The sequence below is a fragment of the Urocitellus parryii genome, chromosome 1 (genome assembly GCF_045843805.1).
Source record: "Urocitellus parryii isolate mUroPar1 chromosome 1, mUroPar1.hap1, whole genome shotgun sequence".
Lineage (NCBI taxonomy): Eukaryota > Metazoa > Chordata > Mammalia > Rodentia > Sciuridae > Urocitellus > Urocitellus parryii.
Genome location: NC_135531.1, coordinates 161547231 through 161616021, shown reverse-complemented (window position 1 = coordinate 161616021; position 68791 = coordinate 161547231). Strand labels below are relative to the sequence as shown.

At 53.3% G+C, this 68791-nt stretch overlaps 3 protein-coding genes across 18 annotated transcripts; 2 read left to right on the top strand and 1 right to left on the bottom strand.

Annotated features, from left to right (window-relative positions):
* The first annotated feature begins 18097 nt into the window (after window positions 1–18097).
* Hrh2 (histamine receptor H2) lies at window positions 18098–38573 on the top strand. Of its 2 annotated transcripts, none has more exons than XM_026380479.2 (2): window positions 18098–19328; window positions 36584–38573. In XM_026380479.2, exons 1-2 carry the CDS (start codon window positions 18244–18246, stop codon window positions 36750–36752), a joined length of 1254 nt encoding a protein of 417 aa, XP_026236264.1. In that variant the 5' UTR covers window positions 18098–18243; the 3' UTR covers window positions 36753–38573. The 2 variants fall into 2 exon arrangements, with proteins under 2 accessions (XP_026236264.1, XP_026236265.1); XM_026380480.1 differs by lacking the exon at window positions 36584–38573 and adding an exon at window positions 26071–26149.
* A 10496-nt stretch (window positions 38574–49069) lies between these two features.
* On the top strand, window positions 49070–58395 carry Znf692 (zinc finger protein 692). 5 transcript variants are annotated; one of them, XM_026380458.2, is made up of 12 exons: window positions 49070–49150; window positions 49509–49956; window positions 50247–50275; window positions 50586–50849; window positions 51836–51881; window positions 51973–52095; window positions 52376–52597; window positions 52684–52761; window positions 52859–52937; window positions 54452–54566; window positions 57402–57501; window positions 57614–58395. In XM_026380458.2, exons 2-12 carry the CDS (start codon window positions 49685–49687, stop codon window positions 57942–57944), a joined length of 1659 nt encoding a protein of 552 aa, XP_026236243.2. In that variant the 5' UTR covers window positions 49070–49150; window positions 49509–49684; the 3' UTR covers window positions 57945–58395. The 5 variants fall into 5 exon arrangements, with proteins under 5 accessions (XP_026236243.2, XP_026236245.2, XP_026236244.2 ...); XM_026380460.2 differs by having other exon boundaries at window positions 49095–49661; window positions 49770–49956; XM_026380459.2 differs by having other exon boundaries at window positions 49095–49956; window positions 52379–52597.
* An 80-nt stretch (window positions 58396–58475) lies between these two features.
* Znf672 (zinc finger protein 672) lies at window positions 58476–67870 on the bottom strand. Of its 11 annotated transcripts, none has more exons than XM_026380466.2 (5): window positions 67856–67870; window positions 65410–65565; window positions 64573–64792; window positions 62923–63081; window positions 58476–61030 (listed from the first exon to the last, which is right to left on the bottom strand). In XM_026380466.2, exon 5 carries the CDS (start codon window positions 60711–60713, stop codon window positions 59343–59345), a length of 1371 nt encoding a protein of 456 aa, XP_026236251.1. In that variant the 5' UTR covers window positions 60714–61030; window positions 62923–63081; window positions 64573–64792; window positions 65410–65565; window positions 67856–67870; the 3' UTR covers window positions 58476–59342. The 11 variants fall into 11 exon arrangements, with proteins under 11 accessions (XP_026236251.1, XP_026236250.1, XP_026236256.1 ...); XM_026380465.2 differs by lacking the exon at window positions 67856–67870 and adding an exon at window positions 67313–67554 and having other exon boundaries at window positions 62898–63081; XM_026380471.2 differs by lacking the exon at window positions 67856–67870 and adding an exon at window positions 67313–67554 and having other exon boundaries at window positions 58476–60890; window positions 62898–63081.
* Window positions 67871–68791: the final 921 nt, after the last annotated feature.

The following is a 68791-nucleotide window of genomic DNA, read 5'->3' as shown; positions in this document are numbered from 1 at the left end:
GGAAAGAAGTCCCCCGATGATGGGAGAAAGGCTATCTCAGCAAGCCAGGGAGGCTCATTTGCCAAAAATGTTTTAAAAGAAGAGTACATCCAGACGAAGTGATGGGATACAAACAAAGGCTCTTTCAGTTGCCAAGCTACTCATCCACAATCACAGAGTGCCTGTAATGCCCGACAATAGGGACAGCCATGGGCTACTAAAACTGGAGAGTTTTCAATGAATAGGAACATGCTTATGCATTGGCATATATATAACATGGTCTCCCCATATTGTGGCAAGAGTTTAGACAAAAGACAGGAAGGAAATCGGCTGAAGGTTAATGGTGTTTGCCTGTAGGCGTTAGGATTATGGGAGATTTGTTCCCTGGGCTTTGCAGGTTGGATTCAATGAGCATGCGCTTTAATGATTAGCAGACATAGACCTGTCTGCTGCTAGTGCTGAGGTCTTGGTGGGAGAAGGAAGGGGGGGCTTGCACAAATGAAGGTGCTGTATGGTTCTATACAATGGGCACCCATTTTCTGAGGGCCTCCAGGTCCATCGTGGAGACCAAATTGTCCCGAGGGTGTTTGCCAGATTGAAATATTCACCGTCCTCTTATCTCTTGTCTGGTTTCCTCTAATTCTGATGCATACTTTATCCCATTGTCAGTTTGATAATAGAGATCTGAGACTGTTGCTCCCCTGCTCAAAACTAGTCCGAGGCTCCCCATTCCCCAGTGGGTCAGGTGCAAAGTCCTTATAGCATACATGGCCACCATGATCCAGTCTCTGCCCTTGTTCCCTCCAGCTACCAGCTGTGGGATTGAACCTCTGTCTGCCTGCCCTTCGCTGGTCTATCTGCAGAGGTCTGTACCCAGCTGTGCTCGTACATACCTCCCAGGCTCCCCCAGGCGTCTCCTCTCACCCACAGCGCCCTTCTTTGCTCAGTGGTCTTCCTCCTCCTCCTTTAACATCCTGTTCAGATCTGCTCCCCGGGGTCCCCACAGGTTTACATCTCTGTGTTGTAGAGGTGAAGAAAGGGCTCCATGGTGACCTTGAAGAGCTCAGCTCTGTGCTGGGTACTGGGGCCCAAAGGTCCCTAAGGTGCTGACAGTCAGGTGGATGGAGAGTGATGTGGGCAGGGTCCTTAGACCTTGGCTCAGGGTGTTTACAAAACAGAGACCTCAGAGGCTGCAGACAGTTCCAGAATGATAGCTGGAGTGGTTCTGCAGAGAGGAGCAGGGACTCCCCAAGGGGGAAGCTAGAACAAGGGTCTCAAGTGGGGACCACTTTGTCAACACCTGGAGGTGTTTTGGATTGTCATGATGGGGAGGAGTGTGCTAGCATCGTGGAGGCAGGGAGGCTGCTAGGCATTCCACAAGGCACATCAAAGAAGGAGCCCTGTCCAAGATGGCCTTGGTGCTGAGCTTCCGAGCCTGGGTTAGAAGAGAGGGGCCTTCCTGGCCTGGGGTCGGCATGTACCGGGAAGCCACAGGTATTCACTAAGTGCTTCCTATGCTGGGCACTTTGGTCCTGTGACTGCCCTGTGGGCCAACAGGCCTCCCTGCTTCCAGAATCTCTGTCCCCATCAGCAACCAGGGTGATCTCTTTTTTTAATCATAATAGGTTTATAGAGATGCTCTACTGTAAAATCCACCCTTTTAAACTGTGCAGGTCAGTGTTTTAGCATCTTCACAGAGTTGGGCAACCATCACTGCCGTCTGATTTCTGAACATTTTCCTGTGACTGTGAGGAGCCACCCTCCCGGTCCCCACTCCCACCCAGCCACTGATCTATCTCTGTAGATTCATCTCTTCTAGACATTTTGTGCTGATGGACTCATATGACATGTGACCTTTTGTCAGTGGCCTCTTACCCCAGCATGATGTTTTCGAGGCACATCCGCGTCAGGGCACATAGCCCTGCATGCTTCCTGTGGCTGACCGTCTTACATTGCAGGGGTCACTCAGTCCACACCTTATTATCCTTTCATCGGCTGTCGGGCTTTGGGGGTGTTTTCACTTTTGATGTTGCTGAAAACACTTGTGCACAGGACTTTGGGGGGATGTATACATTCATTTTTCTTGGGCTCATACCCAGGGGTAGAAGTACCCACATGGCGAGTCCATTTCCTGCTCTGAGCAACTGCTGGACTTGCTTCCACCGTGGCCACACCTTTTGCATTCCCAGCAGCCCTGCGTGGGGCCCTTCTCTGCCTCCTTGCCCTGCCTTGGCACTGTGTCCCACGTGGCGGCCATCCTGGCGTGTGGGAAGTGGTACTTTTGTGGCTTTGGTTTGCATTTCCCTGGTGGCCGGTGAATTTCAGTGTTGTTTCGTGTGTTCATTGTTCAGTCCCTTCTCTGGAGAACTGTCTGTTCAGAGTCACCTTCTAAACTCCCTGGTGTCGTTCCCTGACTTAAACTGAAATGCGAACTCCACAGAAGTCTAGAAGGCCCTGCCCTATCAGGCACTGCCCGGGATGGTGGCTCTGAGTCTGTGCTGGCCATCAGCCTTCCCAAGCTCATCCCTGTCCAGTCCTTTGCTTTCTGTTTCCTCTGTCCAGCACTCCTTTCGCACAGCAGCTCCAGGCTCAGCCTCTTGGAGGCCCCTCTGGCCTCCCAATCTCAAGGGCCTCCCCTCAGATCCTCTCTAGCATGCGTCAAAGTATCCTTTGATCCTTTTTCCTACCTGATAAGACCTTGAAGTACTGGTCTCCAGGCATGGCCATCCCTTCCTTTCCCTGTGGGACCATGGGCAAGCTGCTTCCCTTCTCTGGACCTCAACTGTCCCATCTGAAAACCACAGGGGCCATGATGGCTGATCCAAAAGGGACTTTCCAATTCTGCCTGGTTTGATGCTGCATGACAGCCCAGCCAGGAGGGCACAGGCCTGGACTGCCACAGTGAGAAGAGGGTGGCTGGCACCAAGTTGGTCACGCATTGGACCAGGCAGCATGGCCAATTGTTGCCAGCCCCAGGGGACAGTCTCTAAGAGGATGTGGCAGGTTTGACCTGGTTCCCAGCCTCCAGGAACAGCAGGGAGGATTGCAAACACCCACGCCAGCAAAAACTGGACACCTTGGTCACTTCCTGCTCCAGGATTGTCCTCTTCTAGAGAATAATTGTTTGACCTCCAGACCTCTCTGAGCCGCAGAGCTATCCATTCACGCATTCAGTCATTCAACCAGCACTCACTGAGGCCCTGCTGGCAGCCAGTCCTGAGCAGTACACAGAAGACATGGGGGAGGATCCACCTGACACCTGCCAAGGACCCTGTGGTGGGGGGGGGGGGAGACAGCAGTGAGCAGCACGTGCTGCCTGGGATAGTGCAGCCCTTCTGTCCTGTGCAAACCTTGGAGACCCCGAGTGCCCACTGTCCTGGGGGAGTCACCATCCAGAGCTCTGCCGAGCTGGGTTTAGGAGTTCCACTGGTGGGCAGAGTGGCTGGGTGACCCAGGTGAAGGAGCCTGTGCAGAGACACAGAGCTGAAAACCTCCAGGTATGCTTGGGGCATTCAGAACAAGTAGGTTTTATCTGAGACCCCGGGCAGTGGGAGGGGTAATAGAGAAGTTCACCGGGCAGAGATCTCCAAGAGCCCTCACTGCCAAGTTGAAGTTTGGATGTTGTCCGGGAGGCTTTGGGAGCCACAGAAGGATTCTAGCCCCACATGGAGATCATCAGGTTTGCAGTTTCTAAAATGCCCTTTCTCCACACATGGCAGGGGAGGAGAGGGCAGAGCCCTGGCTCTTGCCCTTCACTTGGAGCAGGGTTCAAGACCAGAATATTGCAGCTGGAGAGAGGGACAAAGTCAAGAGCTGCTTGGAGAGGCCCGATTATCTCCAGCGGTGTGGGTTGCACGCAGAGAAGGCGTGTAAGTAGTGAAGGAGAGGCACAGCTGCCTTCGGGCCCCACGACTGCAGAGGCTTCCTCAGAGCCGAGCCGTGGGAGCTGGCATTTGAGCTCGGCATTTGCCAAGTGGCTGGAGACGAGACAGAGGCAGCAGGGGAGGGTGGTCCAGATGCTGGGATCTAGCTGTGCAAGAAAATGGGCAAGAATCTGCAGTTAAAGGAAGAGGGAGACTTCTGGATACCTATGGGACAGAGCATGAGTGAAGAGGGGAGGGGAAACTGAGGCAGGAGAGTGGAAAGGCGGTGGACACTCAGCGGAGTTTGGCTGTTAGAGCCCAGAGCAACTGCAGGGCCACTACCTCTCGCTTCTAGATGCAGAACATTCAAGAGCCCATAAGAACCCATAGCTAGAATCTGGCAGCTGTCCCCTTACCACGCCCCCAGGCCACAGATGATCACGTCTAGCCTGGGTTCAAGCAGGGGGAAGTCAGTCTCCCCCAGGCAATGGGCCAGTGCTTTTGATACCAATCAGATGCAAAATTCTCAAAGCAATAATGAAACTGCAGAGAGGGGTTAGAAAAGGAAGACTGAATCCTGGGAGCTGATCTGGCTCTGCAGAAACGGGCAGAGATCAGACAAGCAGCTAGCAGAGAATTTTACAAAGCCTCTAAGATATTAAAAAAAAAAAAAAAAGCCAACATTTTAAATGAGATTTCGTTGAAAAGTTGGGACATTTTATTTTAAAGCCAAAAGATATCATTTCATATGCAGATTTCCAGCTTCTCTTGGAAAACGTGGCCACTGAGGGCTCTGGGCCCACAGTGAGCACAGCTGTGTAGTGGCCACCCCTCCGGATGCGCCCTGCACCCACGCCGTAGTGCAGATGACACAGTCTCTGCACAGCCTGCTTCATTTCTTCTGCCTGCCAGACCTCTGACCTTGGGACCCTGGGACCCTGGGACCCTGGGACCCCAGCACCATCCTCCTCCTTTGTACCACCCTGGTACCCAGACCTGGGCCAGAGGAACCCCTTGCCCTATTGTCCTCAAACTATTCCAGAGAGTGTCAGTCACAGAGGCTCTGTGCAGAGGGTCGGGTTCTAGGGCCTTGTGTGGCTCTTTGGAAGTCCTTCCATCCACAGCCCCCTTGGTCACAACACACACCAACGGGGTCGGTCAGGTCCACAGTAGAGACCCCGGTTGACATGATTCAGCCCAGAGCTCCAGCACAGGGCCCCTTGTTTTGAGGTAGCACCTTTAACAAAAGGAGCCCTTTCAGAAAAATGCTGCCTGCTCCTGAATCTTCATGACATGGTCAGTTGTGTCTTCCCAGGTTTCAAGTGGGTCAGACCTTTGTGTGGTTCAGAAGTGCAATATGCAGAGGCCACCCAGAAAGGGCTCACTTACCCAGGCCCCCACCTGCCCAGGTCCCCACCTCTCCCCAGAAGGAAATAGCTTCTGTTAGCTCGTTGGGGAGAATCCTCCCAGATCTTCTTTATGATGAGGTAGTTCTCCCCATCCACAGGGGTACACCTCAGACCCCAGCCAGGACCTGAAACCGGCGATAGCACCGAACCCCATGTATGCTAAGCTACATACCTATGATGAAGTTTAATTTATAAAGTAGGCACAGTAAGAGATTGTTAATAATTAATAACAAGAAACAGCAATTACAACAATACAGTTTTTTCTTTTGGTACTGGGGATTGAACTCAGGGGTACTCGCTCCCTGAGCCCCATCCCCAGCCCTTTTTGTATTTTATTTAGAGACAGGCTCTCACTGAGTTGCTGAACATTTCACTTTTGCTGAGATTGGCTTTGAACTCGTGATCCTCCTGCCTCAGCCTCCCAAGCTTCTGGGATTACAGGCATGTGCCACCGCACCTGACTACAACAATACAGATTTAATCAGATGGCCATCATCACTGCTCTCGTGCTTTGGGACCATTATTAAATAAGCACAACCACGATGGTACCCACATGGTCGTTCTGATAGTCAAGGACATCTATTAACAGGTAGGTAGAGGACACACTGGATAAAGGGATTATTCATTTTCAGTATAGGATAGATGAGATTTCATCCTGCCATGGCATGCAATTTAAAAATTAAGAATTGTTTAGTTCTCAAAATTTCCATTTAATATTTACAGGCTGTGGTTGACAACTGGGGACACAACACTGTGGGTGAGGGGGACTACTGTATTTTATTTATATTACTGCATTCATATTATATGTGTATGCCTGTGTATTATTTTTGCCCCCCAAAAAAAGAATGTTCTGCACACCATTCAATTCCTTATGTGTTGATTTTTAGTCACAGTAGAATTAACTGTCAATGAACAAAATTTCAAGTAAAGAAATGTGCAAAGACGATAATAACAATCGGTATCAGTATCCAAAGAAAATTATTATTGCCATCCAATCTTTCTAGGCATAAATTTTAGTGGCTGTTTTTCTCCCTGCTGAAGGTTTCCAAGCTAGAAGTTCATAGTTACAGTCATTTTCTATGTACAATTTGAATCCTGCTATTTTTTTTAACCTGAATATAAGCATTTCCATTTATTATATCATAGTTTCCAAGATTGGTGGTGCCAGCTGTCTACTGTTTCCACTAAGACATAACTCACTCCACCACCCTCCTGGTTTGGAACATGGGGGCCTTAGCAGCCCACAGCTCTTGTCCGGAGCACGGAGGAGCTTGCCTTTCTCACATGGCTAACTAGAGCTGGGCTGAGTGAGCGTGTCCAGGAAGCCAGACGTCTGGGCCAGCAGCAGAGAAGCCACTCCGGGGCAGGGACTGGGTAGCCTGGGTGTGCACAGGGATAGGTGGCTGCTGGGGGCACAGCTGAGGCAGGGGGTGTGCATGAGGTCCTGGAAGGACAAGCAACAGGACAGGACGCCCAGCAGGCAGCTGGAGGAGAGCAGGCGCCCGTGAGTGCTTGTGCCACCCCAGCAATCACTGAGTGCCTGACAGGTGTTCCCTGGTGACTCCTCCCATCAGTCAGGCGACATAACCTGGGAACGACCCTGACTTTCATTCATCCAGGGGACAGGTCTCAGGCAGAGAGACCCCAAGCCATTGCTCATCATGGAAAGGGGGCAGGCCCCCAACATAACCTGGAGGCTGGTTCCAGGAGAACCTTGCTCTTACCCCACTGGGCCTCTCACCTCCCTGGGAGGTTGGGACTGTCATCCCCATTTGCAGGAGGAGAAGTGAGACTGGAGGCAAAGCCACTGACCCAAATTGCCCAATTGTAAGTAGCAGGGCAAGGTTGGACCCAGGGCAGCTGCTGGAAAAGGTGCTTCTTCCACGTGGCCTGGAGGCTGAGCTGAGGGTGGGGCCAAGGCAGGGGAAGGGCTAAGACTCTGCCACTCCAAGGTCAGAGTCCTGTGCTGGCCGAGGGTGAAGGTGAAAGGCAGCGTGGGGGGAAACAGCCAGGCCCGGGGCAGAGTTGTCCCCATGTAGAGAGTGGGGTGGGAGAAGCAGGAAGTCCAGATGTCCCCAGAGCAGGAGGGACAGCGAGGGCAGGGCTCACCCCAGGGCAGCATATAGGGGCAGAACAGCTTGTGCAACAGGTGCTTCTGGGAGAGAACCGCTCTGCAAAATTTGTTCTTTATGGACGTTCCCTGGGTACACGGCGCTGGGCACAGATGGAGAGGAGCCCTCCCGTCCCCTTCTCAGGCTCAACAGCTTGGCCAATTTGCTTTCACCCATTCCCACCTCCACGTCATCTGGGTGTGTGTTCATTCTCTTTGAGCATCTAGAGTTGATCTGTGACATCAGGCGCTGGGGTTGTAGCTCAGGGCACCCACCTAGCCTGCGCCAAGTGCTGGGTTCCATTCCCAGCACAGCAGAAGCTCAGCGGAATCTGTGGCACTGAACCATCTCAGGGTTCATTTCGTGACTCCCTTTCTGCTTGGTGGCTAGCAGAATTACAGGGGGACCACTCACTCCTCAGTGTAATTGAAAGCCCAGTACAGGCTCAAGGTTTCCCGGTTGTCTCAAGATGGCCTGGTGGCTGGGTTCAAATCAGGAGCCACACAGGTTCAGGTGTCCTATTTGGGTGCTGGGACTCTGAAAGGATCCTTTCCATCCTTTCACATAGTGGTACAAATGCCACCAAAGCCTGTCTAGGGACTCAGCTGGACCTTGCCAGCCTGAGGAAACATACCCAGAACATTTGTGTTAGCCTGTAGTTGGGCAAAAATATCAAACTCCAAGCCTGTCTCATAATAAGGTGCTGAATATCATCTGAACATGAAGACAGAATGCTTGTAAGGATCCAGCCTTCGCACCACTGTCCAGCTGAAGATCCTAATGGACTATCATAAATTGGGGCCATCTATAACTGGAAACCTAGATGTTTCCATGAAATCTCCTGGTGACTAAATGCTGTTGCTATCTTCAGAGGTCCTGAGCAGGGTGGGACCCAGCAGGGCTCTTCAGCAGGTTGAGCTCGGCCTGTGGCTTCATTGTTGTATCCAGATACTTAACAACTAAGGGAAATGTCCTTGCAGGTGACCAGGGAGGCCGCGGGCCATCCATCTGGAATGCTGGAAGGGAATCCTGTACATGAACAATCACTGGGTTCCTTCCTGTCCTCAGTCACACTAGTAGGTGATCCAGAGGTCCCACAACCCCACCCCCTGCCTCTTACACACACACACACACACACACACACACACTTTCTCCCCCACACACTCCTCTGGAACCAGCAGGTGCCTGCAATACTGTAACAGCCAGGCTGCAGATGTAACCACCTACCTGCAGCAGAGCCCCCAATGCCTGGAACCCATGGAGATTCTGCATCTTTCAGGTGACAGCTTCACCCCACCCCATTGCTAGCCCCAGACCTGCCACATCAGGAAGGCAAAAGCCACTTCCAGGTGGACAGCTGCCTGGCCTGGCCTGCAACTCTTCTAAACCCTGCATGGACTCGGGGGGACATAGTGCTTTGGAGCCCCCTCTGTGAGGCTATAGGCAAGCCGACTTGGAGCCTCTGCCTGTGAATTTACACTTGCCTGGCAGTGGCCGACAGAGAAGTGAAGAACCGCATCTGTGGTGCTGGTGACGGACACTTGTGTCACGCAGGAAGCACGGGGAGGACGGGAGTTATCAGTGGGCTGTGGCCTCTGTTGAGAGGGCTGGTGGGCATGAGGCGATGCCTGGGCAACTGAGGGGCTGGTGTGGCAGAGACCCCTGAGCAGGGGAAGAGAAGTTTGGGAACTGATCCCCTGAGGCTTTGGGGGCCGCTGTGCGGCTTTCTCAGCAGAGCTGAGGAAGGGCTTATGCGAGAGAGTTTGCAAAGGCTCTTCCTGCCTGCGACCTCAGGCCTTCCTGGCCTTCACAGTCCTCTCTCTGTTCCCCTCTCAGGCCCAGCTCTGTGACCACCTGCCACCTCCATTACCCCACTTCCTCACCTGCTCCTCCACCAGCAGAGCGGCCCCTACACCATTCCTTCCTCCCTTTCTCTCCCCGGCTGCATTCCTTAACCGTCTTGCCCTTCCGCAGGGAGCCACCATTCCTCCCCTTCTCACCTTGTCACTGGACCGTCCATCCAGCGTTGCTGGCCAGGCTCACCCTGACACAGGACCTGGAGCTCAGACTGTGTCAGACGGGGACCTGTGTTTCCTTGGCCTGTTCCTTGCCTCTCCCCAACAGGAAAGGTGGGATCTACACCTGCATTTCCCAGAGGAGACCAGAGCACGGCCTGGGAGGAGGGGGCCATCTATTAAGGAGCCACCACGCTCCCCGCCCTGCCCCTTCCCCCCACATTTCATCTGCAGCATGGCAGGCTGCAGGTGGCGCCTGTGAACATCTGGCAGAACAGCCTCAGAGAGGTGCAGAGGTTGCCCAGCAGCACAGCAAGAGGCTGCTAAGCCGGCATCTGGGCTTGGCCCGGCTGGCTCCTCTCCACTGCAGTGCTGGGGTTCCCAGGTGCTTCCTCTAGGGCGAGCAGCCCTTGGGGGGGGGTCCCTGGATGGATCTGGGGGTCAGTGACACAGATGTCAGTAAGGGTCCAACCACACAGAAGCTCCCGTTTCCTTCTCCACTTAAGCTACCCAGTGTGGCACCGAGAAAGTGTAAGCAAATGATCGCGGGTCCTCCAGCCCTGGAGGGCAGGCCAGTCTCCCATTCTAATGAGGAGGGGGTGGGGCTGGGCCCTGCAGGCAGCAGTCCCTAGGGAGACTGTGACTACACTGGTTGTGCTTCAACTGTATTTATTTTTAGGGTGACCTACTTAAGGGAAAGTGATCCCGGTGATCATTGTAATGATCAAAGTCCTTTTGCCACAACTGCAACCACTAGAAGAAAAACAACATTACTAAGTTAAAATCAAAACAGAACTGGTGTTATGTGAATTTGAAGAACTGGGAGATTTTAGGGTTTGGAGAGCATGAGGAGTGGGACAAGGTGAGATGTCAGGAATCGGAAGCTGTGGGCACTGGGTTCTCCTCAACTCCACCAGCTGTGTGGGCTCTGCTGAGGCACTTGGCCTCTCTGGGCCACGCTTGCAAAGTGGGCAGTACATTCATGCTGCCCTCTGTAGATTGTCCAGGACTCCAGGTGCCGCCGTGACAAGAAGGGGCTGGGAAGGTGGGGGAGGAGCGATGGCTAAGATAACCCTAGGTGCAAATGGCCCTGGCAAGAGGTGGCTGTTTGCTGCTGATAACCTTCAAGGTGTCCCAGCTGGCCAGGGTAGCAGGACTTTGGCCCGTGGAGCAAGCCATGCCTAACTGCAAGGGGGACCCTTAAGGAATGAGACTGAGAGAGAAAGAGAGGACAGACAGGAGAAAGGAACCATGCTGTGGCGCAGCTCCGGAGGCCCAGGCCTGTGAAGATCACAGTGGTGGAGGTGACCTAGGGACAGGACGGTGGCATGGCTGAGAGGACTGGATTGCAGCTTGGTGTGCGCTGAGCTCTGCAGCGCTGCCGAGGGACTGGGGCCTGTTCTCCAGGCCTCCAGGCTTGTTCTCAGACCTGCGCGAGTGTTTACAACCAGACCTTAAATATCAAAAGAAAACCACAAAATTGCAGCAAGCGGTAAGCATCCAGCTGTACATCCACAAAGGCAGCCCTGGACCAGCTCATCCATGGCAGCCTGTCCTGTGCCGATCGTGCTTTGTGTGGACTGGGCATGAGTTGCGATGTATTCACCTTGCAGAGGGGTATGGCTTCCAAGAGAAAGAGCGTCGTGGGGTGGGGTGCTGTACGTGTCTTTAAATGATGCGGTGCTGGGCAAAGACTTTGTAAGAAAGTCAGCTCCCTGTCCATGGCGTTGTGCAAGGACAGCCAGATGCCTGTCTCCCTGGGACACTGCAGAAGAGACTCCTGAATACGAGGGACCACGCGACTGATTTCTCCCCAGAGGACTTCTGGTGCAAGGCCCTTCTCTCTCACTGGTACTTGTACTGTAATAGATCCCACCACCTAACTCTGGGCTGGAGAGTCCATACCTGTGGGGCAGCAAGCACCGGGACCTTGCTGGGCAGAGGGGTCCCACCAAGGGGGCTGCAGTGTGGGCACAAGACGCACTTGAGGACAGAAGTAATACCCAGGCCTGGCTTTGGGCCCGCGCTGAGGGTCGGGGAAGGAAGAGTGGGATCACCCTTTCTTGTATAGAGTAGCCTTCACCAGAGGCTGTTCCTGCCTCCAGGACTTTGACCAAGTGTTCAGCCCACTGTGTATGAGGAAGAGGTTAGAAATCTGCAGCCACAAAGATGAAAGACGCCCTGGAGTGTGGTGGTGAGGGAGGAAGTGTCCTGTGCTGCGGAGGCGAAGGCAGCCTGTGTCCGTTCACAGGAGTTGCTAACTACGCAAGGCTGAGGCAGGCAGGCCTGGGTCCCGAGTTTTCCTCCTCCTGCTCTTGAGTCTTGGGGTTCTGTGTTTTTCAAATGGGGGAGAAGAAAGTCCCTTGCCTGCCAGTTCTGTGGCAGAGGTTAAATGAGGCGGGACACGTAGCACCCAGGCCTGCCTGACTCGAAGTCAGCGTTCCCGTCGGTGCCAGTTCCTAACAGCTTGTCCTTGCTGAGAGCTGGCTGGCAGGAATCAAAAGGCGGGCTTCCCTTTCTGTTGCCAGTTCCCTGGGTGACCAGGGTCAGCTGATTGAGTCCCTGCTGCCTTGGAGCCAAGTTCAGAGTTTCCAGATCCATCCCCAGATCCATGTTCCTCCTGAGAACCGGCTGAGAGCTCAGCAGAAGCCAGGTCACCGGAGAATGGCAGGCATTGCCCTCTGTACCTAACAACAGAGGAGGCTCTGGAGGGGCATGGCATGGTCGGAGACCAGGACAGTCTGAGGCAAACCTCTGCAGGGACCAGGGAGAGGACTGTGAGCTTGGGACAGAAGACCTCCTGTAAAGGGCTCTTGCATGTGAGGACCAGGGGCCAGCCCCAGCTGGAGCCCCTTCCAACTGCATCCTAGGGCAGCCCGGGGACCCACCTTCCGTCCTCTGCCCTGCACACTGCCCCTTCCCTTCTCCTGGCCAGCTGTGTGGCTCTTAGGGTTTGAATGAAAGCCACTTCCATAGGATTAAAAGATGGGAAATTTCCCAAGGGGAATGTGGTCCCCCAGCCCCTGTCCCGCCACCCACCCGTGGAGACAGCCATCGCACACATTCTTTCCTTCCCAGCCCTCAGGTGGACATGTGTGGCTGCCTGGGATGTGTGGGCTGTGGTGTGCGAACCTGACAGTGGGGGTGAACGCGTGCTGGACCTCCACTCAAACTGCCTCCCAGGACCAGCTCTGAGACGGTGTCACATACGTCTATTGCCCCTGCGCAGAACTCAGCTGCAGTAAAGAAGCACTTTTCAGGTGGCCTTCTGTGTCTGTCCCCACTCCTGCAGGAGGCTCTGCACAGTGTGTCTGCCAGGCCCACTGCTGCCTCCCCCAGCCCCAGCACAGCGCCACACAGGGAGGTGCTCCACACGTGCCTGCAGCACACACAGGTGCTGTTCTGAGTTCACGGATTTGGACACTAAAAAAAATCACATTTGGAGAGAGTGAACCACGGGCCTGGCCCTGGGGTTTCTCTCCCTCTACTGTCTTCATAAACAGAAAGTGAAGGAGGAATTGTCACCCTGACACCTGTCAGCCAAGGTCACAAAGCGCAGAGACTGTCCACTGTCACAGCCCTTGTCCTCAGCCCCGGGCTCCCCTTTATGGCTCAGTGTCTGTTATCGGAGGGTTAGGAACAGACCACCTGCTTCACAGGTGGGCCAGGTGGCCCCACTAAAGGTGCACTCAGGGAAGGCCAGCCTGCATTCCTGCTGCACGTGACCCCCCTGGAGCAGCTGCGTGTCTTGGAGGCTGAGGGAGAATCCTCATCAGCTCAGCCTTCACCAGCCTGCCCGGGGGCAGCTCATGTATGGTGCCGCTTCCCCGTGTGGCTGCGCCTTGGGGTGAAGTGTCATCCACAGAAGAGAAACTCCATTTCACTTCTCCATGAAGAAAGGAGCCCTGGACACAGTCTGGCCAAATGGGGAGACACCAGCCCCTGGTGGTTGCTGTTTTGCTGTTCGTGCTGTCTGGGTGCAGAGAGCAGCCCTCCAGCAGCCCTCTCCTGGGGTGTCCTGGAGGAGCAGTGGGGGCAGCAGGCCATCGGGCAGGCCTGGGTGGCCCCCACCCTCCAGTCCCCATACTGTCACTGGAGGCAAGATAGGAGAGAGGCCTTCCTGGCTCACCCCGGCTCAGCTCCAGGCAGCACAGGTTCTGATGGCGAATCACAAGGACCCACCAGGAAGAAGGTCCCCTGAGGCCCTGGAAACTCAGCACTGTGCCAGCGTAGTCAAGGAACCCTCTTCCTGGCCCCTGCTGGCGGTGGGGCAGGTGAGAGCTGGAAGGAGAGGGATGGAGAAGCCACCTCTGGAAAACTAGAGGACACCACCCGAGGCCACCAGAGGCCAGGCTTGCCAGAGGAGCAGGAGGGAGGAGGGTGTTCCTGACGGTGCGCACGGAACGCCAAGGTGGAACAGGATGGACCTGCCATTTTCAGGACCAGGACCCTCTCACTGGGTCATTGTAGCTGTTTCTGGAAGTGTTGTTTCAGGGCACAGAAAGCACCCCAAGCCCACAGGCAGAAGCGAGGCCAAAGCAGCAAGGCCAGGTCACCACGTGCCAGGCCAAGGACAAGCCAGCTAGGATGGGAAGTGTCCAGCAGACTTCCCCACACAGAGCTGGTGTGGCCAGAGGGGGTCTGCAAGATGCATGGAGGCCCTGCTGTGACTGCCCCTGAGTGCAGTGCATGGAGGCCAGCCCAGGTGAGATGCAGAGCGAGCCACCTCTTCACTGCTGAGGCTGCAGTGGCTGGTGACGCCTTTCAATGGAGATAGGAAATCTCCCTCACGGGTCATGGAGAGGAGGACCTGCTCTTGAGAAATTCTCCAGAAAGTGCCTTTCCTGAGGGTGCTAAGGCAAGATGGGAAGACACAAGAGGAAGCAGTGAAGCGCACACCCACACAGCTGCGGGCTGCGCCGACAGGAAGGGGCTGGGCAAGCAAGCGTCTTTTCTCATACACACACACACCCCCAAAAGAGTGGAGAAGGCCATTGCCAAATCTGTGTGACAGGAGGACGAGATGCCATGCACACTGGGTTATTTCTGTCAGCTCTCCAGAATGCTTGGAAATGTCTGATATAAAACGCTGGGGACGTTAGAGGCACCTCTCACCTACCACTCAGACGGACCTCCAGTGACCAAGATCCCAGGATGAGCTCCACTTAGAGGATCCCAGTGTAGGAAAACAGCATGCATATGTATACACACTACCTGTCTCTGTACTCCTCCTGTTACAGAGACCAGAGGGAATGGGGGAGGGATGGAGGGAGGGAAGGGAGGATGGGTGCAGGAAGGAAGGACTGAGGGATGGGTGACAAGGAAGACACAGGGGTAGGGCAAGGTGGAAAGGATCCGGCCCCTGCCCTAGATGGTTCCCTCTCCAGTGTGGGGACAAGACAAAGCCATGGTAACAGTACAGAGTGGCAGGTGCTCAGAATCTAAGTGCAGGGGACATTGCTTCTTCCTCCAGCATCTAGGAGACAGTCACCTGTACTGAATCATGGAAGGCCAGGAGCTGAACTGAGTGTAGGCAAAGGGGCCCCAGGTGTGGGGACGACAAAGGCAGAGGCAGGAGAGAGAGGCTGCTGTGCCTGGGGGTGCTCAGTTGCCTTAATGGTGAAGCTGGGACAGTGCAGGAGTGTTTGGTGAGAGGCAGTTGGAAAGAGCTGGACGTCTGCTCTGATCCAAGAACCGGCATTAAAAACTGGTCAAAGGAACTGAACTGAGTGTGCGGAGCAGCTGTCCATCGCGATGACAAAGTACCTGAGATAATCAACTTCAAGGGGAAAAGGGTTTATGTTGGCTCACAGTTTCGGAGGTTTCGTTCCAGGGTCCCTTGGCCCTGATGTGGGGTCCCAATATCCCTTTCAAGGGCACACCCCCAAGACCCAGTTTCTCCCACTGAGCCCCACCTCGAAGGATCCAGTACTTCCTAATAGGACCACGCTGGAGACCCCGCCTTCCATAACATGGCCTTTGGGGGACACTTGACCAAACATTAGCCCTGAGATTGAACCCAGGCTGTGCTGCTAATTGGGAGTGTGACGTCACCTGGTCCCTGTGAGCCTTGCTCTCCTGGACGTTGTGTGGAGTGGATGACTCCCCCCCTCCCCCTGTGAGGCTGCTGTGCAGGTCAGTCGTGTTTAATATGCATGTGTATTTGTGCACTGTCCCTGCACTGATGCTCCCAGTGTTTCCATTTCTTGCCACTTGCAAACCTGCCAGCACAGATGTCCTTGCCCAGGGACTCCTGTGTTGGCTTGCATTGCCACACACTGGATCCAGAAAGAGTGGGCTGAATCTAGTTACCTGAGAGATGTCCATGATGCACTGGGGATTTTAAAAGAAACCAAGGAAAAGAAGTTGCTGAGTAATGTGCAGGTGTGTTTGGACCCCTGCTTGCTTACGACAGAGGCACAGACACAGTCTAGGGGCCCCCTCACACCAGATGGCCAGCACCCGTCACCTGGCAATGTAAGTGCCTGGGTGTGTCATGGCCCAAGGGCCAGTCTTTGCTGCCTGTATCAAGGATGCTTGGTTTACTGCACTGAACACTGGATGTTTGAGAAAACGTTGGGGAGAGTGCCCTTCACATAGGCTGTGATGGTGACAGTGACGATTCTTTCTTGTGAGCAAAAGGGAGCCATTGGAAGCTGATGTGCAAGTTAGCAACGTGACCCACAGGTGTAAGGGGAATGAGCCCTGCCTGAAGACCCCTGCCTTCACTGGAGGTCCCCCCAGACTGCTGGGGCACTTGGCTTAACACAGCAATGGCTGGGAGCGACTCCTTGGAAACTCCATGAAGGAAAGAAGCACAGCTCTTGTCCATGGGACCTGGTTCCCCCGGCACTCGGTCCCCCAGCACCTGGTACCCCTGGCACCAGGAGCAGCACCCAGAGAAGCACCTGGTGTGGTGAGATTCTCCAGGAAATACCTGTTGAAGCATATCAAGGGAGTGAAGAGAGGGAGGAAGGGAAAGGAAGAAAGAAGGGGGGAGGGGGAAAGGACGGAGGAGAGGCAGGGAGAGGAGAGGAGAGGCCAGGAGACTCCAGGAGAGGCCAGGAGAGGCCAGAAGACGAGAAGCGTTCACTCAGGTCTGAAGCTTTCCCTGAACACTGAAATGCCAGCCCAATGCCAAAATGGCGATCTACACTCAGCTTTTAATGAAGCTCAGAGAAATCTGATCAGAAACAGGGATTCTTAAAAAAAAAAAAAATCCTATTGCTACCCCTCCAAAGTTAACTAAGTGTGGCAGTGGGACTCCTGCTATTTGGGCCACTTTTGTACTGAACAGACCTTCTAAAACTAGTGCCCAGAGGCCAGCTCACAGGGCCGGGTGACCACGAGGGCAGCAGAAGGTGATCAGGAACGTGATTCCTGCCCCTCAGTCCTTCTCATTCAATGGTACTTCTCGTGTCAGGATGCAAAGCCACTCCAGACGGGAGGCTGAGGGAGGCCAGTTCCTGCCTCCTGGAGACTAGCTTGCTTCTGGCAGGGCTTCTGCCAGCCACTCCATTCTGGCACTGTCCGACCTGGGGACATCCCCTGCTGGCTGCTCTGGAGTATGGATGTGCCTGAGGAGCCCAGGAACTGGCACAGCCTTGGCTTGTTCTGCTGGAAGCAGAATGTGGCCAACAGAAGGAGTCTTGGAGATACCCTGGTGACCAGGGACTCTCATTTAACCAAGAGGCATCGTGTGTGCAGCTGTTTGATTGAAGTGATCTTTATAGGAGGGAGGGAAAGAAGGTTCCAGGTTTTTAAATCATCGGAAAAAGCCGAGAGAAGATTTTGCGATGCTTGAAACGCACATGGCCGCATCCTCCTTGAGGTTTTATCGGAGCACAGCCATGCTCTCTTGAATGTGGCATGGTTGAATCTTTGTGACAGATGCCTTACTGGCCACCAAGCAGGAAATATACCACCTGCCCTTTTCCTGAAAGTTTGTTGACTCCTAACTTAAAAGTGTGATGATGTTTTGTCACAACAGCAGCACCGGACATGGCTCTCAGCACTTTCAAGAGCAAACCGAGTGCTTCTGTCATTCATCCATTCAGCCTGTCATTCATTCATGGGATGCTACCTATCTGTGGGCTCCGGAACCTGGAAGGAGACAGACCGGTGCAGTCCCTGTTCTCCCGTAGCCGAGAGCCGGTGCCCAGGTCCTTCCTCTTCTGTATAGATATTCCTAGCCCTTCCCGCAGTTTCCCCCAGGATATGGTGTATCCTGCTCCTGCCCTCCCCGCCCTGTATCCTGATTGCCCCAGTCTCTGCAAAGCAAGGCACCCAGATGGGCCCCACGCCCCCAGAGTCCTGCCAGGGGATGCAGGGCTAGAAACTCACCTTGAATGCCCTCGGGCTCCTGGTCTCATTTCAGAGGCTCAACACTTGCCCTTCACTTTTTCAGCTCCTGCTCCAGTCGCCCCAGAAAGGGAGACCACCCATCCTCTACCCAATAACATGGACAGAAGTGGGTGCCGGCTCCGGAGAAGGATACGGCTACGTCTGTGTGAGATCCCTCCCACATAGAATCAAGGCCACCTCAGTGCCGCACTCTGGTGCCTCTGTCCCCGTGCAGAGCCTGGAGATTGGAGAGCTATCGCAGCCCTGGGAGGAAGCTGGCTCCTCGGGAACCTCTGGAGCTTGAGCGCCCAGCCTGGCTTCAAGTCCCCGCCCTTGGCTCTTCGTTATTCATATCCATGCCCCACACCTATGGGACTGCTTGGTTTATTTCTAGAAAACAGCGTTGGGTCATTCGCTGAAGTCTTCACTCACATGGACCCTTTCCTTGGGCTCTCTTGGGAGTCTGGAGCCCAGTGGCTGGAACCAAAAGGCCAAGGGCAGGGCAGGAGCTTTGGGAGCCAGGATGGCGTCCAATGGCACAGCCCCTTCCTGTGGCCTGGAGTCCACCGTGTTCAAGGTCACCCTCAGCATGGTGCTAGCAGTCCTCATCCTCGTCACTGTCGCTGGCAACGTGGTAGTCTGCCTGGCTGTGGGCCTGAACCGCCGGCTCCGCAGCCTCACCAACTGCTTCATCGTGTCCTTGGCGGTCACTGACCTGCTCCTAGGCCTCCTGGTGCTGCCCTTCTCTGCCATCTACCAGCTGTCCTGCAGGTGGACCTTCGGCAAGGTCTTCTGCGACGTCTACACCAGCCTAGACGTGATGCTCTGCACGGCCTCCATCCTCAACCTCTTCATGATCAGCCTCGACCGCTACTGCGCCGTCACGGACCCACTGCGGTACCCTGTGATGGTCACCCCAGCTCGTGTGGCCATCTCCCTGGTCTTCATCTGGGTCATCTCCATCACCCTGTCCTTCCTGTCTATTCACCTGGGCTGGAACAGCGGGAGTGAGGCCAGCAAGGGCAACGACACTACCCGCAGGTGCCATGTGCAGGTCAACGAGGTGTACGGGCTGGTGGACGGGCTGGTCACCTTCTACCTGCCTCTGCTGGTCATGTGTGTCACCTACTATCGCATCTTCAAGATCGCCCGGGAGCAGGCCAGGAGGATCAACCACATGAGCTCCTGCGGGGCGGCTACCATCAGGGAGCACAAAGCCACTGTGGCTCTGGCTGTCGTGCTGGGTGCATTCATCATCTGCTGGTTTCCCTACTTCACCGTGTTTGTCTACCGTGGGCTGAAAGGGGACGATGCCGTCAATGAGGTGTTTGAAGCCGTTGTGCTGTGGCTGGGCTACGCCAACTCGGCCCTGAACCCCATCCTGTATGCTGCGCTCAACAGGGACTTCCGCACGGCTTACCAGCAGCTCTTCTGCTGCAGGCCTGGGCACCGTGGCTCCCATGAGGCTTCCCTGAGGTCCCTAAGGCTGAACAACTCTCAGCTGTCACGGAGCCACAGCCGAGGACCCAGGTGGCAGGAGGAGAAACCCCTCAAGCTGCAGGTGTGGAGTGGGACCGAAGTCACTGCACCCCAGGGAGCCACAGACAGGTAAGGCAGCCTTCACACACAGGAGGGGACCCTGGAGGGGTCTTGTGAACAGCAGCCAGGGTTCTGCTACATGGTGGCCAAGACTCTCCAGAAGCATTTCCCAAATGATATCTCATTTAATTCCTCCAAGGACTCCCTAAAGTAGAACATTTTGCCTCCATTTCAAAAGGATCCCAATAAAGGTCTCAGGGAACTTGTCAAAGGCCACCCAGCTAGGACATGGACAGAGGGCCCTTGCTCCAGAACGCATGGGCCTGTCTCTCTAATTATGTTGTCCTTCCATTCTGGAGACTTAAGTTGGAGGCTCAGCTCTGCCACTTAGGCGTCGTGGTGGAGATGGGCCTCCAATTTAGGCCCAGCCCCATAACTTACCCCTGCAGTGTAGCACTCAGATAGTCAGGTGCTGATCTATCACCTGATGGGACTGCTGGGCTAAGGGAGAAACCCATTGTATTCAGCATTGATTGAGCTCCTACTGTGCACCAGCTCTTACCATAGGGTTGCTCAAGTCAGTGGGAAGAGAGGACAGCAGAGTCAGGAGTGGGTCCTCGAAGGCCAGACCAAGAGTGTAGCTGTTTGGGGAAGATGCAAGGGTTAGACGAAAGGCCTGGGGTAACCTAAACAGAACTTTGCTTTGGGAAGAGGACTCTTTTGATGTGAATGAATTGGGTGAAACCACAGAGGCTCAGGGAGGAGGCTGGGCAATGGTCCAGGAGGGGAAAGAGAAGAAAGCCAAATTGCTGGGCTATTAAAAGAAAAAAGACACTTGCACAAAAGGTAAAGAGACAGAGTGAGATTTAGATAAAGTCACTGGGACAAGCCAGGTAGGGCATTAGGGGACACTGCACCCATGAGCTGAGTGACACTGAGGAAGCTCATTGTGTGAATGACAGCTCCTGGTCCCATGTCATCTGTTGATAGCAGTGCAGGAAAGAGTGTCGGTAGAACACCTAGCACGTACAAGTTGCTCAGTAAATGTCATTTTCTTTCTCTTCCTGTAGACTGTGGAATCCATCCATCCATCTACTCAATTATCTCTTTATCCACTCATCCATCTACCCATCCATCCATCCACCTGTCCATGCATCCACTCAACCATCCCTTCATCCACCCATCCATCCCTCCCTTCCTCCATTCATCCATCTACCCACCCATCTACCCATCCCTCCCTCCATCCCTCCAGCCATTCACCAATCCATCTATCCACCTATCTATCCATCCCTCCTTCCATCCATCCACCCACCCGCCCATCCCTTCTCTATCCCTTCATCCACCTATCCATCTACCCTTCCATCCATCTACCCATCTATCTGCCCATCCATCAATCTACTCAACCATCCATTCATTCATCCATCCCTCCATTCATCCATCCACCCATCCATCCACTCACCCACCCATCTATTCATTCTCCTATTCATCTACCCATTCATCTCTTCACTTACCCATCCATCCATCCACCCCTCCAACCATCCATCCATTCATTGCTCATTCATTTATTTGCAAACACTTTTCAGATTTCCATCACATGCCAGGGCCTATGCTGAGGGCCACGGATGTGGAAATGACATTCTGTATGTTGACACTGATGAGAGTTGTGGAAGGTGAGCTGCAAGCTCTGCTCTGATCTCTGCCTCACTCACCCTGTGGCTCGAGCAAGTCATTGTGCTCTTGGGTCTCAATTTCCTCCCATGGGGCCTTCTAGCTGTTTCCTGGAGTTGCCTAAAGTCTCCCTGAGCTAGGGGATGTGGACCCAGCAGAACTGGAGTCTGCTGTTGGGCTCTGAGCATTGCACACTCTATGAGAATGTGGACAGATACTGCAGATCCACACCAGGGCTCTCCTTCTGATGGACAGCTGTGGGCAAACCTGCCTCGCTGGGCCCCAGGTCCCCTTGCAGCTGCTACACCCCTGTAGGCATGGAATGTCCCCACCGACTTGGGACCTGGGCCCTCCCCACTCCTGTGCTATTGCTTCTGCCTCTGAGCTATTTTGCAGCCTCCCCTCTGGCCTGTTGGCCTCTAGACTGTCCCTCTCAAGTCCATCCTCCAACACCCACCCTCCACCAGGGTATATCACTGCCCCGTCATGGTGGACCTAATGCCCTTCTGATCCCATTCTTCCATGTCCCTTCCAATCCCTCATCCAGAAGGCAGCCTCAAAGGCAAAGCTGTTTTAGCTCACAGTGCAAAAAAGAAATAAAACAGACAAGCACACACCAGGGCAGAGGGCCAGAGAGCAGGCAGGTGGCACTTTTTATGTGTTGCTTTGTGTCACTCAGCCCTGTTCCACTCCCAGGCTCATAAGCTGCCTTTGCATTGTCCCGTTCCCACCCCATCCCAGAGGCCAAGGTGCACAGGGAGCCAGAGTGAGCCCTGCCCACACTGCTGCTCTGACCCCCTGGAATCACTAATCGTCCAATTATGGAATAGATGGGCAATTGCTCACAGCAGCAGGTGCCAAAGTTTGAGACTCAGTGTCCCCAGCAATGAGGGACAGTGCATGTCCCTGGGAGCTTGTCCCAGAGAACTGCCTTCTGAGTTGAGCCTTTAAATGCAAACAGAAAGCCCTTCTCACCCAGGAGGGGCTGGACCTCATTCTGTTCTCTGGGAAGGAGGGTCTGTATCCACTCTACTTTACAGTTAGGAAACCAGGGCTGGGGAGTTCCAGTAAGTCGCTCCAAGTGGCACAACTGGGAAGAAGCTCCCAAGCTGAGGTCTGAGCAACCGCAGACAGCAGCACCAGCTCCCGGTGCCCTCTGCTCCAGGCACCCCACGGGTTTGCCCATCTGCCTCTCTCATCTTCACGCCCACCCTTGGTGAAGAGCCAAGGCTAGCTAAGAATCACTGCCCACCTGGCTGACACAGCAGTGCAGAGCAGGGGACAGAGTAGGGTCTCCTGGAGGCCACAGTCCCTGGGGCAGGGGGCAGAGGGGCTGGGCAGACAAGGGAGGGTGGGGGCAGTCAGAGGACCTCACACCAAGGTCAAAGGCATGGAAATTGCAGGAGGCCAAGAGCAGCTAGAGGTCGATCTTCACACTGAGGCTGCCAGGGCCATGGGGCTCCCTGAGGCTGGCTCCGGGCTCCCTGCTGACTGATAGCAGGTCCTTCCTGCTCTCTACTGGGGTCAAGAGCCAGCGCCAACCCGCGGCCCTTATCAATGCCAGGGCTGGGCTGTCTGCCTGAGCCAAGGGTGCTAAAGGGGACCGATTCAGCCTGCCTGGGCAGAGTAGGGGCATGGTCAGCCCAGGGGGTATCCAGAGACAGGGGGCCAAACATGCTGCTGCTCCTTCCCTGTAGCCAACCAGCAGCCCATGCCCCAACATGGACCTCTGTCTGCCCCTTCCTCACCCCCACTCCCCCGGACACCTCCTCGCCTCCTAGGGTCTCTCTGCTCTGTCTCTCCTAGTGAGCTTTCCGGCATACAGATCCCCCACATGGCCTGCTCGGCCACTCCTGGTGAGCTTCCCAGAGCACGGATCCCCTGTTGTCCCCAGGTTCCCACTGAACCTGTCTCCTGCTGTGTACAGCACATCTCTGGTTTTCTTCTTGTGGCTGATGTTAAAAATAACTACCATTTAAAAAAAAAAACTGAAAAACAACACACATTCAGAACTCTGCAGTCAAGGTGTGGGCAGGGCAGTCTTTTCTGGAGAATCCCAGGCAGCATCCCCTGCTATCCCCACCACTGGACGCCACCTGTGCCCCAGGGCTCATGCCTACCCACTACCCCTACTCCACCTCTCATTCCCACCCTCCCTCCCCTCTTCTGCAAACCGACCTCTTAGAAGGACCCATGGACACCTGAGCAGTCCAGGATGGAGGCCTATCTTGAATTCCTAAATCCATCAATCTGCAGAGGCCCTGATACCACATAAGGTAACATTCTCTGGCAATTGGGACATAGGCCTACCTGCGCCCGTTCCTCAGCCTGCCATGAGCCCCAGCACCAGAGGCTCTTGATGCCTGGGTCCCTGAGCACCTTACCTTCCTGCTCCATTTCCTGACAGCATCCCCAGGCCGGGTCCCTCTCCCACCCTCCCCAGCCAAAGCAAAGTGCCCTGCACTCCTTCAGCCAGGGCATTTACCAAGGCCTGCAGGCTGCAGCACTGCTCAGGACGCAGTGAGCAAGGCAGCCCTCCTGTCCTAGGGAACAGGTCTCTCCATGTTGGACAGCGTGGTCTCCCAGACACAAAGTGGCTGGTGTCCCACAGTCTCAGATGTGGCAGAGCTCAGATTTCAGCCCAGCCTGTCACACTCAGAGCTTGAGCCCTTTCCATGGTAACACACCTGGACTTGAACTTGGCCTGCTCTTGACTGACACTTCAACTCGTCCTCTAGACACCAGAAAGGGCAGCCCAGGCACAGGGAGGCAGGTGACCTGTCTGCAGTGCTGAACAGGCTGAGAGGCTGGGCCCTGCCCAGTGCTCTTTGTGCCCCCCTACCTCACTGGTCCCTATAATCTCCCAATTCAGAGATATGATTCATGAGTACCTGGCCTATCAGCAGCCCTTGGGCACTTCCTCATTCCTCAGTGCCCCTGCACTTGCTCCCCATGGGCGGGGATGCACCCAAACCCCCAGACGCTTGGCAGGCTGCTGTGGTGCTCTGCTCCCTCCTTCAGCCACCACCCCTGCCAGGGAACCACTTCCCACCGGCCCTCCCACCTGCCTGCCCACCCTCTGCAGTCAGAGAGGATGTTTCCAAAAGTCCATCAAAGCCGGCTCCACCTCTTCTGTTGCACTTGGACTAAAATGCAAGTCCATCCCAGCCTCCAAGGCTTTGCACCAGAGCTACTGCCCTTGCCCCAGCCCTCTCATACCCCTCACACCCCAAGGGGACAGCCTCCCAGGCCACACCTTGTCCCCATTCACCCTGCCTCCCTAGGAGGTGCATGCCTGTGCTCTTGGCTGCTGAGTCCTGACACCTCGTCCTGTGCTCAGCCTGGAGCAGGCCCAGGGACTTTTTTCAAACAGATGATGAATGAATGAGTGAGCGAATGTCTTATCCTGGTCCCAGAGGGCCCTGAGAAATGAATAAAGCCACCTGCACTGTAGAGATCAAAAACTGGGTCTCAAAGAGGGAAGCAGCAGGAAGCCAGGGAGAGCTCAGAGATGACTGGCTCCTTTGCCACCGTGGCATTCCCACATAGCAGCCTCCAGGGACCGCTGGAAATCACTGCACCTCAGGGTGGCGACTGCCTGCCTCCCCAGCCCTGTCACAGACAGAACAAAAAAGTGAGGTTGTGTGCCACAAGCATAGGAAGTGGCTCATACCTAGACTGGGTCCCCTGCGCCACAAGGCATGTCCTGTTTGGCCAAGGGTGGAGGGCACAGGGAGGGTGGGGCTGGCTGTCTTCTGCTCCAAACCCAGCCCCGGGGATGCGCCTGCAGCTTCCGTGGGCAGCGGAGCCTGTGTCTGACACACTTCTGCAAAAGAGCTGCTTCTCGGAAAGGAAGTTTCCTCCTGGAGCCCAAGTTGTCGACTCCTTCAAAATCCAAACGTGTCAACTTGTGCAATCCCGCTCACCAACTGGTATGGCTTCTCGGCACGTTGATGTTAACATTTCTGAGGAGTTCCTACAAGTGCCTTTGGCACATGAGCCTTAGCAGCTGCCCTCAGACTAAGGGATGAAGGCTGCCCCTCCTGCATCTGGACTGCAGCTGGCCACCTGCCTCAAATAGGGGCTTTTCAGCTCTGCCTCTGGTTCAGGCTGCCCGGGGTTTCTCCCGGAGCGGGGTCGGGCAGAACCCTGTGGGTCATGGCCCCTGCTGGCTGGAGGAGCCACTCACCATCCGAGGGGCCTGTCCTGACCTACAGAATGGTGGCAGGGGTCTACCTCGGCAGGCCGGTGGGACAAGAGTGAGGAGAGCAAGCAGTAACACAGTCCCTGTGCCCCCAGCCACCTCTCCTCCTGCCTCCCTCCCACGGCCCTTTCCTCCTTTCTCTGACTCTTGCATGCAGTAGTCCAACCCTCTACAGCTCCACACTCAGTATGCTCAGAATTGGGTAGCCATTCTTACAATCAAGTTTGGAACATTCCATCACCTCAGAAGAAACCCTGTGCCCTTTAACTGTCACCTCTGATTCCCACATTCCATTCCCTGTGCCCCCCACCCCGTGCCCAGGAGCCTGACCCGCTTTCTTTCTGTAGATTTTCTTGTCCTGGAGGATTCACATCCGACGTGGTCTTTTGTGTCCCACTCAGTTTCCAAGGCTTGTCCTCACCACCTTTTCCTTCTTCTGCTCCTTTTTATGTTAACCATGCTCAGGTCCTCCCGTCCTCCCATCCTTCTTATCCTTCTCATCCTCCATCCTCCCCATCCTCTTCCTCCTCTCTGTCCTCCCTGTCCTCCTCCTCCTCTTCTACCTCCTCTCTGTCCTCCCCATCCTCCTCCTCCACATCTTCCCCGTCCTCCCTGTCCTCCCTGTCCTCCCTATCCCCCCTATCCCCTCATCCTTCCCATCCCCCCATCCTCCCCGTCCTCTCCTTTCTCCCCATCCTCCCCCACCACCATCCCACTTCTCCTTCACAAGTGCTCAGGCTCCATTGGCACTTCTGGGCACTTTCTAGGCCTGGGTGGAGGACTCCAGGTGGGAGGTTCTGTCACACCCACCCAGTTGCCCAAATCCCCAACTCCTTGCCAGGAGGACTTAGGGTGACCCTCCCCAGAGCCTGCCTTCTGCACACGGGCCAGCAGAGCAGACAGCTACAGCCAGTTAACCCACGTCTTCTGTCTCTTCAGAGAGTTTGGGAAGTGAGACCCTCCAGCCCCAGGAGGTGAGGGAGAGGAGAGCAGAGAGGAGGAGGGGAGCCCTTCGCAGCCTCAGAGGTCAAGGAGAACACGCCGTGGCCCCCAGGAGACTGGAAAGGTAGAGAACTTGCGCTCACCATCTGTGGTGGCTTTGCCAGCTAAAGGCCCTGACATGGCCTGGCTGGTCCCTCTGTCTCCCAGAGTGCCCCTGCCCAGTCACCTCCTGGCTCCTGGCTCCTTCCAGGACAATCTGGCTGGAGCTGCAGGGCTGTGATTGAAGGAAGAGAGCTGAATCTCCAGGCCACCGCAGATATCTTTGACCCCAAGAAAAGGAGCACCTCCTTTCCCCCCAGGGCCCTTCCCTCAGGACCCAGCCCTAGGACACAAGCTTGGCAGTCACAGGGAAGGCCAGACTCAGCTCCTCTTGACCAGAGCAACCCAGTGCAGTCCTGTTGGCATGGGAGAGTCTGTCCCTGCGGGTCACTGGGAGACAGCGTGGCCCAGGGCAGGGTCCCCAAACTTCTTCTGCAAAGGAGCAGATAGTAAATCTCACACCCTAAGCCCACATTCCGTTTCAGCCACTGCCCCACAGGCCCTCCATCCTCACCGACTGCATGCAGGACGATGATCCCGTGGGGGTGGGCTGAACAAGCTGCCCAGGCCGGCAGCCCCGGTGTGGCAGAATCCACCCCGCTGGGTGTACCTCACACTCTGAGGCTCACAGAGGCCGAGGGTGCCTGATGATATGGTTCTCAGGACATGTCTGTCACCAAACAGCACAGGGCCATACCAACTCTGCCACTGTAGACAACACATAAACTGATTGGTGGCTGTGTTCTGATAAAACTTTACTTATGGACACTAAAAGTTAAGTTGCATAGCTTCTTCATGAGTCATGAAATGTTACTCTATTTCTTAATAACTAGATGTTAGGCTAGATTTGCTCTCTGGGCTGTCATTGGCCAACCCTGGCATAGGAGAAAGAAATGAGTACCAATTCAGCCCCTTGCTCTGTGACAGGGAAGTGCCTTGCCTTCTCTGAGCCTCAGTTTGCTCATCTGCAAAACGGGGATTAAAATGCCACCCTGGGAAGACTGTGGTGAGACTTTAACTGCAATTTTTGTAAGGTGCCTGGCACAGCGTAAGTGCATAGTGAGCAGCAGCTTTGATCATTGTTCTTCCCGTGGCCTCTTTGCAGAGAAGCAGCTGGAAAGTCTGGGGCAGGCTCTGTGAACTGTGTCTCAGCTGTGCTACTGAAGCTGGGTCCTGACCCCAAGACTCATGTCCCTCATCTGAAAACAGGGGACTTGGATTAGCTTCAAGGACCATTCCAACATAACTATATATAAATGCTTAACAAGGGACAAAATTATGCCCACACCCTGGACCCTGCTATGTCAAGAATCTCCTGGCAAGGGGCAGGAAAGCCTGTTTCTTATGCTAATGAATTGCTCAGAGTATGGAGGCAAATCCAGTGGAATGTGTCCTTGTCACAGTTTGAGTTGCAGGTGCTGGAGCTGTGGGCAGGCCAGGCATAGGAAAGCTCTCAGAGAGCCCAGCCTCAGGGGTGGGGGACCTGGGTTTCTCCAAGCCTCTGCATGGGGTTTATGGCTGTATGACCTTGAGAAGGTTGCATCCCTCTCTGAATTCTAATTCTCTCATGTGTAAATAAGAGATTCTGACAACTGTGCCTACCCCTAAGAAACAGCAATGAATCTCAGGGCTCTCTGCTTTGGGGTAACACTGGTGTTTACTGAGCTCACAGTGGCTCTTTGTGACAGAGTATTGGGGTGCTGGGGTGTACCTGAGATCCAGAATGGCAGGCAGGGCCACCACACCATCAGCATGTCCACTTCCCCTAAGGCTGATCCTGCAGACAGCTGCCAAGCGTAGGGAAGGCCCTGCAGACTGGGCATCCTGGGTCCATGGATGAGAAGGTTCTCCCTCGTCCAAGGTCTGCCATCATTACAGGGGGGCTGACGGTCGGTCGGTGGCAGTCCCTTCCCACACTGAATCAGGAGATGGAGTGTTTAGAAGACTTGATTGTTGAAATGGAGTGAGCACCACTGCCCTGGCCAGGTGAGCCAATGGGGTCAGCTTGCCCAGGAGCCAACTGACCTTGGGCACTGCCCACATGCTCTTTATCTGTAAAAGGTGTGGCTAGCACCCATTGGAAGGATGGAAGGGCAGAGATTAGTACTAGCATGGGGGGGTCCGGAGACCACTGGTTCAGGCCAGTGTGGGGTGGGGTGGGGAGTTCCTGCCTGGGCAAAGCACTTCTCAGTCTCTGCCTTTCGTCCTCTTTGCGCTGTTTTGCTGTGATAGGAAACTGAGAGTATAGAGGAAACTCTGTGGCCACCATCTTTGTGCAGAGAGACTCTGATTTGTTGAGCTTATTTTCCTAGAAACTGGGTTTCTGGAAACAGAGTCACTGGCTGACGGGAAGGGATATTTTAAACCTCTATTCACCCTGCCTGTTCCCAGGACCAGCCATATGGCTTCAGTCACCAAGGTGTCACTTCCACAAAGCCACCTGCAAGTGGGTTCTGGAAGTGACATGGAGGATGACTAGGGCAGAAGGACAGACCACAAGGAGAGGCCCTGGGGTGTGAGGTGGGCAGGTGCAGGGAAAGGGACAGGGAGACTGAAGGAGCCCAGGAGGGGGTTCTGAGGGGAGCCCTGTCCCACACCCGAGGCGTGGGCCATCAGAGACTGTGGGCCCAGCATGCCCAGGCAGGATGCAGCGCCTAGCAGGCCTGGGGCGATTCCCACTCAACTGTCACCGCTAGGTGGCGACACATGGCAGGCCTATTTCCCTGTCTTGAACTGGGCAAGCACCTTGACGGCCTCCCGGGGATAGGAGGTAGTGAGTGGCAATCAACTGGAAGTATCTTGGCCCTCGGGGTCTTTCTCCATAAGCTCCCACTGGCATGAGTGGCCCGAGCTTCCAGATGTCCTCCAATTTTAAAAAAGAAATCTGATTCAAGACAGGGTTGGTCAAGCCAGCCGCCCCAAATAGAGGCCTTTGGAGAGTTTGAGCGACTGGGCTGGGTGAGCCCAGGCCAGGACTGGGGAGCTGAGTGTGACACAAATACCAGGGAGGAGGAGTGGGGTGAGGGCTTCTCTGAGCATGCTCCTTGCACTCTGGAGGAGGGTGGGCCGGAGCTTCCAGCTCGGCAGTGGGGCCAGCCTGGGCCCTCCAGAGGCTGCACTGTACCCTTTATTTGCTGCGAGTTCTGGGAAAATGACCCAAGTTCCTCCTCTGTCAGAGGTGACAAAATAATGTGTCATGTATGTCACATGTGTGTTGGAAGTTACATGAGACCTGGCATGTTAAATGCCACAGCCTTGGGCACTCTCATTATGGGTTACTCAGCAATCCGAGTCCACAGCAGGAACTGGATGGCAGGGAGGCAGTGGAGAGCCAAGCAGGAAGCCAGGCTCCCCAAGCCTTCATTCTCCTCCAATTTATGTGCCCAACAAGCTGTGACATAACCCAGCACTGGCTTACCGGCTGGGTGACCTTAGGCAAGTTTTCTAACTTCTCTGGGCCTTTGTCGCCTCCCCTCTGTGATGAGGAAATTGATAATACCTGCCCCGTGGGTTAGTATGTCAGGGTCCTGAGAGCCAGGCCTGCGCGCACGCTGCTCTGAGGGTGGTAGTTTTTCTGTGGCTGCTCTTGGGACTCAGTGCACAGGGTTTGGACCCAGCATACGGGGCATGGAGTCAGCATGTGTCCTCGGTCAGGTCACTTACCCCGTGGAGGGCCAGTTCCTCCTCTGTGAAGATGTGGGGGGTGGTGCTCACCTGGCAGGGCTGCTGGGAGAGGCCCCTCCAAGCAGAGGACATGCTCAACATGCATGCTGAGCCCCACGCTTTACCTAGAGCTCCAGAGAGGACTCCACCAGGCTGCGCAGCCACCCCCTGCAGCCTCTCAGCGGTAGGGCACACTCCTGGACAGAGAGTGCTGGGCAGCGTCTGTTACTTCACAGAATAGCCGAGATCATCACCTTAGAAGTGGGAGACATTGACTTTGGCTTGTGGTGTTAGAGGTTTCATGGTCAGCTGGCCACATTGCTCCTGGGCCTGTGCAGGCTCAGTATGTCCTGGCACAAGGTGGAGCAGGGCCGTCACCTCATGGCAGCTGGAAGCAAGAGTGAGCCAGGAAGGGGCCAGGGTCCCAGTGTCCCCCTCAAGGAATGCCCCAGTGATCCAACCTGGGTCCCACTCCTGCAGGACCCACCACCTCCCCATAGCACCACAGACAGGTGACCCAGCCTTTAGCACGGGGTCTTTAGGGACATTGCAGATCCAAACTATAGCAGAGGAACAAACTCCCTTCTGCCCCTGGACACTCACTGCCCCACACAGTTGTAAAATCTCAGAGAATGTCCTGTCCAGGCCACAGAGTGAAGCCCTACCTGGTCAATTCCTAACTCCTCTACTTCACAGCCTTCAGTAGTACCCAGTGCCTGTCAGATCTCACCAGCCTCTTCAGGCAGGCTGTCCCCTGCTGGCTGCAGAACCCTGCACCTCCCCTCCCTCTGCATCCCACATTCCTCTCTGTCCTCAGAGCACAGCTCCCAGCGCATGCCGTTCCCTCTGCCTGGAGAACCCCAACGGCCCCCAACACTGCTGTGGAAATTCCCCCCACCGCACAGGCCCAACACAAATGCCACCTGCTCTGGGCAGCTGTGAGTTTTTGATGACCCCAGGGCAAAGCACCTAATGACCTGTGTATTACAGGAAAATTTTCAAAACATTTCACTTTTCCCATATTTCTCACGGCTCCAACCGCCCTTTTCCCAGGTCTATCCTGGGCCTAAGCAGGAGGCGGAGCTGTCTGAGACCCAAAGGCGGGGAAAGAGCTTGGGTCCAACCCAACACAGGGTGCCTGTTTCCAAATCGCGTCCTTTCACCGGTCTCCCACGCGCGGCTGCTGCCCAGATGTTGGCTAAATGGCAGTGTCCCCCTCTGACTCTCCAGAAGTGAGAGGGTGTGTGCAGCCCAACGCCCGCCTGTGGGGAAGGAAGGGAGGAAGCCACAATGGGTTGGCTGCGCTGCTGCCCCCGCCCTCTGGTCGTGCAAGATGTGCTCCAGAAGCCTCAGGTCTGCGGAGACTTGCTGCGCTTCCGCTCATCCAGCCACCCAGTCCCTGACTCCAGGTTGGACAGCGGGGGACACTGGCTTGAGTCTGGGAGACAGACAAGGGCAGGGTCAGCTCGCCCCGTGGTAAGAGCCTTAGCAGAGGGGCTGCAGGTGCTAGGAGGGCACAGTAACCTGGGCCACCTGAGGCAGCTGCCCAGAGGTAATGCCAGACAGCCGGAATCAGGAGAGGAGCTGGCCATCTGAGGAGGTAAAGGACTGTCATGCAAGGACACCGACGCCAGTCACGGCAGGATAGGAAGTACTGGGCGATTCTGTCTGAGATCCCGTGGGACCGGCGGTGGAGGGAAACCCAAAGGGCAGTGGCGCTGCTCCTGCCGGGTCCCAGCTACCCGGAGCCGGAGCCGGCCCTCGCAGGCGGCGGGTGCTGTGCCCTGACCCCTGGCGGCCGGCCGTGTTATAACACCCTCGTGCAGTGAGATTCCAGCAACATTTAATGGGAAATATCCGGGACGCTGCTGAGGTAGCAGAAGTCTAGTTACAGACGCGTGGGACGGGCGGGACAGGTGATCCACTGGAGATGAAGAGACCGAGGGGCTGCAAGCCTGCCTGGGTCCTAGGGCTCAAATGTCACAGGCATTTGTTTTTCTCCAGTTTTGGACTTGGTTTCCCAGGGTCTGACTCTCCCCTGAAGTTTCAGGTTCACGTTTCATTGTCTGGCTGGGTCATGGATCCCTCTGATCCGACTGTCACAAGCAACTTTTAAGCAAGGGCAAAGGGCAAGAGGTCACGTTAGCCTGACCCACACGGGGAAGATGGGGAAGGTTGCCTCTCACAGAAGAATCAGGTGCTGCAGCTGAGAGAAGGGGAAGTGGGTGGAAAGGTGCAGAGGCTGTGGGAAGCATCTAGCAGCACCCAGGGCTCCTCTCTTGCACTCTCCAGCATCCCCTGCATCCCCTCACGCCCAGGCTAGGGCTCAGGAGAGAAGGGCACAGGGCCCTGAGTGGATGCAGATCGCGCCTCTCAAGTGTGTGAGGGTAAGCTGGGCTCTGTGTTCCTTCAGCTCACCTTGCATGGCTGGAAGGTCAGCAGAGGGGGGGGGCACTGCCTGCCCCCAGGTCTTTAAGGTTAACCACTCCTGCTACAATGCTGCTTTGGATAAACATTTTATTTTTTTTTTCTTAATAGAAGGTAAATATTTCTTTCATATGATGTAGAGAAAAGAGAATAAAGTCAATTTAAATCAAGAAAGAAAAGAGAGGAGGGGAATGTAGAAGGGGGGGCAAATGTAAAGCACAAAAACAGGAAGAAGAAATAAGTGAAAATGCATCAGTAATTTTATTGAATGTAAACCGAATAATCTGGCCAATGAAAAAATACCAAGATCATCAGATTTGATTTTTGAAATCCAAGCAAGTATCTTAATAAGCACAGACTTAAGGAAATAAAAACATTGAAAGTGTGAGAAATAAAAAAATGTATACTAGATACTACACACAAATATTAATCAGAAGAAATCTAGTAGCTATATTAATACCAAAGTGAACTTTAAGCAAAAAGCATTACTAGAGATAAAAATGGCCACCATATTTTGATAAGAGATAATCCAAAATCCACCAGAAATATAATATTCTAAACTTGTATGTGCCAAATAATCTACCTCTAAAAATAAAGTTGACAAAACTACAAAGAAATAAACAAATCATTATAGTATAAAATGTATAACATACTTCTATCAATATTTGAAGATCAAATACATAAAAAATTAATCAGGATATGTAATATTTTGGAAACACAAATGAAAAGCTTATAAATCAATATTATTGAATAAAACACTACTTCCAACAGCTAGAGAATCCGTATTCCTCTCAAGCATGCATAAACACTTAAAAGGTTGACTATGTACTAGACCAAGAAGCAAGAATCAACGTATTTCAAAGAACTGTAGGCATACATAATAAGTCACTGACAACAACTAAACAACAACAAACCTTTACTTATTTGCGGACACATTTCTTAGTAAATCATGGGATGAAGAAAATTCCTTATGGTCATTAGAAAATATTGTCAGGTAAGCAACAATAAAAACACTGCACATAAAACTTAGAGTACACCTCCGAAAGCTGTACTTAAAGAAAAATGTGTAGCTTGAGATGCTTATAATTTAAAAATAAACCTGAAATGTGATGATCTAAACATCCAATTTAGAGAGTTAAAGAAACAACCAAATAGTAAATCTCAAAGAATTCAAAGATGGTAAAGGAAAAAGTGAAGACAAATTATCAGCAGAAGCCCATGGAACAGAAGACTTAGATTTACCAGCGAAGAGCAGCAACATCAAAAGATTAAAAAAAAAAATCTGGCAAAACGTACTGAAAGTGTAAGTGATACAAGAAATACAATAATGAGAGGGATATTATCTTAGATGTTGCAGAGCTGGAGACTGATAATAAGAACGTTGGGATCAATGCTCTGCCCATGGCAAAGGAAAATGAACTTGAAGCGAAAGGTTGAGGTAGCACTATCAATCAGCAGGGAAATCCACCGGTGGTCTTTGGATATTAAAATTGGGGTTGGGAGCCTGGAGGGAGCAAGTAGAAAAATAAAATAGCCCCAAGTTTCACGTGATACACAAAGTCAATTCCAGATAAGCTGATGGGTTAAATACCAAAACCAAATATTTAACTTTTAGAAGAAAATGTGGAATATCTTTCTGACCTTGGGGGTAGGAAGGGATTTTTAAAATAAGAACCAAGATGTGAAAACCCAACCGAGAGATGAATTTGACTATTAAAATTAAGGAATTTCTGCTTTCCAAAAGACAAATCACTTAAGATAATAAAGTCTTGGAAAATCACGTATTCAAAGTAAAATGTCAGAACACAGAACACAAAGAAGCAGACCAACATCTCATTGTTCCTCCACTCCACGTCTTTTTGTTACATGTTGATTCCATCATTAGATGTTTTTCAATTGAAATACATTAATCATCCAAAGAGACTATATGGATATAAGATCTGTCTCCCTAAAGGATCTATTAAAAGGATCTATAAAAACCTTTATAAAAGACAAGCCAGAAGTGGGTAAAGACTTGCAACACAATCCAAGTATTAGTATTCAGACATAAATAAAGAGTTCTGTGGCAGGCACACCCGGAGAGGGAGGAGGGGAGGAGAGGAGAGATGGGAAGAAGACGAGGGAGGCGGTGGGGGTGAGGGCCTGGGCAGAGACCTGAGCAGCCTCTTCAGTAATCAGAGAGGCATGAATTTAAAAAGAGGGCTCCATTTCACACTCACCAGATCAACAAGGTCTGAACTTGACAGGATCCTGTGCTGGTGAGAATGTCACCCGGAGCCACTGCACGGCTGTGGGACCTGTGGGACGGGAAGGGTCCTGCGCCTCTGGAGAGCAATTTGGCCAACCTCCATGAGCCTCGATGCCAGACGTCACAGGAGGAACTGGAAAGCGTGCATCAGGACCAAGGTCCAGGACGCGCCGGGCGGTGTTGTTGAAATGGTCAAGACTGGGGACAGTCTGGGTGGTCATCAGGAGATGAGTGGATGGACCAGTTGAAATGCATTCATACCATGGACCCAAGCACTGAGAATTAACAGTGGGTGCTCCTGTTTCATCTGAAAAATATCATGTTGAACAAGAACAGAAAGTTAGCTGCAGGAAAAAAAATTCCCATATCACGATAGCACTGGGCTGGCAGAACAGCCCAATATGTTGTCTAGGGATGCAGACGCGTGTGCTAGAGCAGGTCAGGTGCTGGTGACGTTCCATTTCTCACCCTGCGCTGTGGTCCACTGGTGTATTTTAATATTCTTTAAACCACGTACATGTGCTTTATAGAGTCTCTGGGTGACAAGTTGTCTCATTTAAGAATACCTGATGACTGAATCGTCGTGTAACAAAAGACGTGGGATTGGAGGAGCCATCTGAGATGCTGGCTTTCTTCTTTCTCTCCTTCTCTGTGTTCTGACATTTTACTGTGAGCGTCAGGTATTTCTAAGGCTGTGTTCTCTCAAGCGACTCTTGAGCTGCTAGAGAAGAGGTGGCTATTCCCCAGCCTCTAGGAGGCTTTTCTTTGACAACTCTACTAATTTCAGTGAGAGTGATTTCCCCAAAGCCATGGCCCCACCTGGAATGTGAGTCTAAGGGCAGATTCCTGCCTGCCTGCTCAGACCTGTATACTGCTAACACAGAAAAGGGTGCTCCTGAAATGCCAGAGATGTGACATTCAGGTCCAGGCAGGAAGGGCGTCCTGGGGCTGGGCCGGCAGGGAGAGCCCAGGCCACACAGAGAAGGCAGGGTGGGGCTGGCTGTGTCCTTGCTCTGAGCCTACAGTCAGGCCTCCAAGTCCACAGCCACCTTCTCATAGACTCCAAGGGAAGCACAGAGCTCCCTGTCTCTGTCTGAAAGGAAAAGGTGCTGGAGTCCTCTGGTGGCCTGAGTGCTCACAGCTGGTATTAATGCCACCTTCCCAGTGCATACAAGTCAAGTTGCAGAGGCCCAGGAACCCTTTCATTCAGACTTGGAAACAGAGTTGGAGAGTGGCCCAGTGGGAGAGCACTTGCTTAGCATGTAAGACACCCTGAGTTTCATCCATGGCACTGGAAAAAGAGCAGATTCCAAAAGAGCAAACCTTAACTGAGCTCCTACTGTGAGCCAACCTGTGTGTGCTTTTATACATATTTTACGACACCAAATTCCTTCAAGAATTGGGGATATTGCTGGGCATGATGGCACCCACCTGTAATCCCAGAGCCTAGGGAGGCTGAGGCAGGAGGATCACAAGTTTGAGGCCAGTCTTAGCAACTTAGTGAAACCCTAAGCAACTTAGTGAGACCCTGCCTCAAAACAAACAAACAAACAATAAAAAGGGCTGAGGTGATGTAATTCAGTGGTAAAGATTTCCTGGTTTCAATCCCCAGTACTGAAAAAAGGAGGGGGGGGGAGTGTTGCTTGAGAGGCTGAGGCAGAAGAGTCTCAAGTTCAAAGCCAGACTCAGCAACTAGTGAAGCCCTAAGCAACTTAGTGAGATCCTGAAAAAGGACTAGGGATGTGGCTCAGTGGTTAAGCACCCCTGGGTTCAATCCCCAGTACCCAGTACCAAATAAACAAACAAACAAAACAGAAAGAGAGTTGAGAAGGTGACTATTTACATCCACTTAAGGTTCAGAGAAGCTAAGAAACTTGACTAAGGTGTCCAGCATATTAGAAACAGAGCTGGGGTTTGGAACAAGTCACCCCAATGTGGAGGAAAGAAGCATATGTTGCCTGTGCCACTCTGGGCAGCGAAGAGGGGTCCCCGTCCTGCCCCTCACCCCTTCCCAAAGACCGGCTCAATAGTAACAAAGCAGAGCAGCTCTGACCTCTGCTTGTGTCTCCTCAGGAAGCCGGCGCTGTCCTGCACCACGTGCGCCAACAGCCTCCTGAACTGCTGCAAGAGCCTGTGGGGGCTTCGGTTCCTCCACAGGCAGCAGCGATGCCCCTCAGAGGAGTTGTCCGGGGAGCCACTGCCCGAGGACACCCCGACGACACTGTCCCAGGAGGCTGTCTAAACCCTGCTCCAGGACCCTGAAGATTCTGCTCACCCAAGTTTGACCTCTGGAGCCCCCGAGGACCCAGTCTCCAAAGCCACGGAGAACTGGGGGCTCCCAGCACACACAGTGGGTGCCGTGGTGCCTAGACCCGGGCTAGACATTGGCTCTGTGCTCGGCACCCCACCCTCATGCTCAGGACTCCTCTGGGCTGAATCCAGGGGTTCAGAGCACACGTTGGTGCTGGCCCTAAGTGTCATGAGTGGAGACAGTGGGACGTACAGAGGTGCGTGCATGCGGGAGCCTGAACACGTATGTGTGGGAACCCGCTTGTCCTCTAAGCAGGGCAGAGGGTGCTGCATAAACAGGCCTTTCACCCTCTCATGGGTCAGCAGGACAAAGGGAAGGGAGGAGGAGGAAGAGGAGGGGACTGTCTTCCATTAGCACCTACTATGTGCAGGCACCTTACCTCACCTGTGTGCGCTTTCATAACCCTTTAGCATGTCCTCAGGGAAAGGGTCACCATCCCAGCCTCACTGAGGTAGAAACTGAGAGTCAGAAAACTACAGGGCCCCCCTGGGGCCACTCAGCCAGACTGGAAGAAGCACTCAACAGATTTTGGAATGGATGGGTGGGTGGGTAGATGGATGGATGGGTGGAAAGCCATGCTCTCGACCCTGCACTGCACTATAGTTTACTCTTTAGAGGTGAAGCAATTTCCTTGCCTCAGCCTACCCTCTCCTGGCAAAGCCTAGAGCCCTGGGGCCTTGGAATCCTTTGGGGCTAAAGTCCGACCCTCTCTGCTGCTTGTTGGTGTGCATGGACTCCCGGGCACCGTGTGCTGACTGGTGGAAATGATCAAGGTGGTGCTGGCCCAGGGGTGCCTTTCGATGGCTGTGTTTCTTTGGGCACATCTCCTGACCCCGCTGAGCAGCTCTTTACTCCTCTGTTCAACTGGGCAAGTTCCTCCTCCCTATCTGTAGGGTTGTGGGAGTGACCCCTGGAGACGGGGCGGTGAGAGCCCCAGAGGCATGAGAGTGTGGGCAGACTTCTCAGCAGCATCTCTCTTTACTGGCCCTGCCCCTCCATGACACCCTTGCTAGGCTTCCAAGACCCTGTCTGGTTCCCTCCCTCACTGTCCACCCAGGACTTCTCAGTCCTCTCTGAGCTCATCACTGTCCAGCCACGAGTGAGCGGCAGCCATTCTCTATCGCTCCGTCCAGCGCCCTCCCCTCACTCAGGGTGTCTCCCTCCGTGACTTCACCTACACCCAAGGCCTCAGCTACGAGGCACCAGGAGCCTTCACACAGATCCCAGGTGTAGCCAGGCTCCTCGGGGCTGCGACCCTTCTGCCTATGTGCCCCCTCCGGTGGGATGTTCCCAAGACACCCCACCTCCGAGTTTCCGTAACCACACTTCTCGGTGTCCCTGTACCTGCTCCCCCAGGTTCCACTTCTCATGCAAAAACCCCACTGGGGCTTCCATAGCTGAGGAGGCATCGTTTGCCTGCTTCCAGTGTCCAAGCTCTCTGGTCCTAGGCCCCACTGGGGTCCACCCTCCAGCTGATTCTGTCTGCCCTGCTGTCACTCATCCCTGGGCCCTGTCTCCAGTAGGACAAATGGAACAGCTTCTGACGCCTCCCTCCATGTCCCCACCCCCTTCCTCCAGCCCCTCTCCACACATGGTGGCCAAAGCTGATGACCCACAGGTGCTGTATATGCCCCGCATGCCCAGCCCTCCCTCCTGTCCCCGGCCCGGCCTTTGCCTCCTGGTTTCTGTATCTCACTGCTCTTCCTGGCAGCCAGGCATGCTCAGTGCTGTTTCCATGACGACATGCTCTTGCCCTTGGGTCAGTTGACTTCCTGCAGATCTCAGGCACAACTGCCCTTCCTTGAGGAAGTCTTCCTTGTCTCTTCACTGGAAGCCCCTGGCATGGCGGTAACGATACTGCCACTTGGCTGACTCCTGGAACATCATCTGCCTCCCCTGCTCATGAGTTCTGGTGACAATTGTCTGTCTAGTCCCTAGAAGAGTGTTTGGCACACAGTAGGAGCTTCATGAATGTTTGTTAGATTGGCTAGCAGAGAACATGAAGAGTGCAGAGCGTGGTCAACAGCCTACCTGCCAATAAACTCAGAGACTTGGTTTGCCCTGGTAAGCCCCAGAGATGCTTAGTTTCTGGGCTGTTTCTTCTGGAAGTCCCAGAAACCCCTCTTTTGGAAGTTCCCCCAAGAGTCTGAGACAGCTGGGTCTCCAAGTCATGCCAAGTATTTGGAGGCATAAGATCTACAGTGCAAGCAAACTGCAGCCTGATCACAGACACGGCTGGTCAGGGCTCCACCCCAGGAGCCCATTAGCTACCTGCCACTGCAGAGGACTCCTTGCAGCCTGCATCTGGGCTGTCCTGGCCCCTCTGGAGGCCTCCTGGAGACTCGGCTGGCTGCAGAAGTGGGGTACCTGCTGCCCAGAGGCAGCATATGTGGTGGACCTGAGTTAGCATTCTGTGTTACCATCATGTTCCAATAAAGCTATCAAAATGCAGGCTGCCTTGCTGTTTCATTTCTTAAATCCCCAGTGAAGAGATACTCCCAAACTTCATCATACGGTGTCTTGATTTAGAGTCCCAATGGCGGGGCATGGTGGTACACTTCTATAATCCCAGCAGCTCGGGAGGCTGAGGCAGGAGGATTGCAAGTTCAAAACCAGCCTCAGCAAAAGTGAAGTGCTAAGCAACTCAGTGATACCCTGTCTCTAAATAAAGTACAAAATAGGGCTGGGGTGTGGCTCAGTGATTGAGTGCCCCTGAGTTCAATCCCTGGTTACTCCCCCCTCCCCCAAAAAAAGAGTCACAATAGAATTCTGAAGTAAAGGCCAAATTAAAAATTACCTTAAAAAGTTAGGGAGTTTCCCCAAAGCTATGATTTGACTTAAGACCTCCTTCAGAGGCCATAAAGAGTGAAACCACAGATGGGCAGACCACAGAAGTTCACCTCTCGAGACTTTGGGTGGTCATAAATTTCTGAAGAGATACCATTCAACCCAGTACACAACTAAACCGAGATATTGAAAAGGGAACGTGACTTGCCCAAGGTCCTCTTTCCTGCTCACCTGGGGAACCAGGTGTATGGCTGGGACTCCATGCAGTGGCAGGTCTCCAGAGTTCCCAGATGCCAAGATGCTTTTGTTACCTAGGAGAAAGGGATATCTTTTAAATAGAAATCTTCTCAAGCAAGGAAGCCAGCAGTCAGTAGGTGGGGTGATGAGAGACACCAGGTCAAGAGAATATCCATGGATTTTGTGCAAGGAATGATCCCAGAGATTCCAATGACAGGCTCTTGAAAAGGAAAGGCACTGGTCAGAATCGAGTCACAGTGGGGTGACTTCATGGGCACTCAGCTGGGACTGGAGCTGGGGACTGCCATTTCCAGAATCCTGTTCTGTCCAATGCAGATTCCATCACCAGGAATCAGAAGAGAAGCAAAGGCAAGCAGGCGAAGGTGGAAGGAGACCAGAGGCCAGTCAGGCTGACACAGAGCAGGCGCCTGCTGGGAAGGCCAGGCAGTTAGGAACCGTGTCTCACCTTACTTTCAAAAGGTGTCAAGCAAGAGGGGGCAAAAATGGTAAGACTGGTGGCAGGGAGTGGGGGGGAGGTTTTTAAAAGCCCTTTCCTGGAGTTAGAGAAGACGTGAGGGTCCAGGGAAGCACTTTATGAAGGTCTGCTTTCTGCAGACCTCCAGTTACGTGCTGGGAACCCAAAGGAACAGGCACTTCTTGCCCTCTAGAGAGACGGGCTTGGACCTACACATTACAGGGAATTAGGGAAGGAGTGTGACATGGGGAGAAGGGTTGCCCAGGTGGGGAGGAAGGTGCCCTGGGTGAGAGTGCACAGATGTGGACCTAAGCAGCAGAGAAGCTCTACGGGAACCCCGGTGCACACAGGCCTAGGCAGTTTGAACCCAGCTTAGGTTCAAGATGGCTGGTAGGGGGTTGCTCAGTAGCCTGCATCAAGGGAATCCATCTAAAATCCCATCTCAGTGGAGCTGGATGAGAAGGAGAATCCACTTCTACTGAGCACCACTGAGCACAGTGCCTGGAGGCTCACCTTCCCCAACCACCTATGGTCATCAGGACTAGTTTTTCAGCCTCGTTGTACAGACAAGACAGCCAGCAGCTCCACATCTTCAAGCAAGAAACGATCACCAGGGACTCATCTCGCCCCTGGCCGGTCACAATAGCCAGCAGGGTGCATGGAAGAGGTTCTCCTGCACCCCGTGGACAGCTCAAGGGGCTTGTTATTTTAGATGTCATTGCAATGTCAACACCTGCTGAGAGCCACAGCCAGTCGGAATGATGCATGGCATTTTTGCCAGAAGGAGTTGTTGAGAGGTGACGCCAGGGAGCCATTGAGATGAGGATGGTTATGTTAAGCTGTGTATTCAATTGTATATTAGACCCCTGCTGTCCACCTCCGTCTGGCTACTTTGGAGTTCTTGTGCTACTTCAGAGTTCTCCTGGGTATTTCTGGAGAGTTTGCTTTGGTTGGGGAAGTGCCAGAGGAGGGATTTCCGGTTGGTGGTTCCTGGAAGGGCCGCGTGGGTGGCCTTTGCGTGAGTTCGGGCAAAAAAGGAGTTCCTGTTTTGAACCTACAAGTGCCTCGTGGTGGCTCGGTTATTTTGTGCTCAGCCAGACTGAGGCAAACACCATGTCCCCAACCTCCAACTACCTCCCTCAAGGTCACAGAACACAATGTGCTTCTCATGCCCTGTGATGCCATCATGCTGGCTGGAGTGCTGGCCCGGCAGCACCAGGGTCACCCCTTCCAGGGTCAGTTCTCATATGACCCAAAGACCTGGCAGGATTCCCAGGGAAACAAGGTCCCAAAGGGATGAGCAGTCCAAGCTGTGCGGCTCCCAGTGAACCTGTCCATCACTGTCAGCTGACATTCAAAAGCCCTTTCCTGGGCCCAGACATTATGCTGGCCCTCTATAGACACCATCACTTCTTCCCTTGGTGGAGGCAGGAAGACTGAAACCACCAGTAGGAAATGAACAGCCCAAGTGATATAGCTGGGATTCAACTAGGTCTGCTCGTTTACAAAATCTAGGTCTTTTTAATTCATGTTTTGAATTTGATTTTTAAGGACATAAGTGATGATAGAGATAAAGCCTTTTTAAAAAATTGTACAATAAAAAGAAAGCTGGAGTTAATTTGATAAATCAGTCTGCCCCCACCCCCAATATCTAGCTATTCTCTCCAAGGAAAATGTGATCTCAGGTTACTGTATGGTGTTTGGTTCAGTTTTATTGGTTTTCTTTTTAAAAAATAAAAGCCACAGTGCACCTAAGGAACTGAAGAAAACAACTTGTCTTCAGGTTTTAATCATGATGGCATGGAAAAGTCTTCCTCGTTATTTCTAACCACCTGAGCTTGTTCCATGCTGTCAGTGCCCCATGGTTTATTTATCTGCCTCCTTACCCATGAACCTCTGAGTCATTTCTAGTTTTTCTTTTTTTTTTCTGATTCATATGACAATGTTCCCTTGTGCATATGTGCAAATGGAGCTTGTTGTTGGAAGTGCTATTTAGCATAAATCTACAGACAGTCCCTGACTTAGGCTCCTTCAACTTAGGATTTTTAAACCGTAGTTTGAATTTGGAATTTTAGTCTCTCCTAGGCTACCTGTTGTGTAGGGTCCATTTCTATGAAGCTAGGCAGCAGCAGAGAGCCTCAGCTCCCACGGAATCATAAGGGTGACTGGCCAGTGCTCCTGTGGGATGTTGCTGAGCTAGGATTTGCAAGTGAGGTGTGTTTAGTGCATTTTTAGCTTATATTTTCAACTCATGATGGGTTTACAGGGACATAACCTCCTCAAAGTCAAAGAGGGTCTGTACTTACAAATAATTCTGCATATAGAACATAGAACATAGGTGTTGCCAAACATCCCTCTTCCACCAGCAGCACTGGGGTGACCTCTCTCCAGCCTCCCTGGCCCACCTGTCTTTTCCACCATGCCCTGTGGCCTCTCTCATCGTAGGAGTTAGAAAGATCCTTCTAGAGATACACTACTTCCAGGGTAGAACAGAAAATTTGGGTAGAAGGAATTCTCCGAGGTCTCCTTGGGCTCATGTCAGGCTTTCTAAGATCTCTGCAAGGAGACCAACCCTGACAGACTCATAGGTGTTAAGAGACTGTATCAGCTAACCATGGCCCATAGTGCTGTATAACAAACATCCACAACAGTAGGCACTGATTTAGCTCATGAAATCTGCAGACTAGCTTAACTAGAGTAGACTCTACTGCGGTGACTCAGCTTTGTCATTTCATGTCCTCAGCAACATTTTTCATGCCTCATTCTTCTGCTGGGGCTGTAGCAGGGTTCCTCTTTCCCTCCCTTCCTAGGAGTCAACATAAATAGAACAAAGGGGGGGATGCTGATGGGGGCCCTTTTATACATGGCTGTAAGTTTCCAGGGTTCTGGAGATGCTTTAGATGCTTCTGGAGTAAACTGGAGATTGACAATGAGCAGAGAAGGAGAAGAAGTCTATAGTCTCCACCATGCTTCCCAGTTCTCACTGGTGGGAGGGACTTCAGTTACCCAAGTTGAAGGAGCAGTCTGGGGAGGGCAATATCTACCAGGTGCTGATAGGTGGAAGCAATGGGATCGTTCAGTGGTGAGTGGGCAATCAGACAGGCCTTGGAGAGAGGTCCTCAGAATGCTGGTAGCTCACAAATCCCTAGATACTAAAAGCTTGATGCTGGAAGATGGCAGAAAAGGAAAGGTTGGATTCATTTTTGGTCCAAATGTAAAACTTTCTAGAGAGGGTGATAAGACAATTAGGAAAGAAAAGGGGAAGAAGATGAGTGAAGGAGAGAAAAAAAGAGAGACCAGAGGCAATGAGAAGGTCGGAATGGAGAGAAGGTAGTTATAAGTAAAACAGGAAAAGAAACAAGACAGGGAGAAGAGATGAAAGCAAGACAAACACGGAAGTCTGCAGAGCGGGATGAGATTTGCGGTGGGGCTGGAGAGTCTCCTGTAATCAGTCTCCCACCGGTGTTCCTCTCCCCAGCAAACCTGGCTCAGGAGCCCTACTGTTTCTTCAGCAACCTCAGCTTGCCCTTTGGGGTTCTTCATCTATGGTTGCAAAGAATGAAGGTGCCAGAAAGGGGAAGGAACTGGGAGTTTCCTCTGCTGGAGAAACCCTGTCATTTGAGCTTGTCACCAAATGAAGACGTTCACCCTTCAAAATAGCACACAAGAAGCCACGTTTTGAGAGCAAATCGATTTCCCTCCATTTCTATCTTCCCCAGGAAGCAGTAGGAGTGGCCTACACAGTGCATCCTAACATCCCACATCTGCCAGGACCTTTTCCTGCGCCCACTTCCCTGCCTGTATTTCATGTTTTTTTCCCCTTGGGCACTTGCGCTGAAAGCCCCTTCATTTCTTCTGCAACACATCCAAGACACAGGTGGCAGGATCTTGTCTACAACCTGGATGATAACTGTGATATATCTGCAAATCTGCGATTTCCCACAGACTTTGGCATATCACAGAGGACAGCTTTTGGGGACAACGAGGGTTGTGTACCGACCACGCGCTCTTCGCAGGTTGGGGAGGAAGACATGTGGGTGCCAAGCGCAGCTCAGAGAAAAATGGCCACACCAACGCGGCTGTGACCTCAGCAGAGCGCATGGTCCTTTGTTGGCCATGCTGGTCCAGCTCTCCCACGCTCTCCTGCCTGAGCCCTGTCACCTCGCCAGTGGGTGAGAAGATCGAAAAGGTAAGGTTTCACCACGGGCAGCGGGGCCACCGTGTCACTGGGCAGCTGCTGCTTCAGCACTTGGAACGTGGTGTCGCTCCAAAGCTGGCGTCCCGGACTTCGCCGAATCCCCGGCCTCGAGGCCCTAAGCACCCCGGCCGCCCGTAACATTTCCAATTGCGAGTTCCCCAGCAGCTCGCTTTCAAGTCCTTCGCGTTCCCAGCTCTTCCAGACCAGCGTCTAAACCTCCTGACCCAGCACTGGCGGATGGGCCAGTCAGATACTAAGGATCCCAGCCCTGCATCTCTTATATACTGTCCCGCCTGGCCCCGCCCACATTTCGTCATGGGGGGGAACCTGTGTGCCGCAGCCCGGCATGATTGGCTGCTGGGGAGAGGCACCGCCCACCAATTGTCGGAGGGCGTAGACAAATAGGGTGGGTGGGTCTTGTGCTACTAGGAGCCTTTCTGTGGACACCCAAAGGGCTTGCACTTCCAGTAAGTCGTCATCTCAGAATTTTAGTGATTCCAAGGCTGTAACAATTTGGCTCTTCCCTCTGTGGGCCAGAGGAGTGGAAAGTGATTTTTCTCTTAAGAGATGGAATATTGAGAGCTCAGATGATACAGCATTATTATTAGATCTGGCTACAACCATGGGGTAACATGTAAAGTCCAGGAAAACATAAATGTTATGGAGATGAATGTTCTCCACACAGACCCCCTAGTTATGAGAGTTTGTGATGGGGAGATTAGGAACTTTATATGTGAAAAAGAACTGGCAGTTTCAGTGGGCTGTAAACCATAGCCAAACAGCAGCAGAGCTACAAATAGCTCAAGTTCAATCTTAGCCTTTGTAATGGGACACTAAAATAGAACTCAGGTCCTCACATTTCACTGAAGTCATTGAGAAAGAGAAATATTTACAGAGAAACTGCCTCTTCTTCCCATCCCCTGAAAGTACTCTTCCATGGTACTTAGAAAGGTGAGAGTTGGGGCTACCTTTGAGACAATTGTTCATTCCTTGTTTCCATGATGTGAGAAATTGAAGGGAGGTGGAGAGAAAAAGAGGATTGATCTCTTGAGAGCATTTGACTCTGGAAGAAGTTTAGAGTTGTTTTGAACAGTATCAAACCCAAAGAACCAAGAATGTTCTTGGGTTTCAAAGTAGTAAAATATTTTTTTTTATTGTCTAAGAGTAACCAAGAATTATGGGACCTATTTGTAGTTGTACAGAGGAACTAGAATTTTAAAGATATCTTTTTCTGTCGACCTCTCTAAATTTTCAATCATTGAAGTAAGGAATGAATAATTATCTCAAAATCAGCCACCAGCTCCCACCTTTTTAAGTCCTGCAGAAGAGCACTAACTTCTTGGGGTTGGGGAAGGAGAGGTGGTTTCTCAGTAAATATTTCTCTTCCTTCAGTGACCTCAGTGCAGTGTGAGGACCTGAATTCCAGTGAACCCAAGGCCTCAGGCATTCTAGGCAAGCACCTGCCACTGAGCTACATCCTCAGTCCTTTTTTATATTTTAAGGCAGGATTTTCCTGTCACACAGTCTGCCCTTGAACTTCCAATCCTCCTGCCTCAGTCTCCTGCCTCAACCTGGGATTACAGGCATGCACCATGGTGCCTGGAAGACTCCTGCTTTACATATAAACATAGGTTTTACCCTTATTAGTGAGTAAAGTATCTGGAACATAGTAGCTGATCTTCCTTCCTACCTTATGCTACTCAACAAGTATATTGAATCATCAAGACCAAAAATGAATAGGAACATGGACAGGACATACTGGGTTCTTCCTAAGGGTGGTTCGTGTTTGAACTCCATGACACTTGGGATGCTTAGCCTTTGCAGAAGAAGGCTAGGGTAGCCAACAATCATCATATACCAAAAAACAAACAATCTTCCCCCCCCCACACACATACACAAACAAGTCCCTAAAATGATTTCATACAACAATGAGTGTGGTCAGAGCAAGAGAATAGGGCACAGTGGGGTAGAAACTGACAGAGGGAAGGAGCTATCTGAGTGGGTAATCTTATAGCCAAGATATACATGGTGAAAAGAAAGCACCCACCTGAAGAGCTAGGAGGAAGTGCCCCAGGAAAAAAGAAGCTCCCTCCAGCATGGTCAACACACATCAGAAAGAGTGAGCAAGTGGAAGTGGCCAGGTCAGAGAGCATAATGTTCAGGAATTTAGAGGAAGATTCCTGAGAAGCAGCCAGGGGTCAGATCTCCTAGGACCTAAGGCCACGGTAAGGACTTTGGATCACACTAGAGATAACTAGAGGTTTTAAGGAAGAGATTTGCCTTCACTTCATCTGCATTGTGAGAGTAATGTCAAAGTAGAAGGTAGATTCATGGGAAAGGTGTGGGCATAGACCATGAGAGTGATGATGGTGGTCTGGTACGTTAAGAACTAGTCGCAGGAAGAACCTTCAAGCCTTAATGACTGGAATCCAGGAAGATCACCTTGCAGCAAACACTTTGGATGTAATTATTTGAGAACAGTGAGATGGGAGATCACTTGTTGCACTTTAAATGCACCTGCAAGCTTCCTTGTGAGAGAAACAGAGGGAGATTTGATGTAGAAGAGAAAAGCAATATGATCACAGATACAGAGATTAAAGTGACATTGCCAAAAGCCAGGGAATGCTGGCCATGACCAGCAGCTGGAAGAGAAAAGGAATGAATTCTCTCCTAGAGCCCTTACAGGCATGTGGTCCTGGGACAACCCCCCCCCCACACACACACACATCTTATTGATTTATGGTCAGATGTCCCAGAAGATACACTCAAGCCTGATTCCCAGGTTTTAGTTTTGAGCAATTACATAGATGATGGCACCATTTACTGAGAACTGATAAGGGAGAGGGGAATGGGCTGTTTTAAGCATTATCTTTCATAGAGAAAATATACGCTAGCATATGTTCAGGCTATCTTTGAACCAAGCACTGTCCTCAATTCTTTACCTGAATGAACTGAATTAACCATGGAAAACCAAGCAGGCAGTTAGAAAGACTTTCAAGTCTGGGTTTGAAAGAAGGTTGGGCTGGAATATCAATCTGGATGCCATCAGTGTACTTAAAGCTAGGGGACCTAATGAGATCACTCCCCTGCTCCCACCCCTCCCCCCAAAAAAAACATGTGGAGAAGAGATACTTGGTCCCACAGAAGATGGAAGAGAAGGGTCCAACAAGGGGAAGGAGGAGGCCAATGAGTGTTGCCGAAACTCAGTCCTTCTCCCCAGTGCCAATCCAATAATGAAGGCTTCTCCTTTTCTAGCAAAGGAGAAGCACAGGGGACTCCAATCCCAAAGGCTGTGATTCTGCCCATCAGCAGGAACCAGGAGGGTTTTACAGAGGTAATTCAAAGGCTGCATTCCACATTTTCTCTCTTGGAGTTGTAATTCACTTGTTAATTTGGGAGACAGTTATTTCTGAGATCTTCTGGTTCTATCCCCAAAGTCTGTATTACTTCCTTCCTATGGTGGGTGTGTGCTCAAGGACCGACAAATCTTCCTAAAGTGGGGAAGAAGGGCTGGGGATGTAGGTCAGTAGCAGAGTGCTTGCCTAGCATGTGGGATGCACGGTGGTGCAGACCTGTAATCCCAGCATCTGGGGAGGCTGAGGCAGGAGTTTTGTGAGTTCAAAACCAGCCTCAGCAAAGGTGAGGCATCAAGCAACTCAGTGAGACTCTGTCTCTAAATACAAAATAGGGCTGGGGATGTAGCTCAGTGGTTGAGTGCCCCTGAGTTCAATTCCCGGTACCAATAAATCAATTAATCAATCAATAAAATGGATTAGAAAGATTTCCTCTAAGATTAGGGAGGAGCAGGGAGAGGAAGAGAAAGAAATATATTCATTTTAAAAATAAGTTGCAGTGGCAGAGCAGCAAGGGTTATATTCAAGTATAAAGTGGACCACTGCTACAGGAGGAGGAAGGAAACCCGGGATCAGGTGAAATCACAGAGCTTGGGAAAGCGTGAAGGCATCCATTGGGAAGAGGAGGAGAGAGATCTACCCATGATAGTGGCTTCGGTCTAGGGCTGAGAGGCAGGCCAAACTGACCACTGCATTTAGCTACATGGCCATCAAACAATCTTGAGAGGAGCCATTGCAGGGCTTGGAGAGAACAGCTCCAGCAGAGCCATTTGAGGAGAATGAACAGAGAATGAGCCTGCAGATCATCTAGGCAACTCTTCGGAAGAATTCTGAAGCTACCAGAGGTTAGAGGCTGTGCCTGGCGGGGCCTCGTGGTCCAGAGGAGGCGCTAGTCTTCTGCAGCACGTGTTTTTCTCGCTGGTGGCAACTGAGAAGGGAACTCGAGGGTGCTAAGAAGGCAAAGAGGCTAGAGAGGTCACGTGTCTGTCCTGATCGGAGGGCCAGGGTCTGTGCAGAGGAGGGCTTGATCCTGGCCACCCCTCGTTCCCCAAAGCCTCTGGCGGTCCCAAGCAGCCACTCGCCACCCAGGCAGCTCACCACAGTGCGCTGCTCGCGTAGGATCACCGCTGCCGGCAGGGGGCGCGCGGGCGCCCAGTGCGCAGGCGCATCGCGGCCTCCCTCCTGCACCCCCGCCCCTCCCGGGACCGGCCGCAGTTCCGGGCGAAGCAGACGCGGAGGGGACGGTTTCTTAAAAGAGAAACGGCGGGGCGCGCGCGAGGTGGGCCCCGGTGTTCCCGCCTCGCTCCCGGCCTGCGCGCGAGGCCAGGGCGCAGGCGCAGTCGTGAGGGCGGGTGGGGGCGCACAGGTAAGACCCATGCGGGAGGGCAGCGGCGGGGCCCTGGCCTCCTGGAGCTGCCAGCGGGGTTGGCCAGTCCCTCGCTCCGTGAGCGTCGAGTGCGGCGGCCCGAGGCGGGGTGGGGGCACCGTGCGGCCCACCCCCGACGTGGCCGAGAAGAGCGCCCAGTTGCACGCCAGAACACCATCTCTGCCCCCCGGAAAGCCGCAAGGCCGGTGAAGTGCCCGCGCCCCCGCCTCAGCTGAAGTCTCCCCTTCAAGTCTCCCGCCCCTTCCCGCAGCTGACACCTGAGTGGGCCGGAGGGCGCGGGCTATTGTCCTGACTTTCATCTTGGCCCTGACCTGCACCCGGCGACGCCCCCCACAGCGCCCCGCGCGCACACCCTCTTGTGCACGGCGGTTCGGCTCCAGTGGCGGCTGCTGCTGTTGAAATAGTTGAGTTCTGCCCGAGGCCCCGATGAGGACAGATGAGCCAGAGGGCGGTGGAGCAGGGGGCTCTGCCCCCAGGACCCGCCGGCAAGGAGCATCCCCTTCCCCTCCAGGCCCGGGTCCCATGGCTTCCCCAGCAGCGGACGCGTCCTGCCTGCGGCGGGAGAAGCGGAGGCAGCTGGACGCGCGCCGCAGCAAGTGCCGCATCCGCCTGGGCGGCCACATGGAGCAATGGTGCCTCCTCAAGGAGCGGCTGGGCTTCTCCCTGCACTCGCAGCTCGCCAAGTTCCTGCTGGACCGGTCAGGGACGCGGGGGCTGGGGGTGGGGGTGTCGGGAGGGGTCGGGGCGGGCCTCAGGCAGCAAGCCTCTTGTCCCCTCGGGGGTCAGGTGCAGCAGCTGCTCCTTTCCACCTTCAGGTTTCTCACTTTAGCAGTATGACCTGAGTGATTTGTGGCCTCCCAGGGTCCTTCCAACCTCCGTGGCCCCAGCGAAGAGGGGTCATTAGGCCTGGCCCCTTAAGTGTGTGGCCCAGGGCTGAGGGTGATGGTCACCCAGGCTCTGATCTGACCTGCAGCTTCTCCCTCGGCAGGTACACTTCTGGCTGTGTCCTCTGTGCAGGTAGGTAGAGGATGGCAGAGGAGGAGCCAGAGGGGACAGGAGCAAAGGGATTGGTGGGACCCAGAAGACAATGGTACCCAGAGACAGTTGGCTGGAAGCCCTGAATGAAGTGGGAAGGGGGATGGAGTTGGGGAGTTAGTCTTTTGGGCACCTCTGGGATGGGGAGCAATGTCTCAGGGCCTCAGGGTCTGCGCTCTGAAGGATGAAAAACTGCACTGGGGCTTCTGGGGAGAGCATTGTCTAAATGTGGTTTTCTGGGTGAGAGGAGGGGCCTCCTAGCCCAACCTGACTGCTCCCCCAACCCCTCCAGGTCCAGAGCCTTTGCCCCCCAAGGGTCTGCAGTATCTGGTGCTCTTGTCCCATGTCCACAGTCGGGAATGCAGCTTAGTGCCTGGTCTTCGGGGACCTGGGGGCCAAGATGGGGGGCTGGTGTGGGAGTGCTCAGCCGGCCACACCTTCTCCTGGGAACCTTCCTTGAGCCCTACACCTCCAGAGGTGCCCAAGCAGACCTCTCTGCCACGGACTAGCCCAAGGAGCTGGAGCCCCGAGGCCAGGAGTGGGCAGGAGCCTGCAGGTAGGCCAGGGGAAAGAGGCTGTGGAATGGGTGAGATCCTAGGTGCCATCCCTAGTACCATAGAAAGAAAAAAAGAGTTGTGGAAAATATGAAGGAAAAAGGCTTTCAGGTCTCTGAGACAATCTTGTTTCTTTTCTTCTTTCCTTCCTTTATTTTTCTTTTAGTAGTGGGGATTGAATCCAGGGGTCCTCTGGGATAGGATGGGCCTCCACAGATGGTGGCTAAGCTACATTCCCAGAACTGGCCTTGAACTTGCAACCCTCCTGCCTCACCTTCCCAGCAGTTGGTGCTACTGGTGGGCACTGCCACATTTGGCTCAGAACCTTGTTTCTAAAAACAATCCTTTTATGGCAACAAGGAAATAGTCCTCACATACATTGTTAGATATGGTGTGTTGTCATTAGTGGAAAATAAAAAAAAATAAGGGTAAAAAGGGCAGGCACAGTGGTGCACACCTGTAATCCCAGTGACTGGGGAGGCTGAGGCAGGAAGATGCCAAGTTCAAGGCTAACATTGGCAACTTAGTGAGATCTTATCTCAAAAGAAATTGAAGCTAAGGGCTGGGGATATAGTTCAGTGGTTGAGGGCCACTGGATTCAATCACCAGTACTGTAAATAAATAAATAAATAGATAAATAAATAAAACAATAAATCTATGTATGTAATTGTATAAAATGTCTCTGGAAGGACACATAGGAAACTGGCTGCCTTGGGGAGAGCCAGGTGACTAGGGGACAGTACTGGAAAGAAGGTTCTCACTGTGTGCTTCTTGCTTGCTTGCTTGCTTACTGTATTTATTTATTTATTTATTTATTTATTTATTTATTTATTTATTTATGGTCTATGTGAATAGAACTTCTGAACCAAAATGCATCTTCCCACTCCAGTAGGCTCTTGGCCCTGCCCCCTTCCTAGAGGGCCTCCCCACATCTGTCCTCATTCTTTGAGCCCTGTGTTCCCTCCTTTGACCCTGCCTGTGTCAACAGGTTTGGAGTCTGCGCATGAGAGGACGCAAGAAGCCAGGGTGCCCAGGTGAGGATGGGAGGGAGGAGGAACAGGACGGGCCTGCACAGATGGTGGTGTGTGGGAGCAGGACCTCAGGCTTGCTTTCCTTGGCCTGCAGGGGGGCGGGACCCCCACCAGAGGCCTTCCTGCCCTCAGGAGAGGAAGAGGAAGACAGTGAGGAGGATGAAGAGGAGATGCTCAGCGATGCCAGCCCATGGACCTACAGCTCCTCCCCAGATGAGCAAGTTGGGATGGAGGGAGGTGCTGGGTGGAGCACAAGAGGCACAAGGTGCAGACTCGAGGGGTGGGCTTGCTGCCGGGGAGGGCAGGTGAGCCTTGGCAAAGGCAGAGGAACTGGAAGATGGGCTCCAGGGGAGACTGTGGGCTGAAGGCAGGTATGAATGGAGAGCCTGGGGAGGAACAGGGTTATTCCAAGTTTGAGATTTTCAGTTTAGGGTTAGGGTTGTCAGGGCTGGCTGAGTGCCCAGAAAGGTAATGCCCTTCTCTTCATCTCCCTTCAGCAGTGAGCCAGATGACACCAGACCACCCCTTTCCCCTGTCACCCCCACACCCAAGGAGGGAGAAACAGCACCACCCCCTGCAGCTCTTCCTGTTCCTGTTGCTACTCCACCCTCATCCACACACACTGAGGGTGCCAGAGACCCTCTGCCATCAGAGGCTGGGGTGCAGCTGGAACTCAGTGGGACCCCTCCAGTGGCCCAGCAGACAGAGCCACTGGCCAGGTAACATGACAGCCAACAGAGAGGGCAAGGGTACCCTGTGACTGGCCCTCCCTCAAGGTCCTCCACTCCCTCTTTGCTGCCCTTAGCCCTACAAGCCAGGCCTCATCTGCCCTGACACCGGACTGGGATGAGGACACTGCACAGATTGGGCCCAAAAGAATTAGGTAGGACTTGGAGGAAATGGTGCTCTGGACAGGGTCAAGAGGAGGGGAGTGGAGGAGAGCAGGCGGGTGTCATTCTGCTCCCCCTTTCCTTTCCTAGGAAAGCTGCCAAAAGAGAGCTGATGTCTTGTGATTTCCCTGGCTGTGGAAGGATCTTCTCCAACCGGCAGTATCTGAATGTGAGGGACCCAGTTGAGGCCCCGTGTGTGCTGGGGCTGAGGAGGACTTCAGGGTGTGGTCAGGGGCATGCAAGCCCTTGGGTTTTATCCCCAGCACTGCCAAAAAGAAAGGGAGGGAGTGGAAGGAAAATAAAAGAAGTCTAGGTGTAGGGGGAATTGGAAGCCAGGAGGAGGAAGGTTGTTGTGAACAGGCAGTTTCCTACATTAACCTTTAAATGAGATAGATAACCAGTAGATGTGGAAAACCGAGCCATGGGGCACACAGCTCCTGCCCACTCCTGCTTGCTTTGTGGGTCCTCAGAGGACTACACAGTGCCTGTTCGTCAGTAGGTGCTGGTGCAGTTCTAGGTGCTTGACATGTGAGGTCTTGATCCTCACAGACTTGCTGTGGAGTAGGTGGTGATATTACTGCCACTTTGCAATTCGGGAAACCGAGGCTCCCTGAGAGGTTCAGCATTGCCAAGGCTTCTCTGCTAGAGTGAGGTGGTGCTGGGGCTGTCTCCACACCCCTGCTGGCCTGCATGGGTAGACCAGAAGGACTGGGCAGGGGTCCTGTCCCCAGCCTCTCTGCCCAGGAAGTTTGAGGAACAGTAGGGGGAGGACCAGGACCCACAGTTGGCCAGAGCCTATGGCAGAGTGGGTCCTGAGCATGGTGTGAGTGGGAGGGACCGAAGAATGTCTCTACAGGAGGCCACATGGGAGTCATGGGGGTGCCTGAGTGCCAGTAGCTGAGCTGAGCCCTGGCAGGGGCAGACACCTGAGCTGGCTGTGTGGGAGGCTGAGGCTGCTCTAGAGGTTGAACTGTGGGTAAACAGGATGGTGGTGCAAGGGACAGCTAGAGTGGGAGTTAGCTTGGATGACAGGAAGTACTCCTCATGGGGGCATAGAGATCTGAGAGTCCATCTCCTGGGCATGGGGTGTAGCCCTGTGGCAAATGCTTGCCTGGCATGTGTCAGGTCCTGGGTTTGGTCCCCAGCACTGCCAGAGGGAGGGTCAGAGAGGACCCCTTACCCCTAACAGTACTCTCCACCGGGAGGCTGTGGTGTGTGTGTTTCTAAGCAGGTTAGAAGGGAACCACATATTCGTGTGACATTAGTGTGCATCAGTGGCTGAGCTGTCAGGTGGTCGAGGGTGTGTTGTCCATTAGTACTGACATGGAAGAGGACAGCCACATTCACCTAGACCACTCTCCCCTCCAACAGTGAGTCCGTGGTGGGTGGGCAGGAGTAGCACTCAGCAGTGCTTTGTACACGGCCACTGTGGGGCATCACGCTGAGGAGCTGACCAAGTGGGAGTCCATGTCAGGATAGGGTGGGGCACAGCAGAGTGGTCGGTGTGGGATGGATGTGGCGCTGCTCCTGGTGCAGGCGAGGACAGGTGGCATGACCAGGCCGTGACAGGGCTGTAGTGCGGGAGGTGGCAGAGGTGCCTGCCTGCCCCTCAGCTCGGTCCGTCTCCCTGAGGAAGGCAGTCATCCTCCTGGCCCTCCTCCCCTGCCACCCTTTCCTCCTCAGCACCACAAGAAGTACCAGCACATTCACCAGAAGTCCTTCTGCTGCCCGGAGCCCGCCTGTGGGAAGTCCTTCAACTTTAAGAAGCACCTGAAGGAGCATGTGAAGCTGCACAGTGGTGAGTGCTGGGATCCACTTCGTCTGTCTCTGGCGCTCCCCACAGTGTCCCTTCTCTTCCCTCTGTGTCCTTTCCTGCCCCTTGTGTCCTTCCCCTTCCCCTGTGGTCTTCACCTCCCCCTGGGCCTCTATCTTCACCTGCCCCACACTTTCACCTTCTCCCGGTGTCCTTCATCTTCTCCCTCTGGGGCCTCCCCTCCCCCTGGGGACACCCTCTCCCTCTGTGAACCTGCTCTTCCCTCTGAGAGTGGCTCTAGGGTCGCCCTGCATCCCTGTGAATTTAGCCCTGGTCTGCTTGGACTGTGCCCGGGGCTGGGTACGGCAGTGCACAGCAGGAAGCCCTCTGCCCACAAGCACCCATTTAGTGATGAAGAATGACGAGAAGTGATGCTAGGGCAGCGACACTAGGGCAGCGAGGAGGCTTGCTGCGGTAGGAAGTGAAGCCTGAGCAAGCCCTGAGTGAAGAGAGCGTGGAGACCCCCCTTAGTCCTAGGACCGAGCATGCGGGAGGCCATATGGTCTCACCTGTGGTGCTCTCTGGGAGGGAGGAGGCCAGGAGGTTAGGGAGAAAGCTCACAGGAGTGGTGGCCTTAGAGACCACCACAGGACAATGTGGCTCCTGCCTCCAGTGAGACGAGACCAAGGCCAGGTCACAGTGCTGTGTGGAAAGTAGGAGGACCACGGATGCGTAGAGCATAGTGCTTAGCTGCCAGGCAACTATGGAGATGGGCAGATGGTGATGGTGGCCTGGACCGGCCGTGGCAGTTGGTGAGCAAGTGGCTGGAGGCTGGTGTGTGCGCGATGGCCAGAAGGCTGCTGGGGCAGGACGAAACGGCCTCGGGTGGGACAGGCAGCAGGAGTCAGGGGTGGCTCAGAGAAGAGCAACAGGCAGAAGGTGGAGTAGTTTCCCCACTTTAAGGGAGAAGTGTCCTGTGAAGGAAAGTACAGCCCAGGAGATGCGAAGTCATAGCAGACACATCAGGCCAATCTGTCTTGAGTGTTGGGAGCCCCAGAGGAGGGTCCCCACAGAGAGGTGGGAGAGGGGCCCTGAGCATGGTGCACCTGGCACCCTGTCTTATGGGTGGCCTTGGAAGAGGTGGAGGAGGGTCCCACAGAGAAGTTGGGAGAGTGGGCTTGAGCGTGGCACACCTGTCCTGGGCCTGCCAGGTGGGCGCAGGGGAAAGCAAAGGTAGGATCTGAGGGGTGTGGGACAGCGAGTGCCCCAGGGAGGAGGGTTGCCAGCTGTGGCCATGGGAAGCTGTCCTTGACCGCAGGAAAGTGTTCTGGCAGGAGGGGTTGAGCTGGGCGTCAGCCCGTGGGTGGAGGCAGCTGTGGGAGCAGTGCAGTCATCTGGAGAGCTTGGGGTTTGCTGCAAACATGGGGAAAGGATCTAGACCTATGGGCCTGTGGGCTCAGGGCAGAGGTGGGAGTAAGCCCACAGAGCAGGCCTTGCTGACACCTGCCAGTGGGCCCGAGTGAGATGGGTCTTGAGGGCTGTGGTCAAGGGTTGGCATGCAGGTCAGCTGATGGCCCAGTGGGCAGAGGGTGGGGTCCACTCTGCTGGTTTCTTCCTTCTTGGTGGCTTGGAAAACAGGAGCAGTGCTGAGCAAGGGTGGAGAGCCCAGGTGTTGGAGGCGAGTGGATGGGCAGAGTGTCCTCTGGATTCTAGAGAGTGGGAGAGTGGACACGCCAGGGGACTGCAGATGGGTGGTGAGCCCCTGAAGCTGCAGCTGTAGATGAAGAGGCCATAGGAAGGACAATGCCCCTACACATGTACAGGCCTAGAGCAGGTCCAGTTTGTCTGTCCTGTGTTGGGTGGGAGTGAGGAGTGGGCAGACTGGTGGTATCAGTGAAAGACACCTAAGATGGCCATGAAAACGGAGCTAAGGGGAGGGGGACAGTGACAAGGTAGTGGGGCCAATGGACCAGAGGCCTGGATGTCAGGAGATTATCATAGCAGCACACGGTAGGAGGCCCTGGCTGGAGCCAGGATGCTTGAAGTTGTGAGTTCTGAGGCTGCATAGTGCTGGAGTGTGACCTGAGGAAGACAGGTGGTAAGGTCAGTGACCCTGGAGAGAGGGCTGGAGTCAGAGCTGTGTGGATGGACGGGAGTGACAAGGGAGGAGTCTGCAGGTCTGTAGAGGATAGAGGGAAGAGGTCTGTGGGTACCAGGAGAAGCAGGCCCAGCACTTTCCCTGCAGGCCTGAGGCGTGGTGGTATGAGAGAACCACAGCAGTCCGTGTGAGCTGCTGGAGATGCAATAACCATGGGCAACAGGCAGGTGTGGCTGGAACTAGCAGGGAGCAGACTCTGGAAGGAGAGGACAGTCACTGCCAGCAGTCTAGGTGTTCCGCAGGGCTGGAGCTGTGGTCTGCAGGCCTGCATGGGGAGATGATTCCAGATGCCAGGAAGTATCCCTGGGGCTTGAACTGTAGTCCTACTTCCTGCCCCTGACTCCAGGTATACTGTGGCTACTGCCTGGTGTTCCTGTCCACAGGGACACAACTCTCCATTCCTCTGGCAAAGACCCAGCTCCAGGGCCCATGATGAGGTCGCTGCAACTCCACAGGGAGATCAGGGTTTGGGTGGAGAGGGGTGTGACAGTGACGGAGCCTTCCAGCTGGATGTTCCATTCTGTGCCCCTCCCCACTCAGTCGTCCCACCTCTCCATGTAAAGGAAGTCCAGACAGGCTCCATGATTTGGGCACCTCCTTAGAACAAAACCAGGACTGACCCCTAGAACTGCTGCATTCTGTGGGGGATAATGGGCAGGGTGGGCCATGGAGGGGCCGTGGGCCTGGGGACAGATGCTGGAGTGTGCCTTGTGTGCCCACAGACACCCGGGACTATATCTGTGAATTCTGCGCCCGGTCTTTCCGCACCAGCAGCAACCTCGTCATTCACAGACGCATCCACACTGGAGAGAAGCCCCTGCAGTGAGTGCCTGAGTGCTGAGGGTCCCGGGCGGGGCCCAGCAGGAAGCCCTGGGGGAGTCAAGGCAGACCTAAGTCAAGGCTTACCCCTTCCCTCCTCTGTCCCTGGCTGCAGGTGTGAGATCTGTGGGTTCACCTGTCGCCAGAAGGCCTCCCTGAACTGGCACCGGCGCAAGCATGCAGAGACAGCAGCAGCTTGGCGCTTTCCCTGTGAGTTCTGCGGCAAGCGCTTTGAGAGGCCAGACAGTGTGGCTGCTCACTGCAGCAAAAGTCACCCAGCTCTGCGCCCAGCCCCACAGGAACCACCAGGCCCGCTGGAGCCCTGTTGCCGCGGCTCTGCTCCTGAACCTCTGGGGTCCGCTGAAGGCTCTGGTGCTCCATCAGCAGTGACCTTTCCCCCTCAGCTGGCTTCAGAGAGCCAGTCCCCAGGGACTACACAGGACTAAAAGCCCGGAGGATAACTGCAGATATCTGCTCCCAGAAACTAGGCCACAGGGAGTGCAGGTGGAGGCACGGGCCCTAAAGAGCCAGGCTACTTTAGTCTTCCTGAAGGAAAGAATAAACGAGTATTTTACATGAGCACTTTGGGCAGAGCACATTTTAGTACCTGAGATGTAGGAATGCTGGATTTCTTTGATAGCTGGATGTGAGAGTGTGCCAGCATGCAGGACAGGTACAGGCCCGTGTCTCTCTCTGCAGGCTCTCACTTGCTCCCACCCTGATTTCCAGATTCACTAGGCACTTTGGTAGTCTTTCCTGGGGAGTATGAACCTACTCTCATCCTTGAAGAGAAGAGACTGTAACAGTATGGAGAGAGGGTCCCCACAGAGTGGTGGGACTAGCTAGACCAGGATGAGGCACATCACCTAGGTCCTTGGAAAGGGGTGAGACCTTGGAACTACAGAAGGACCTGGCTCTTGTATACTCCCAAAGTCTGGGAAGACAGCAACCTCAGATTTGACAAAGGGACTCTTGGCATCCAAAACCCAAACAACTCTTTTATTTCACCAGCCATAGCAAAAAGTCACAATTCCAGGAGTCTTCGTCCTGCTTCCACCTGTCTGTGAACCTGTTTCCCCATGGTTCCAAATTTGATTTGGGAATAATATTCTGATACTCCACTTGGCAGTACTTGGCTTTGTGAACCCACATGGTCTTGTCCCACATGCCAGAGTAAAATGTCCCCCACCTGGCCGGAAAATATCGTCCTAATAGGAACCCAAATTTGCTCAGGGGACAGAAGGTAGTCATGCTGAGGGTCCTGCCTGGTCTCATCTGGGTGGGCTACCATTCCCAGGGAGCAAGCAGCTCCTGGCATGGAGATGCTGTTCAATGAACTGGGCTCCTATCTCCGTCTTTCAGGCAGAGGGAGAAAGCAGTCTAACAGGTGCAACTACCTGGCAAGAAGACCACAGAGCTGGCAAGATGCAACTAGCCAAATCTGTGACTTTACCTAGAGAGGCACAGCAGCAAAAGTATTGGGGAAAGAGGCCGAGGAAATGCACACTGGCATAAGGAGAGGGGACAAGACAGCACACAAGAGGGAAAACAGGAAAAATACCAGAACACAGGCCAGCAATAGGACACAACTCTGGGACCCCTTGCGCACTGGGTGAGGGCTGTCCTGATGCCTTCCCCCATACCTGGAGAGAGGTTGGGAGATTCAAGGACTGAGGATGGGGAAAGAGCCTCTGGGGAAGTCAGTGCAGAGGTAAGGCAATCCTGGTAAACAAAGGGCCACCAACAGAAGTGCAAAAGGCCAAACCTGTGAATCCTCCTTTGTCCCTTGGCACTGTAGGGGTGCTAGCCCAGGCCCCTTTAAGAAACCTCCCAGCAAGTCACCCTCAGCGGGGACATAAGACCCCTGGCTTTTCCTGTCCAGTTGGCCCCATAAGGACCAGGTCCCTGCCTCCTGCAGCCTCATGGACAGCAGCACGGGCACGTGTATGGGCCCGCTGATGCTGTGACAGTGACCGGCTGTGGCTAAAGCATTTGCCACACTCAGCACATTTCGCTGGCCGCTCGCCCAGGTGTGTCTTTCGGTGCAGCGCAAGCTTGGAGGCGACACTGAAGGCCTTGCCACACTCAGGGCACGTGTGTGGCTTATGGCCTGCGTGATTGCGCAGGTGCACGTTGAGATTGGACACGCATGTGAATCGCTTGCCACACAGCTCGCAGCCATATGGCTTTTCCCCAGTGTGCGTACGGCGGTGTTTGGTGAGGTCTGAACGGTCGCTGAAGCCGCGGCCACACTCGGGACATGGGAAAGGCCTCTCCCCGGTGTGGATGCGCTGATGTACCACCAGGTCATATCGCTGCCCAAAGCCCTTACCACAAGTGGTGCACGCGTGTGGCCGCTCGCCACGGTGGCTGCGCCGGTGGCGTAGGAGCGTGGAACTCTCGCTGAAGCAGCGTCCACAGTCACTGCAAGCATAGGGCTTCTCGCCCGTGTGTGTACGCTGGTGGCGCACTAACGTGGCGCTCTCCAGGAAGCCCTTGCCACACTCTGGGCACTTGAAAGGCTTCTCACCTGAGTGCGTCTGGAGGTGGCGTGTTAGCGTGGAACTCTTGCCGAAAGTCTTGCCGCATACAGTGCACTGGTGCACGTCCGTGGGACGGGGTTGTGGGGGCATGTGGGCTCCAGGGCTGGAGACAGTGTGGACGCGTGCATGACTGCGCAGCCCTGCACTGCTGCGGAAGGCCCGAGGGCACTGTGTACAGTGGTGGAGCGCGCCAGGGGTGGGGACAGTGGGGTTGCCAGCTGGGTGCGCCCGCGCCTGGTGGAAACGCAGCGCGCTCTGCCGGAAAGCACGTGCACACAGTGGGCAGCGGCAAGGCTGTTCGGGCGGGTGTCTGCGGCTGCGATGCAGCAACAGCGCAGGTAGGTGAGGGAAGCTGCCACCGCACAGGCGGCATGGGTAGGCGCGGCTGCGCCTACGGTGGGCACCCAGGTGCAGGTCGAGTCGGCTGCTGTGGCGGAAGCTCTGGCCACACTCGCTGCAAATGTAGAGCGTCTGGCCTGCGTGGGTCCGCCTATGAGCACGCAGATCGGCAGCCTGTGCGCAGCGCTCGCCACACTCCAGGCAGCGGAAACAGGTGTCACCACCATGGGCACGCTCATGGCGCAGCAGCACTGTGCTGTAGCGGAAGCTCTTTCCACATTCGCTGCATGCGTAGGGTCTGCCCACTGCCACAGTGCCTGAAGCCGCCAACATGTTGAGGGGCGGCCTGCAGGAAAACGCGCTCCTTGCTCCAAAGGTAAGTTTTGGTTTTCCTAAGGGGGAAGAGGGGGAGGCCTCAAAACTGTGTCTTCTAGAGGTCTTAATGTCACCTGTAGGCGCTGCTTCTATTCCAGGGGCAAGTTGAGGCCAGCTTCACCCTGCTGCTAAACTCTGCGGGGAGAAAGTCATGTGAGTCCAGCAGAGCTGCCAAACCCCGCTGTCGGAAGGGAGAGGTTAACGTGAACGCTTCCTGTGACAGGTTGTCTTATCCCGGGGATCCCATCAATATGAAGGGAGTGTTCTTGTGCTACCTGGAAGGGAGGAGAGATGGATCACATCTGTCCTGGAGAGCAGAAAGGTGTGGATTCAAAGGGGAGTTTAGTTCAGTGCGGAAACTCGGCACCCTCAACACCTCTGGAGAGGGAAGAAATGGGAAAGCCTAGCCTGTTCACTGGCAGGCGGGGTGTCCCGCCTAGGGAAGCATTAGGCAATGACAAGGAAGGATGGAGTATTGAGAACCCAAGCCAGACCATTTCAAGGAGTCCTCCGCCACCACTTCCTGAGCATGGACAGTGAACTACTCAAGCCTGGAAGGACAAAGAGGCCACATACTAAAGCACAAGGGCATGCCACAGAAGCAGCAATAGCCTGGCAAAGGGCACACATCTGATGTTATGGAAGGGGCTCAGCCTGGGCAAGCGAAGGTATCTGAGAAACCCCCCAAAATTGTTCCTTAGCTTTGGACATCACCTATAAACAACTACTTAGTACATGCCCCAGTTGAGAAAGCAAGTCAGGATCAAGGAGAGAGGCAAAAAGGAAGAATAGAAAATTCACAAAACAGTTATTTCAAGTTAGTGGTGTTATCCAAGAAGTGCATTCCACATTTTCACGCAAGGCTGGGGGAAAGAACGGGACCTCTTTCTAATTCTCAGCTATACAAGTTTGTCAACACTCTACACACTTTCCTTACTGCTGCAACCCTAGGGATCTGAGAACATGCAGAGTGAGAAATCTCCAATAGTATTCCTAACAGGTTCTCTGGCATCTCTCTAAGCAGGATCAGCCTTTTTTTTAAATGCACACAACTTCACAAACCCTCCAGCTAAGAGTGTAAATGTGGCTTCACCTCCTCATCTGGTCCATGAGTCTATCACCAGCCCAATGAGTGGGAACACTGAAGATTATGTATGACCCTTAGTTTAGCTTTTTTTTGGTACCAGGGACTGAGCCCAGGGTGCTTAACCACTGAGCCACATCCCCCAACCTTTTTTATTTTTTAAGACAGCATATCTCTTGGGGCTGGGGATGTGGCTCAAGCGGTAGCGCGCTCGCCTGGCACGCGTGCGGCCCGGGTTCGATCCTCAGCACCACATACCAACAAAGATGTTGTGTCCGCTGAGAACTAAAAAATAAATATTAAAAATTCTCTCTCTCTCTCTCTCTTTCTCCCTCCTCTCTCACTCTCTCTTTAAAAAAAAAAAAAAAAGACAGCATATCTCTAAGTTTGCTTAGGGCCTTGCTAAATTGCTGAGGCTGGCTTTGAACTTGTGATCCTCCTGCCTCAGCCTCCCAAGCTGCTATAATTACAGGCGTGTACCACTGCACCTGGCCTAGGGAAGATATTTTTAATGGATATTTTCAAATATAAAAAACTAGGAAGAATGAATCTTGAACCACTCAGTGACCAATTTCCATTCTTGTTTCATCTGTGACACCACTCCATGTTTTATTTTGGTTTTGGTTTTGGCCAAGAAATCCAAGCCATCTTAGTAAAAAAACAACGATTTTTAAACAAAATCTGAAAGCAGGGTTTGAGCACCACTGCAGATCAATGAGCAGAATGAAAGGATCCTCCAGGGGAACCTTTCAACCCAGTCACCCAGGTTTTATCAACTAGTCACCCAGGTTTCACCCAGTCAACCAGGCTGCTGACTCACTGAACATCAGTTCAAAAGAATGCTTGCCTGCATGGGAGTGAAATTCCTAGAGACCCAGTGGCTGGACCCAAATGCCAAAGAGGGCAATGCCCATGGCCTGGTGAGTGGCCTGCCTCCCTGGGGGTCTCCAGGAGGCATGGCACTCCCAGCCCATAGTTTTGGAGCCCACACTCTCTAAGGCTATTGCTTCCAGGACACATGTCCAACAAAAGGCAAATGCACCAACACAAACACACACCTAAATAGTGGCTAAACAAAAATACCGTTTCCTCTTGTCACTGACGTGGGATATGAGAGGTTCTACTGTAGAATGCAGGTTTGGTGCTCCGGTACCAGAGTGGGCCTTCAGGTCTCTCTTCCAAACCTCACCCCATGCTGGTGCTCATCACAAAAACAAAGGGACCTGTGCATGGGGCAGAAACCTGGAAGAAAAATATAAAGTACCATTGTGTCCAAAAAGAACAAGCAGTAGACCACTCTCACTATGACCCCCTGGGTATGCGTAAGTTTTAAAGTTGCTATGCTGCCAAATTCTTTTACTTTGGAAAAAAGATGAAGTACAGGGAAGCTTGGGAAAAGGCAAGGGGGTGACTGTGGTCTGTGAATTCCTAACTGTTGAATACTGACAATATTTCAGTGTTTCATGCATTTAATACATATAACTAATGAAAATAGGTACTAAGAAGTAAGATAAGCTAATAGAAAAATTAACATTCATGGTAGATTTAAGATAAACTTCTAAGTTTCATATATCATTTATTTATTTTTGTCTTAATAGACAGGTATTTCGTGCCCTAACTAATTGATCAGAAATTACATTTCAAGGGCATTAGAATTAATCCTCCATTTAGGCCGGTCATGGTGGCGCATGCCTGTAATCCCGGCAGCTTGGGAGGCTGAGACAGGAGGATAGCGAGTTCAAAGCCAGCCTCAGCAAAAGTGAGGTGCTAAGCAACTCAGTAAGATCATGTCTCTAAATAAAACACAATATAGGGCTGGGGATATGGCTCAGTGGTCAAATGCCCCTGAGCACCCCCCGCCAAAAAAAAAAAATAAGAATTAATCAGCAATTAGGACACTAATTAACAATCTACTAGAGAGTCTTTTCCTCTGAGCCATGTCCTTCAGTCAGCACAAAAAGAATCCTCTTTCCTGGTACTCTGTTTTGCAACACCAGCACTTCTTGGGTGGGAACAGAGACCCAGGAAAGTTACAACTGACAAGAAGCAAATGATCATCTTGCCATCTCTATCCATTACAAAGTTTGCAAAACTCATTGTGTGCTGTGGCCAGAGTGGCCAGTGACTGGCGCAAACCTGGTCTCGAGGATCCCCTCTCCAAACCCTTCCAGTAGTAGTTTTGTGACTTATTACAGTGAGGCCAGACTCGATACATAAGATTTTGCTTGACGTAGACCTGCCAGTCACACTGCTAGAGAAGATGCAAGAAGTGAAACTGGGGGAACTCTTGAGAACTGTACCATCTATTCCAGCAGCCAAGAGCTATACGTGGCCCCTGAGCACTTGAAACTGAGTCCAAAGGGTTAGATGAACTCCGCATTTCAAAGACAGTATGAAAAAATATTACAAAATATCTCATTAATAATACTTAATGTTGATCACGTGGAAAATATTTTTATATTTTATATATGTTAAATAAAGCATTCTATTAAAATTTCACCTATTTTTAAAAAATTTAAATTACAAATACAAGTTATTTTTCATTTCTATTGGATAGCACTTGTCTATATAACCTTTCCAAATCCTGTAACATCTTACCAAAGGTAGCCCACCTCAAGGTCTCTGGAGTGCTCTGATTGTAAGGTTGTGTCCACCTGACTTCATGCCACCAAAACCACGCAGGAGCCTTTTCCAAGGCTCTAGCAACTGGCCACCCACTCCAGAGAAACCCACCTGCTCTTTTGGGAAGTGGATGTCTGTAATGCTCATGTAGAACTGGTTGGGCCTTGGGGTTGTGACCACTCAAAACTTTCTCCCACCGCTACATATTTGTGGATGTGACCCCTTTTCATCCTGCCAGTAGTCTTTGAGGTAGCCGTTACCCATTATCCTCTTCTGATCTGGGGTTCCCTTATGGGCCTGTCCCAGAGTCATCCAGCAGACGCACGTAGGTCTGAAGACAAGAGAGGTCTCTCACTTTCCCTGAAGCAGCCCCCACAGGATCTTAGAGGGCCCAGCTGACCTGTAACTGCTCACTGAGCAGTGGCAACATACCTGACTGTGTGGTTCAGTGGGAAGTATGGTGGACAGGTGAGTAGGGGGTAAGATGCTGGCCCTGGGGTTCGGTCTATGTGCACAGCATTTACCTTAGAACCCTGGTCTAGGAAATGGAACAGTGTACAAAAGGAGACAGGACCTGGTGTGTGGGAAGTCAGAAAGGGGGAGCTGCATCCAGGAGAGGTGCCTTCTGCTGGATCTAACTCCCTTAGGAAGCTGAGAGATGCCATTTCCAGGTTTCTGTGACATCCCTAAACTACCTGGAAATCAGATGTAAATCATTCACTCCTTACTCTGGGTGGTTGTAGTGCAAAGGCTTATTTCAGCCTGAGGAGCCTGATTTGGGGCCCTTCCAGGAGGTGCAGTTCCTGCCACTGAGAAAATCCTTGCCTGCTTCATTCAGGCCTCTTCTCAGTAACTAGCCATAGAAAAGGTGACCCTCTTATTCTCCAACCCCACCACTCAGCTCTATTTTGAATTAGCCAAAGTAACAGGGCAGTCATTCCCATCTACCTTGGAAAGATTCCAGCCCTATTCTGGGAGGTGAGGATGGCGAGTGGAATTCAGGCAACAGAATGGCCCTCCGCCTTCCTTTTTTCTCCTCCAACAGCAGCAAGGCCCAAGGCTTCCAGAGAAGACATTCCTTCCACTTGGAGATATGCTTAAGAGCTGGTGGAAAGAAGAATGACAGCTCCATTCCACCCAAGTACCCATGTCTGATAATGAGCCAAATACATTCTTTCAGAAGTTCTGGTTTTACAAAGATTTTGTTGACAACTTGGAAGTGCGAAGAAGGTGGGTATATAGGCAGGTCTGAGAGAGTATACACTGTAGTTTATTCTGTCCCTCTGCCATGGGCCCAGAGTGGCCAAGGCATCCCAGAACTAGGATCAGAAAGACTGTTAGGTCTTCAACATACTCACTGGGTCTATCAAGGTGTACACATCTGGCATTCAATGCTTTTTTAAAAATGAAGAGATGGCTTCCTGACAGGAGTAAGTCCTGAGAAATATGTTCTTGGGCCATTTTGTTGTGAGTATCCGGGTGAATTACACACAAACTAAGACATCTACAACACCACTAAGCAATATAATCTTCTATAAGATTGAAGGATATGGAAAACAGACACCAGAGAGAAAGGAGAACGATGGCCCCCAGAAAACTTCCCTTATCTACAACTGTTCCCCTACAGCCTTCCTGCCCCACCCTAAAGGAGTCCACCAGTGATGACCCAGCTCTGCTAAACCCTATAAAACTCAGTTCTTTCTTGTTGCCCCTTGCTATTTTCCCTTTGAAAAATTGTGCCCTTCCGTTGCCTAATAAAAGCATCAATGACGATGACCATGACCGTTAAGGTCAGCCTCCCTTTCTCTTTTTGTATCACCTTTCTTTTGCTTTCGGAAAAAGCAGTCCGTCCTGATAAAATTTTTCTTCAGTCTGTGGCTAGGATTCAGTTCTCACAAATGTTAGGTTTCTGGAGGAGCCAGCTTTTTTCTATAGTTATCCTATTCTCCATAACCCTAAATACTATGGAGTTGGGAATGCAAATTGTTTAAAGGAACCAGAGAGGCACATGTCCTAACTCCTGTTCTTCCATTATTAATTGTGTGACCTTGAACAGAGAACTCAGGGTGTCACCCTCCTGCCTGGGAAAACAGTTTCCTCGGGGAGGAAAAGTGTCTAAGTTTGAGAACTGCAGCTGACTCGAGTTGAGGGCCTGGTCTCCTTGGACTGCCTTTCTCTGGAGAGGCCCCAACACGGCGGACCTCTGCCCCGCGGAAGCCCTGGCCGCACACCCCTCCTTCCCCACGTGGTTGGAGCAGCGTGGCCCGCGCGGCCGCGCACCGGGGCTCCCGAGTAAAGCAGGGAGGCCGGCTTCGCCTTCAGCCTCGGTGCTTGGTACTTAATGGGAGCTGGAAGGACTGTTCACGGAATGAGGAAAGTGGCACCTGAACAGGTCGCCTCCGTGGGCCCCCGCAGCCTATCGGGGCGCCCCAGTAGGCGCGCGGGGAGTTGCTGGGCAGATGGCTGGGAGCCTTCCCACCGCGGGGCCCGTCCCAGCCCCCGCCCCGCCCCGGCGTTCCGCACGCGGAGGGAAGGGGGAGGCGAGTTCCGCGCCCGGCGGCGTCACTGCCCCTTTAATCCAGCGAGGCTCCGCAGGGCCGGCGACGTGGGGCCTCCAACGCGAAGGTCACAGGGGCAGGGCGGCGAGGACGCGCGGAAGGCTGGCCTGGGCGGAGCTGGCCGCACGCGGCGGGGCGCGGACCAATCGCCGCTCCGCTGCGCCTGAACGTCACGCGTTGCCGAGGGGCGCTTCGGCCCGGGCAGACGCGAGTGGCGGCGGAGGGGAGAAGCCGGCAACTGTAGGGGACCGCCGTCCCCGCCACCCTCGCCCTCCCGGCCCCCGGCCCCTCACCGGTCGCGGCTGGCTCCTCGGACGCCGCGCGGCTCCCACTCGGCAAGTCTGCCGACCCGCTTCCCGGACTCCGAGACCGGGGCGGGGAGCGCGGCCGCCGAGCGGGCAGCCGGAGGCGCCTCGGAGCGGAGGTCACGTTGCAGGCCCGCTCTCCCCGGCGGCCGGTGTCGCAGGTTGCTGGGGAGCCTGGGGGGTACACCTCTGCCCGCCCAGCTCCACGGCGGCGCAGGAACCCTGGGGAGGGGCGGGCCCTGCGGGAAGCCGAGGAGGTGCCTGGCCCCGCCCGTAGCTCCGCCCCTGGACCGGCGCAGCGAATCCCTGCCTCCTCCCCTGCCCGCCTGCCCGCCCTTGAGCCTCATCCCGGCCAATTGGAGTAAAGGGCGCCGAGCACCGCGCGCCCCCGCCACTCCCCGGGCCGCGTTGGGTGAGCCCAGTCTTGAGGCTGGTGCGCTCCGGGCCAGCGGTTGGAGTAACCTTGCGTGCTGAGCCCGGCACGGCCACTGCCCGACGCGAACCAGATCTCGGAGGGCCCCCTCTCCAAACCTTTCCAGTAGTAGTTTAGCGACTTATTACTGTGAGGCCAGACTCGATTTTGCTTGACGTAGACCCGCCCAGGGTCGCACTGCTAGAAGCTTGGGCACCCTGTTATTCTTGACAACCGCCTCTCCATGAGCTTGCGGACAGAGCGCCCTCGCCAAACGTAGATTCTTGGTCTTCTTCCTCTGGCAGATACTATTAGTGTGGCGGGAAATGTATAGTGTTTCAGCCTGGCTGACCCCTTTCCGGGGACTGTTGATCCCCTCAAGATCCTTCTTCACTGATTTTCCTTTAGAGATCACTTAGAATCATCCGTCTTGTTAGACATTTAGAGCTCTGATCCTGAGACTCTTAAATCAGTGTGCACTGACACCTCTTACACTTGGCCAGGAAACTCTTTACATCTTCTCTACTTTAATTCCACATATTCATAGACCCTTAAAATTGCCATTTCCTTAAACTTATATTGAAATTCTCTCTCCACTCTTCGCTAGGGGTTAATTGTAACACGCTTCCCTGCAACGTTGCTATAGTTGTCTAAAGTAGCCTGTGGAAGGTTGCTCCATAGTTAAAGGAAAACCCTTTGTCTTACTGAAGCATGAATCATGAATGCAGGGTCCCTACTCACAGATGCTCTGTGAGTATTTGGTGCCTATCACAGCATGGGATAAGAATAGGTCTGACAATAGCAAAGCTGAAAACCAAGACATAGAATGCAGGCCTGGAATGATGAGGGCCTGACCAAATGGTTTTTTACCCTACCAATTTACATCAATAGATGACAATTCCCACAGTGGTTCATAATTCCACACACAGATACAGCTGTGAACCACCAGATGAATCCCCCTGAAGTTATGATTGTGTCCTATTCCTGATCAAAAACTGTCAAAAGTGAAGTTTGTCCTTCTGGTGTGGCATTTAAGACCTTCTAACCTGCCTTCT

Coding starts and splice junctions, on each gene's coding strand:
- Hrh2 (XM_026380479.2), top strand. CDS start 18,244: ATGGCGTCCAATGGCACAGCCCCTTCCTGTGGCCTGGAGTCCACCGTG. Junction 19,329..36,583: donor CCCCAGGGAGCCACAGACAG/GTAAGGCAGCCT, acceptor GTGTCTCCTCAG/GAAGCCGGCGCTGTCCTGCA.
- Znf692 (XM_026380458.2), top strand. CDS start 49,685: ATGAGGACAGATGAGCCAGAGGGCGGTGGAGCAGGGGGCTCTGCCCCC. Junction 52,598..52,683: donor CAGACAGAGCCACTGGCCAG/GTAACATGACAG, acceptor TGCTGCCCTTAG/CCCTACAAGCCAGGCCTCAT. Junction 57,502..57,613: donor ACTGGAGAGAAGCCCCTGCA/GTGAGTGCCTGA, acceptor CCCTGGCTGCAG/GTGTGAGATCTGTGGGTTCA.
- Znf672 (XM_026380466.2), bottom strand. CDS start 60,713: ATGTTGGCGGCTTCAGGCACTGTGGCAGTGGGCAGACCCTACGCATGC.